At 57.1% G+C, this 68,203-nt stretch overlaps 4 protein-coding genes across 9 annotated transcripts in view; 1 reads left to right on the top strand and 3 right to left on the bottom strand.

The window, feature by feature from the left end:
• The first annotated feature begins 27,616 nt into the window (after positions 1–27,616).
• On the top strand, positions 27,617–28,767 carry CDK5R2 (cyclin dependent kinase 5 regulatory subunit 2). Its single transcript, XM_027677913.1, has one exon. It carries the CDS (start codon positions 27,729–27,731, stop codon positions 28,695–28,697), a length of 969 nt encoding a protein of 322 aa, XP_027533714.1. The 5' UTR covers positions 27,617–27,728; the 3' UTR covers positions 28,698–28,767.
• Positions 28,768–37,253: 8,486 nt separating this feature from the next.
• Positions 37,254–41,694, bottom strand: FEV (FEV, ETS transcription factor). Its single transcript, XM_027677915.1, has 3 exons — positions 41,550–41,694; positions 40,504–40,578; positions 37,254–38,091 (listed from the first exon to the last, which is right to left on the bottom strand). The coding sequence occupies exons 1-3, from the start codon at positions 41,599–41,601 to the stop codon at positions 37,580–37,582; spliced, it is 639 nt and encodes a 212-aa protein (XP_027533716.1). The 5' UTR covers positions 41,602–41,694; the 3' UTR covers positions 37,254–37,579.
• A 4,140-nt stretch (positions 41,695–45,834) lies between these two features.
• Positions 45,835–48,942, bottom strand: CRYBA2 (crystallin beta A2). The gene is made up of 5 exons (XM_027677916.1): positions 48,910–48,942; positions 48,142–48,315; positions 47,577–47,718; positions 46,386–46,528; positions 45,835–46,064 (listed from the first exon to the last, which is right to left on the bottom strand). Exons 2-5 carry the CDS (start codon positions 48,300–48,302, stop codon positions 45,917–45,919), a joined length of 594 nt encoding a protein of 197 aa, XP_027533717.1. The 5' UTR covers positions 48,303–48,315; positions 48,910–48,942; the 3' UTR covers positions 45,835–45,916.
• A 15,240-nt stretch (positions 48,943–64,182) lies between these two features.
• Positions 64,183–68,203, bottom strand: part of CFAP65 (cilia and flagella associated protein 65) — a 32,423-nt gene continuing 28,402 nt past the window's right edge. For 4 of the 6 annotated variants that reach the window (XM_027678827.1, XM_027678829.1, XM_027678830.1 and 1 more), the window contains 5 exons: positions 67,434–67,648; positions 66,909–67,055; positions 66,113–66,394; positions 65,306–65,443; positions 64,183–64,552 (listed from right to left, as the gene is read on the bottom strand). In XM_027678827.1, coding sequence (XP_027534628.1) covers positions 64,510–64,552; positions 65,306–65,443; positions 66,113–66,394; positions 66,909–67,055; positions 67,434–67,648 — 825 coding nt within the window. In that variant the 3' untranslated portion in view covers positions 64,183–64,509. Of the gene's footprint in view, positions 64,751–65,305; positions 65,444–66,112; positions 66,395–66,908; positions 67,056–67,433; positions 67,649–68,203 lie in introns of all 6 variants that reach the window. The other 2 variants (XR_003533541.1, XM_027678828.1) reach the window with 2 other exon arrangements.

Below are 68,203 nucleotides of genomic sequence, written 5' to 3'. Positions count from 1 at the left end.
CAGCAGAGACCTTGGGCTGGTGACATTGCAGAGACGGGATCTCAGCTTGGGGTTTGGGGAATCCAGGCTTGCCTTATGGGGCATGAAAGCAATGTTGTTCCCATGGGGGGAATTTGGTCTGACAGGGCACAGTCCAGCAGTTCATTTTCCCTTCTGAGGTCCTGCTTTTCCATCTCCATTATCCATCTCCAGCATCAGGGCCCTTTTTCCAAATCCTCAAGACCTTTGCCTTTTGGTCTTTGCCCCAAGCACTAGTTGAACCCCATGATGTCCCCTTCTCTCTCAGGCTGGCCAAACTCCTCTGTCCCCAGGGCTGTGCTGCTCAGGGCAGTGGGGTTCTGCACATTTATCATGCTCCAGCACTTTGACGTTGGCTTCCCACCTCCCAGGGGCTGCTTTGCAAGTGCCTGTGATCTGAGGGCTGCCTAAGGTGATGACTGACTCACCACTGAGCTCTCCCTGCACTGCACCGGCCCTTTCACTCCCCTGCTTGCTAATCCCAGGCCACCTGCGCTGCAGCAGCTGGATCCCAGGACATGACTCCCCTGTAAGGGCACTGGAATGGCAACAAGGTGTGTTTGATGATGCAGAGAGGTGATGCAGGGCAGGGCTGTTGCCCCAAGCACATACCACATCCCCCAGTGAGGGACCAGGCTCTGAGCATCCTGGATCTGCAAAGACTGCAGCTTGCTCTCCCCTCGCCACCCCATTTTGGGAACATAGCACTGTCAAAGAGCATACCACTAAAGCCAGCACAGCTAGGGTGAGAATTCCAGCACAGTGCCTACTGCTGTTTGGTTCCGCAGAGACCCTGTCTGAGCTTGGGACCTAGGGACATTCAGAGGCAAACGTAAGAAGATCCCTTGATCTTGGTTGGTCTGCGGGCAGCATGGTTGGGGTGCAAGCACTGTGCTGTAGGGGTGCTTTGGGCTGCAGGCAGCACGCTCCGGGTGCAGGCAGCTCCAGGGCACAGGCTTTCTGGTTGCAGGATCTTATTTCCTCCTGAGGCCTGCTGGCTTCCAGTGCAATACCAACCTTCAAGATCTGCTCTGTGGCTTCCCACGCCAAGTGTCTGGGAGCCACAGGCAAGAGGCCAGTGTGCCTGTGGTTACAAAAAAGTGTCCCCATGCTCCTCTAACCGGGAACCAGCTACCGGGCAGCCATCCTAACAACCACACTGCTGGGCAGAGATTGTGCAGGACACCTCCTTTCCCCATAGCCATTGCTGAGCTTCCAGAACCAGCTGCCAGTGAGGGCTTGGCTCCCCATGGTCATCACAAACTTCTCTTCCACGAACTAGCCTCCCTGGTCCACCAATGAGATTTGTCCCAGTCCCATGAAAGAGTGATGCATGGCCCCCTCATTCCCTGTGAGGGACATCTCCAGCCTGAAGAGCACTGCACGTGGTTCTGGGCTGACATGGGTAGGTTCAAGGTGCTTCACCCGAGAGAGAGAAACAACCATGAGTGTAGAACAGCCCAGGCACATTTCCAGTAGAGGGGACAAGATTTTCCCAAAGCTTTCTCATCATGTTCCTGCAGAGGCAAATCACTTTCAGTTCCAAAACTGAAAAAAGAAATGGCCATTCTTTTCACATGCATGTCATGAAAAGGGCACTGAAGGCTTCTAAAGAAGGCAGCAAGTCCATGCTAGCAAAAGCAGGTGGAACTTGCTCCAGTTTCATTAAGTATTTTGGCCCAAGCTCTAGAAGTTCCTCCGTCCCTGAGGGTCCCTGTTGCAGAAGGGGCCACCAGCCCAGTGGCTCTGCTAGAGCCACGTGTGAAGTCCAGTGGTTTTCTCTAAGTTTGAACTTCCCAGTCCCAGGGGCAGGAAATCTTCTCAGATCTTTCCAGCAGACCAAAAATAAATCTCACTTGGCGCCCCTACGGTTATGGAGAGCAAAGGGAAAACCTGACCTGAGTGTGACCGCTGAAAAGGCAATACAGACCTGAGCTGGCCTGATTGGTTTGTACTTCTGCCAGGTCTGAAGCCAGATCTGTAGCTGTCCAGATGTGGATACCCTAGACTGGTGCTCTCTCAGGCCCTGGTCTTGTGCCCATCACCAGACACAGTGTGGAAGAGCCGAAGGGGCAGTGAATCCCCTCCAACACAGCAGGTTGCTGAGTCCTTTCTCCTTTTACCCAAAGCCCCAGCTCATCTCCTGCTTCTGGAAAGCTCCAGCAAGGGTGGGGAAGGTCTCTGGGGGTGGTAGGGGGGGGAGCGGGGGGGGGCTGGGACTTTCCCCAGGAGATCACAAGAGGAACTTTGGCTGGAGGGTGGGGGGAACCGATGAGGAGTTGCTACATCATGCCCCAATGAGCCGTGAGTAACTCCTCTGGTATTTCTTCCCCGTGCAGAACAGTCATCAGAGCCAGATCGTGCCTGGGGGAATCGCTACACGGGAACACCCAGCCCCATCCAAATTCCATTCCTGCTCCCAGCAGAGACCACAACATGAAGCAGAGCCATGAGTGGATGGATCCCTGGTACCCCCTGTCCCATCCCACTCGCTGGGATGGCAGGAGCATGGCAATGGGCAGGGCTGGCAATGCTGGCTGGCAGAGCCTGGTAGGTTGCTGACCCCCCAAAGCAGCCAGATGCACCTGGGCTACTGGAAGTCATGAGAGAGCAAAGCCTCATTGCATCTGCTGGTCCAAAGGGAGCAGAGGGCAGACCCTTCCCTGCCTTGGTCTGAGCAACTGGCCTCCATTCTTCCTCGAGTTGAGAAGCAAGTAGCCATGGCTTGAGACCCATCCTGATAGCCTGGCTGGCACAGTGCTGCAAGCCGAGATGCAGAGAGTGCTCCAAGGCTTTCCTGAAGTTCAGTCCCAACATGTCATGCTTGGCACCAGCACCCGTGCAACCCCCCGAAAAAGAAAAAAAGTTTGGCCCTAACTGACCCGCTTGGCAAGGCAAAGTACCTACAGCGAGGCAGTAGCTGGCTTGGGATAGGAGCCCAGGAGTCCTGCAGTCCCTCTGCTAGGCCCAGCTCCTGCCCACCACCCCCTGGCACACATCCCGGTGGCACTGCCCTCCATGGTGAGGGGTGGGTCACCTACCCAGTGAGAAGGCTGTAGCCACCACTGTGTTGAGCTCATTGAGTTACCAGATATGCCAACAGCAGCCAGACTTGGCAGTAGTGCTGCCACTGCCTAAGTGGACTGCAGCCTCCTTGCTCAGCCATAACTGCACCAGCTCCTGGTCCTTCATGACTTGTTGTTCCTGGGCAACAATTTGTTGTCCCTGGCTGCCATGTGTCTGCAGAAGGGCCAGCAGAGTCTGGATGCACACAAGATATGGAGATGGAGAGCAGAGGGAGGGCTTGGTCTGAAGGCTGTGACGGAGCCAGGGCAGCTCCAAGGGCTGGGATAGGAAGAACTGAAGGGGGAAGTGGAACAAGGAGTGGAAAAGATAAGGGCTGAGCAAGCTGGGAACAGAGTTTGGGGTGCACTGAACCCCTTAAACAGAAGATCTGAGCAGAGGCAGTGGGTGCACCAGAGTGAGAACAGCTGGGGAGACACATGAGAAAGAAGGCTGATAGTATGTCTGGGAAGGGGGTGATGTGGAGGTCCTCTACAGCCCAAACCCCAATGGCTGAGATCCTCACCAAGCAGGATGGGCACCACGTCTCCCCAGAGAGCCTGTGGACTCAGAGGGAATGCTCTCACCATTAGACTACCTTGCCTGTAACGTGCCCCTGCTGCAATGGCTGTAGTTAGGGTTGGACCCAAATGTTCTTTACTCTCTCAGTCCTGAATGTGATCCTCTGCCCCAGAAAACACCAGGGACACCGCAGACCTCTTGGGGAGTGTGTGAAGAACACTTGTCCCTGGCACAAGTCTGTGATACATGAGAATAGGGCACCCAGCACTTTTCTTTATCCCTTGACCAGAGACCTGTCACGGGGAGTGCCCAACCCTGATCACTGCATGAACGGGGTCCACCAGCATCTTCAGCTCATTGCTTCTATGAGGCAGATGTAGGAGGAAAGAGAAAACCTGGCTGTAACAGCACAGGACACACCAGGGAGGGATGTGAGCCTGGAAATAGCCTGGTGGGGACACCAGCACAGGTGGGAGAAAGGGGAGAAACTTTTTGGGGGAAAGGGGGAAAAGTTCTTGGACATGGATGGAGGAACACCTGGGGAGTTTGTGCTATTGTGCTACCCCTCTCCTTCCCCCATAGCAAAGGGAGGTTCTGGGCTGGAGAGGGAGATGATGAAGGGGCAGAATGAGCATAGGGGCAGGACACCAGTGCAGAGGAGGTGGGAGCAGGCAGCTGGGGGCTGGGGAATGAAAGCACAGGGTCCAGGAGGAGGGGAGTGACAGGAGCAATGCAGAGGCAGCCAGCAGAGCCAGGTGCAGTGGGAAGGGCTGGGGGGAAGGTGGAGAAAAGAGGCCAAGTGCAAAGAGAGCAAAGGCAGCCGAGGAAAAGAGAGCATGGCCAGAGAGGCAGAGATGAAAGGGGGAGTGAGGCAGGGGAGAGATGAAAGGGCCACGGCGCGGGTGCTCCTGCCTCCTCCCCGGGCTCCCGGGGGCTCTGTAATCCCTGAGGAGCTGGATCCTCTCATGTGGTGGCCCGCAGCTGTGTGCGGTCGGCTCAGCCCCACCGCTCCGCACTGGGACTTTCCAGGAGGGGGAGAAACCCAACACAAAACACATGACTTAACCAGTGTGTGCCAGGCCCCTGCGCACGCGGGGTCCGGGGGAACCCTGTTACAAGGCACATCCCAGGATGTTGCAACCCACTGGGGCCAGGGCCAGGTGGCAGACACAGTCCCCTCTGCTCCAGGGAGAGGTGGCCCAGAGCAGGGTGAGTGGGGTATGAGCCCGACTAGTCAATGGGCAGAGCTATAAGGTTGTTACATGTGCACGCAAGAGCTGGGTTGAGCTGGGTTGAGCTTGGATCAAACAGCTTCTGTGGCAGCATGGGGCAATCCCTTAGGGTCATCTCCTGAGGGCACGAGGTGGGGGGCAGGGGCCATATGGGCTCAGTCCCTCTCTCTTGTTTCCTCTGTCAAGTGCCATATTGCCTGCTGGGCTTGGCTCTGGGTACCAAGGATGCAGCATGACTTGGCAGCTGAAGTTGGCACCCATCCTGGTGGGTCATCAGGTCGTTTGTTCTACTGCTCAAAAGCAAACGAAAAACCCAGGCCATTGCAGATGCTTAAGCAGTGCTTCCAAGGCACCTGTGACTTAGGATATATCCATTCTCCATGTCCAGCTCAGGCCACTGGAGGGAGGTTCTTTCTCATAGCAGATGACTTGGCTGCTGGGCAGTCTCCTGTTTACCACTGCTGACTGCAGTGATGCTGGGCTTAGCACAGATGCTGGCCTCAGCAGAGATGCAGGCTGTCTCCTCAGCTTTGGGGCAGGTGGGGCAGCAAAGCTGACACCCATGGAGGGTGCCCCCTATGTCTCCCTTCCTCCTCATCTCAGTTTTGCCCAAGACAACCTTCTCTTTTGTGCCCACATGAATCTGGTGAGCTCAGTTAGAAATCACTCTGAACTTGGGCAGCACCAGAAGCTGCCTTTGCCCTCCTGTGTCAAGGCTTTTCCTCTCTCCATCCCCACTTTCAAGATGAAAGAGGCAACATGGCCAGGGAGTTCCTCTGATCCCCTTGCAAGTGTCACTCTGTAGGATCTTCCCCTTCCAAAGGCTATCATGGAGCAGGGTTCTGTCAGGTCCACACGTATTGCCCCTCCGGGAAGATCCCATCTAACTCCATCTTTTTGGCTACACGTGGAAGCATTCTGACTTCCTTCAGACTACCCCATTCACTCTCAGCAAAGAGCTGGAAGGGCACTCTCCATGGCACAAGATGGTCCCAGTCCTAATGCATTGTCCCTGCCCGTGCTACATCTGGCTTTTGCTCTGCACCAGATGGGGAGGGTCACACCACCCTCAGCCACACATACATGAAAAAGGGGCACAGCCATCCCAGGGTGCTCCCCACATCTGCACAGTGGTCCTGAAATTGATCCTGGGAACATCTCTCCGTGCTGGCTGGGAGTGCTGACTCTGTGGCTGCAGTGGGCGCTCTCTTCACAGGCCAAGCGGAAGAGGTGATAAGGGTGCTGTGGTGTGGAAGAGCCCAGCACATTTGGAGAGCAGGAGGTGGGTGTCCGCAGGCCCCCTTCCCTCCTGGTACGAGCCAGCCCTCCCCAGAGGAATGCTCCGGCACAGGCGCAGCTGCAGGGACGGGAGGTGCTTGCCAAGCGCCGTGGCATGAAGGCATGATAGGGCACGCTCCGCCGGACCACGAATACCTGTCCCAGGCAGCTAGAGGCACCCAAGGCGTGTACGGGTGGCGCAGGAGCACACACTTCGTCAAGCCTGGGCGGTGGTGCTCCACTGGGAGAAGAGGCTCTTTCCAGTTCGCCCTCCCACTCCCGCCGGTGAACGGCAAGCTCCCGCTCGGCAGCAACCCTCTTCCCCATCACACTCTGCACGTAGCACACGGGTCTTACGGGGGGAGGGGGGGGAATGCCCCTTTTCTCACTGGTACAGGGGGTGCAAGGGGTCTAGCCTGAGGCTGGGAGTGAGCTGGGTGGTCTTGCTGGGTCCCTCCAGCCTTAGCATAGCTGCTTGAATGAATTGCCAAGGAAGTGGCTGAGAGTGGATCAGAAATGGGATGTGCAATGCAGTGAAAGAATAAAGAGAAGCACAAATAGTGGTGCCTGGTGACTTGCTCTCGTTTGGTGCTTTCGTGGACATGAACTGTGTGCCTGTCACATGCATGGGGACATATCCATGTGGGCCTCATCTGTACTGCTCAGACAGAGATGTGTGATCCTATTACTGCAGGATCCTATTGCTTGGGACAGGCTGCACTCCTCTGCCACTCCACTGATCACACTCCCTGCACCAGACCAGGAGAACGTGTCATCACAAGATTCTCTGCTTGATTGTGCTCTCAACCCAGGTATGGATACACATATCCTTGGAGCATCCTAAAGGTCTGGCTCCAAGTAAAAAATGATAAAAAGCGCCAAAGTCTCCAGCTGTTTGCAACCATTGCCTAATAATAAGGATGCACTGCACCACGACACTGCCAGTGCAAATCCTCTGCCATGATCAGCTGGGGTAAAATACTTGCTGGAGGAAGGGGCTTTTGCTGAGCAACATCTCAGAGCAAAGCTGGGTTAGTATTGGTAGCCCTATGCTGGCTAAGGGTGTGCTCCAAATCTCCCGGGAGCCAAGGGTTGGGAGTTCACTCTCTGTACATTTGGGCTAGCAAGGAGTCACATTTCCAGCAGCCAGAATGCTCAGGCACTTTTGTCCAAGACTGGGGAGTCTGGAGAGCTGGAGGCTTTTGAATCAGCTGATAACCTTTGAGGACACTTGTCCTCAGGAGGTAGGGGCTGTGACAAGAGAGATGCAAAATCAGCAGAAGACTTCTGCCACATTCCCACAGATGTAAGACCCAGAGCAAGCCTGAAGTGGCTGTGAAGTGGAAGGCAGGCAGCAGCACTGCTGTTGTCCCCTCACATCCCTCTCCCTGCACACACTGCCTGCCCTGCCTTACAAGGAGAAGCAATCTGTGCTGTCATGATGTGTCATGCTCACTGATCATGGATGCTGAAGCCTGTGGTGGGATGGAGAGTCCTGGATTGTCTTTGATGTGGCTGCCTACTGAAACCACTCCTGCAAGGTCCCTGGGCAGCAGTCCTGGCTGTGGGGCAGATATTCCAGACATGCAGGGGCTCCCTTTCAGGTGATGTTGGCTGGGCTGAAAGAGGAGCCTGGCAAAAATTGGGAATGTGGGATGTATTGGATGATAAGCAGTCTTTCCCTGGAAACACTTTGCAGCCAGTAGGTTAGCCCTGAAGCCTGCCTGCAAGATAGATGCTGTCAGCTATGATGTCAGCACACAACAGCTCCTGTGGATAATGCAGCAAGAAGCAGCCAGGCTGGCAATAGGACCCAGAAGTCCTGTTCCTGGTCCCAGTTTCATGCCACATGTCACCCAGAGTGAGAGGGAGCCTGGTCCTTATGTTGTCTCTGTAGCCTGGTGCTGTTGCTGAAGGAGATGCCTTGAAAAGACATCCCTAGAGGCATTTCAGGATATGAACTACCCATGGCAGCTGACCTCTGCAGCAAAGTATAGTTCTAAATCAAGGCTGAATTGAGCAGGGATGTGAGGCACTTTTGTTGCTTGACTTGGGGACCAGGAAATGGAGAGGGGATGAGGGAGGAGGTTTGTCCCTCCTCAGCCCGTGCACACTTCAGGGGGTGCTCAGGCTGCGAGCAGAGCTGCAGTTGGAGTTGGTTCATATGGTTCCCAGAACCCCCTGACTCCCTATCCTTATTACAGGCCTCCTGTTGCTGCAGTCACACAGCACTTTAGGCTTTGGGGATTCAACTCCATCCGTGCTCTTCTGGGGAGATGTCTTTTTCCACCAAGCACATTTCTTCCCTATGCCACTGCAAAGCTGGGGACTGGTCTGGCCCCATGCTCACACCCAGTATCTCTCAGCTAGGCAGCCAGGCTCAGAAGGAGCCTGGCACTCCAGATGCTGGCAGAGTGGCCCTCCCTTACCAGCTGTCCCACACCGGGGCTGCAAATAAACAAACATACACCCCAGCATCAAGCCCCAGCAACTCATCCCCTCCTAAAGACGTAATTATAGTGAGGCAGCTGGTGAGCAGCACTTGAAACCCGGCGTGTAAACATGGCTTTCTCCTCCACCGCACAGGCAAAAGCAACCTCCTTCAAGGGAGAGGGTCCACGTTTTTGCGGTGAGGGCTGTGGCCAGAGACTTTCATCTCAGCCTTTTGATGCAGTGAAGGAATAATAGATGGCAGACGGCAACACCCCACCTTGCTGTGCTTCCTGCTCTGGGCCATTTTCCACCTCCTGGTGGGTATTTGAGTCTCCTTGCCTTTCCCAGTCCCTGGGCCAGCTGCTGGTTCCCTCTCCCTTGCCAGGTGAGGGCACAGGGAATCTCAAAGAGCTGGGCCAGGGCTGGCACCAGCCAACCAGGACATAAAAGAGCCATCTCGTGCTCAGAAGGGCTGGCAGCGAGAAGCAAGAAGGGATGGCTGGGCCACATCACCACCCCAGGCCACATCACCACCCATCTCACTCCCTCGCACCACCATTTCCAGGTTTGTGGCTGCTCCAGAGCCAATGGACCAAGCGTGAGCACTCGGATACCTTAGTGATGGGCACCCTTTGAGACCAGTGAAAGAGGGGTGGCTGCTCACAATAAGAGATAACCAGAAGATCCCTGGAGATGTCAATTCTTGCCAAGTGAGCCCAGACTATCACATGAGGGATGTCCCACTCTGTACACAAGGATGCTACATCACTGCAGCGTCCCCCAGCCCTGTCTCTGGCTCTCAGCCCTACACAGAGGTCCCTTGGGTACAACTGAAGAGGAAAGGAGGGGTGTGGGAAGCAGAGAGCAGGGAGGCTGGGGAGGCTGCATAGATGGAAGAGGGTTGGGAGAGATGATGGAGTGAAGGAGGATTGTCCCAGCTGGGAGGGTGGGTGCAGAACACCCTTGCTCCCTGCTTTGTCTCCCAGCCCCTCCAGTGCTCCCCAATAGACAGCCCTGAGCACTGATGCTCCTGAGCTTTGGGCCCCTTTGCCCAAGTGCTGGCTCACCATCACCGTGCTCCTCGCTGCTCACCCAGCCTGCTGTCACCAGAAGCCTCCCATGACGAGTCTGGCACAGCTGGGTCCCTCTGGGGAAGGAGGTGGCATGTGCCCTGCCAGCATGGAAAGGAGTGCCACTCTCTCCCATGGTGCCAGCACAGTGTCCGTACAGGGAGAGGGAGGGACATGACAGCCCACACTGCCACACCCCACAGAAATGCCAGGCTGAGCACTGGCAAGTCCAGTACCATGGAATGCCAGCTGGGCACAGCTTTCCCAGCACACGCAATGGCAATGATTTGAGAGACGCTTGGTTTTGTGGGAGTGATTCCTGCTGGCCTTAACACCCAGATATCACGTGCTGAGCTGTGCATGCTGGCAGCAAAAGGACAGAGACATGTGGGGTGGTGGCTTCCAGGCACCTCAGGCTGATTCTCTGCACACAGTCTCTGCACTGTTAGCTGAGGGCAGGCATACTATGGATGGATCAGACTATCTCAGCACACTCTGGCAAGAGTGCTGACTTGTGTTGGAATTGTTACTGGAAGTACTGGACACAACACGCTGCCTTATGCCCTGATGGCTTGGTGCTCTGCAACATCCAGAGCCAGAATGTTAAATCTACCACCCTGAACCACTTCCAGTTCAGGTAACTGCACCTGCCAGAACCCTCTTTCCTGCAATTTGAGGGCAGGGCACCATCTTTCCCTTGCTGGAGGGTAAAAGCGATGCTGTTGCCTCCAGGGGATGCTCGGCCAATGCCCAACATCACCCCTGGCAGACCCAGGGGAGGTGCTGGCTGCCACATTGCGAGGTGCTGCACAGAAGATATGCATGGTCCAACTCCCCACTGACGTAACTCCTGGGAGGCACACAGGAGTTGCCAGCAGGGAATTGGCCCACATCTCTCAGAACACTTGGGGAGCTGTGTACAGAGGAGGTAATTGTTAAATGTGGGCTGAGATAGGCTGAGCAGGGAGGGCACAAGGCCAGGGAGGTGGCAGACACCTCACCAAGGCTGGTTTCATTTACACAAGTTGAGTTTTGTTCAGTATCTCCCTGGGGTTTCATGGCTGCATGGTACCATCTTGTGCTGCTCTGGTGACAGGGAGGTGGAACCTTACAAAATCTTCTCCATCAGCCATGCCTCAGTAGGACAAAGCACAGAAGGGATGGGGGAATGGCTGGGCTTCCTCAGGTCTATCCCAAATGCTGATGCCAAACCTCTGTGAAACTACGGCCTCAAAAACCCTTGGGAGAGCAACATTGGATGTGGGTGGGTCTCCTTATCTGAACCAGGGAATGATGGTCACAGCCCGGTCGGGTCCTCAGCAGCCTTTATGTGGAAGCCAGGTTGAGGGCATCAGCAGTGGGGTGGAGGCTGTAAATGCCCCCATCTTGACCATGGTCCTGACTACCAGAATAAGCATCACCTGGGGCAGATATTTTGTTCCACATTGGCTAAAGACCAAGGCACAGGGCTGCCAAGAGCTAACAGCACCCACTGGGCCAGTCCCCACTGACCCCTGCAGTCTCCATGGACCCCTGAGGGTAGGTGAGAGATGCCCCTAGTCTGGCAGGAGGCAGGCCCTGGCTGCTGAGACAAGCTCCTTTTGCCTTCAAGCATCCAAATGCATTTTTGTGTCCACTACAGTTGATGTCCGGATGGCTAATGGTGCTGAGACACGGCCCCATGGTGCCCATGATGCAGACCTGGCTCCCAGCCTCCCATAGTCCTTTCCACTGTCGCACGTCATGGAAGCGGAGCCTCCTGTCTTGCAGGTATAACCTGCCCTTGCCCTTGTCCCAGCTCTGCCTTGCACACGCTGTGCTCAGCCAAGTAGCCAGGCTCTGTGTTGCTCACTGTCAGCAACCTCCAGCCCGTGCGTCACCAGCAGACCTGGTTGCTGGTGATACCAGCTCCCTGCTTGCCAGTGCCTCAATCAAACTGGTTTTAGGACTCCAGCATGTCCCTGCCAACACTGCCCTACCTTGCTGACATGCCCCCCGAGCTGCACATCCCAAGCACCATCCTGACCCATCCCCAGCACATCCTCTGCCACCAACCAGACACAGTGCATGTGTCTGCACTAAAACCTTGCAAAAAAAGGCAAGAACATGGCTGGTTCACACACTGACTCTCACCAAGCTGGTCTGGGGCTCAGGTTCACAGCAGCACATCTCCTCTCTCATCCTGGGTCTGTGCCTGCCAGATCCACCTGCTCCTCAGCTGTGCCCACACAGGGGAGGTCCTTGTGGTGCTCTGTTGAGCAGGGTCCTGTGCTTAAAGCCTGCCTGAGACAGGCTCCTTGCTTGGCTGCAGGGGAGTACGTCAACCACTCCAAGTTTGCCTGCCCCAAGGCTTTGCTGGCTCACATGGAATGGAGGAGAAGCATGAGGGCCTGGCTCACACTGTGCAATAGTCTCGTGGGTTACATGCAGAGACTGCACAGCATCTCATGGCATCCAGACACCTCTCCATGCAGCTGCTGTGACACCCTGACCATCCCCAATCCTGCAGGCGTGGCCCCCTGGCTCCTTCACTGCCTGCTGCTTATCTCTGTCTGGCCCCCAGAGCTGGTTCCTGAGCGGGACAGTCTGTTCTGCAGGTCTCTTGCCTATTGGTCCTTCTCAACACACTCAGTCTCTGGTTTTCTGGCTGGCTGCAGGGATGAGTAGATCTCCCTCAGCCCCACAGTCCCATGCTCCCCCATACTAAGCGCTCCCAATATGAGACAACCTCACCACAGACACCACTGCAAAGCCCTTCATGAAAGTCATGGGGAAGGGGCAGAAAATACATCCAAGGCTGCCTTGCACTTTCCACAGACAAATTCCACCTGGCAGAGCAGGAGCCTTGGAGAGGCTCCCTACCTGCTCGCTGCTTCGGCCACAGCTCAGCAGCTGAGCTGGCTCCCCAGCACCTGCCTCCCCCCACCCTGCAAGCCCCGGGGCAGCGTGCTAGGAGTGACAGGTGAGTTGGCAGCAACTCGGCTCCGGCACCCCTCGGCACTCCTTCAAAACCAAGCCCTTTGCACGCAGTGTTTCTGCCGTGACGAAGCGGCAGACATCAAGGAGAGGTAATTTGCTGGGATTCTTCTGGCCAGGTGTGTCCCAACGCCCACACGCTGCTCTCACCCGTGTGGACGGGAGACACGTGCTCTGATGTTTCCCGACACCCGGGCATTGCTGCTGGCTTGTGGTTTCTGGAAACACTGGCGGTGGGGGGTTGGGTTGGGTTGGTTTTTCTCTGAGACCTTAGATTCAATGGGTGAGTACCGGCTCAGGATTCACCCTTCCCAGGACACAGGTCATGAGACACCAAACATGCAGGGTTTTGGAAAGATTACCAAGGCAGCTTTACTCCCTACAGGACAAAACCAGCTCCAAAGGGAGCAGTGATGCTCTGCCCTTCCCTCTGACCCACCACTCTGGAACATCCTTTGGCTTCAGGCAAGTCTTATCCTATACTCAAGCTGTTAATATCGTGAATCACCGGGTCTGCCTCCTGCTGCTGCTCCGATAGCTGATCACTTTCCTTGGTCGAGCCAGGAACAAGTCTTCTGCTCTACTTTCCATGTTTCCCTGGTCTCTGCAAATCTCTCTGAGTTTGTAATTCTCAGCTGTGAAACAAAACTATTCTGTTTGATCTCTGGCATCCCATACCCCATCTAATGGCAGGGCTCTGGAGCTTGGAGCAGGGCTCAGGGGGGAGGATCTTGAGCAGGGCTGGTGTGGTGGCTTGGTTCCCCTCCATCATGGTTCCTTAGCAAGGAACTCATTCTTGGAAGCTCAGTGTTGGCTGTGCCCATTATGAAGCTGGGCTGGTGGGCCAGGCCTTGGGGACTGGGACATGCCCAGATCCCACTGGATTAGCAGGAGCTCTGCTGGACAGTAAGCAGGGGCAGAGGGCATGTCACATCCCCAGCACAGAGCATCTTGACCCAGGTGCTCCTGCCTTGCCAGTTGAAGACTCTTCCACCCAGTTAGGGTTTTGGGGCCTTGGGCAGGGCAGGCACCTCTCTCAGGAGGGTTTTCCAAGGAAGGGATGTGGAGCCTAGCTTCTCAAACCATGCCTCTCCCAGCAAGGCAGATAACAGCTTCTGCTGGGATGGGCTGGGAATCTCTTCCAGCCAGCACTGCTGCAAGCTTCCCCATTGCCCAGGAAAGCCGTGAGCAGATAGCCAGTGAAGGCATACATATCCCAGCAACTGGTGAAGCTCTGACATGCTCAGCCATAGCCTGGGCCCAGTGACAGCTGGGATCAAACCAAAGTGCTGATTTGGCTGAATCCAGGCCAGGGTGGCTCCTGCTCTTGCAGCAAGCTGAGAGGCTGAGAGCAACCCAGACTTGGGGGTCAAATGGTAAAGACAGCATCCCACAAGACCCTCACTTCCTGCCCAGTGCCCACTGCCCTTTATGGGGCCAGCATAGCCTGCAGGGGAGGGGTGTTGGGGTTGGGGTCTGGGAACACCCTCTCTGTGGCTTCCCTCCTAATAATGAGGGGATGACGCTATGTGCGCTAGCTGTTCTTGAGGGAGGGATGTCCTTTCTTCCCTTGCCATGTCGTGGCCAGCTAAGTACAGGCCTCCAGCTCAGCAGCGTCCTCATGGCTTGCTGTTGCAAAGTGTACCTTCCACATCTGTCCTGAATGCTCCACAGCTGTTGGGGCTGCCCCCTCCCTCTTTCTAGCACATCAGGGCCAGGTGTCACTGAGATGGTGAGGCCAGAAATACTGGGACAGTCTGGGATGCACTGGCAGGGGATGGTGCTTCATCTCTCACAAGGAGGGGCTGGCACTGGGAACCCTCCTGCGGGTGGAGGGGGAACCCTGTGGCTGTCTGTCATGTGCCTTAGACCACTATAATGGTCCTGCTTATATGGTTATAGTGCTCCTCCTGATATAACTATAGGGACCACCACTTACACAGCTATAGGGGACCCCTTTATACTCTGACAGGGACCACTGAGCCAGGAAGCTGCTCACATTCATGCAGAGACTTCTTCACCTCCCCCTGCCCAGCAATAGAGATGTGGTCCCAGTTTAACAGCCCGCAGTTTCATGTGGACACTTCCCTTGCCCCTCCCAGCCTCGGGGCTGCCTTTATGGCCCTGTCCTTGCTGTCCAGGGCTCTGAATTTCTGTCATGATAAATGCTGGTGAAAAGAAGCCAGGGGAGACAGCTTTCAGCACCCCGGTGAGCATGGGAGCCTCAGAGGGCAGGCAGGGATCTCCAGCATGCAGGTAGCTGCAGTGGTGAGCAGAGCGGTGTGGGGCTGACCCACCTGGGCTGCAGACAGCGTGTCCTCCACAGGTGTGCAGGCAGGTGCGTGTGCATCCACTGCCCTCTGCTGAGGAGTGCAGGCAGCTCAGCGGGGCTGAGCGTGCGGGGCTGGGGGGGCTGGACAGTCCCCGGCCACGGGCACCGGCAGCTTCCTCAGAGGCCGATTTTGCTCCCTCCATCCCACTCTGTGGGGGTAACATGACCTCTCAAGTCTCACCGGGTGCTATTTTCTGGCCCCAGGCCCCTGACCCCTGGCTCTGAGCTCATCCCCATACCACTTCCAGCCTTCCTTCCCATAGCGTTCCTAGTTTCCTGCTGAGCTTGGTCCCTCTCTTCCCCCTTTCCATTGTTTGCTTGGGGGTGTATGTGCAATTATCCATCTAGTTTATACTTCCCCCAGCCCCAGCCAAGCAGAACCATATGAATTAATAACCAGGAGCCAGGAGGTACCAAGGACCTGCTGGCAGCAGCCAGGTTCTGTGGGATAGTGGTGTACCTGCACAAGCCAGCCATACTGAGTGGTGTCAGAGCTGCCTACGCCATCCATGCTCCATTCTGCCCTGCCCCAGAGTTGTGTGGCACTTCTTCACAACTCTCATGCTCAACTCATATGCCAATTGATCGCAGCAAGCCAATGGGGTCTGGCCAGGCATGACCCCTGCATGTTGCTGAGAAGGCAGGATGGTGTCAACAGGGCCAGATTCAGCCTCTCTCTGCAGGACCTCAAATTACCTGGGGGACTACAAGCACATGCCTTGCTGTCTGGAGGGTCTCTAGTGGGCCTAGGGTATGTTTAGCTGTCAGAGATCATGGGGAAGAGCTGCTCCCCCTCCCCACATGCCTTCTATTCTGTTGCTGCTTCTCTGTAAATGTGCCACTTAATTCAAATCCTCCAGAGGAAAGGAGGTGGAATCCCTAGTTATGTCTGCACTGGTAAAACAAACAGTCCCAGGGCACTCCCAGGCACAGCAGGGGGATTGTCCCTATGGGAATTTTTAGCATTGCCCTTGTGTGATTTTTGGCTTGGGCTAGCTTGCACGGATCCAGGCAATTTTCGCTCACAGTTTAGGAGTTAGCCTTGGTCAGGGACAATCCCAGCAGGATCTAGCACACAGGCTGTCCATTTTCAGGATATGTTTCACAGCCTGGAGGTGGACTGGTCCATGACAGACGTCCTCAGGGCCAAAGAGGACTCCTGGGTTTGTTTAATTTAGCATAGGGCTGTATCCTTCCCAGAGGATATGGGAATGGGCATTTTGGAAATACAGCCCTATTGAACCTGGCATGTCTGCTCCAGGCATGTGGAAGGGTCTCTGGGTAGAGGAGCTCCCAGGCAGGGGAGAGGAGTGGGACTCTTTCTGCTGGTCTTGTGAGTCAGGGTTGGGATGAAGGTCAGGGAGAGTTTCAAGGGACTGCAGGCAGGGGAAGGGCTTGGGACAGAACCTGTGGGTGGGATGGGGTGTGAATACATCCATCCATGACATGGGAGAGCTTCAGTCCATCTCACCCCAAACCCATCTGCCACATACATCAATAGTAATGAGGTATATTCACATACTCACATTCATAAACACTACAGTGACCCCAAAGGATTTCCATCCTAGGGTCCTGCTGGGCATCACTTGCCCTCTCCCACCACGGCCATACAATGTTGGCAGTGTTTGCACACCTGCCAGGACTCACGTGTGTGTGTGTGTGTGTGTGTGTGTGTGTGTGTGTGTATGTGTGTGTGTGTGCACGCGCAGGCACCAGTGACGGGCAGACGCCCTTGGCGTGCCGCGTGCCTGTGTTTGCACTGCGCTTGCCATGTGCCTTTTAGGGCACGTGTGGGAACTGGCAGCCTGGTGCGGGTGCTTGGCGTGGGCAGGGGCTGTTTTGCTCAACACCTGCCTTCACCTACGGCTGCGGTTTTGATGCAGAGAAAGAGCAGGCTTTTGATGTCTGTGTGCATGTGCTCTGCGGGTATTTCACACACGCTGTGTGCAGCCTGCATGGATGGTGTTTGCACATGCGTGTGTGTGTGCACATGTGCGAAGTGTGAGATCAGTGTCTCAGCTGGCTGCCACTCTGGCTGCTGGAATCCCTGCCTCCCAGGCCATGTTATAGATGAATACACTTGAAAGCATTTTTTCCCCCTTAGCCACCAGATTTCACTGGGAGAAGAAAAGGAACCGGGCACTTTATCTTCATTAGCAGCTGGGAGCCTCTTGGGGAAGCTTTTGTCTGGGCGATGCTCCCTCCGCCCCTGCTCTTATCCCCTGTCCTCACTCATTAGCCCTTTCCAGAGGGGAAAGGGGCTGGCTGGCAGGGTCCTGCAGCTTTGCTGTGTCCCTGTTCCTGCTGACCACCATGTCCAGCCACCCGTAGGCAGCAGGGCTGGGAGGGAAAGGGAGAGATTCCTTTTCTATCTGCCCTGGGAGACCCCAGAATCATTTCAGGTCCCAAGAAGCTCCTTCAGGTAGTTGCTAGCTGCTGCCACCTCTGGGTTTGGAGGTGGCTTAGGCCAGCATTGGCTCAGGGTTGGGGAGGGGGTTGGAGGGGGTGGGGAGCAGGATGGAGGGGGCTCCATGGCTAAGCCCCCATGGGAAGGGCTGCAGCTGGTGGGTCGAGGGCAGCCCTTTCCTTCTGGAGTTGCTCATCTCCGTGGGGCGGGGAGGGGAAAGCAGTCATGTCCATATCCATTAATACCCAGTAACCATGACAACTGCTGTGGAGCTATCATCCTGTCCCCAGGCCAGCTACCACAGGGTTCCTCTCAGAGGGGTCACAGGACAGCAGCTTTCCTTGAATCATTGCTACCTATGGGGTGGCCTGTGGACTGCACATTGCCCCACTGCCAAGGCCTGTGGCAGTTTGGAGGGCATACATCACCACTCCTCATGCCAGGGCATCCCCAGGCAGGGCCAGGGCTGCTACTGACAGGAATTGGGGCAGGATGCTGAGGCCACCATGGCTGTGGGGAGGGCTTTGGGGAAGGACAGGGGCAGATGCAGTTGCTGCTCCCCTCCTGCAAGCCTAGATGCTGCAGGTTCAGCAAGACAGTGAAGTAGGGGTGTTGGGGGCAGACTGCCTTAGGTAACATTCCTTCTCACTTTAAAGGAGCCATAAATCACTCATTCTTTATTAAAAGCTCTGCCTGACCGGGAGAAAAATGTCAGGAATATAAATCAATTCCACTGCTCTCTTGCAAGGGTCCTGGCTTGCCAAGGACTGCTCCCTCCACCGTCCCCAGGTAGGGCACAGCATAGCCATGCTGTGAGATTGTAAGGAATAAAAGTAGGGTCTCTCCAGGGGGCATGGGCCTGAGTCCTCTGCTTCCCCCAGCTCCTCAGGGCTGCAGGGAAACTGGGCAGTGCCCTGGCCAGGCAGGTGCAGGGATACCACAGACGTGCCCAAGCAGCACGTGGACAGAGAACACCCCCTCCTCGGGCCCCTCCTTGGGCCACCAGGAAGGAGATCCCCTTCTCCCTCCACCTGGCTGGCAGTGAGAAGGGCTGGCCTTCCCCAAACACGCAGCCTTTCCTTAGGAACTGAAAGACCCCAGCTGAAGCCAAGCACTCCCTACAAAGCTCCTGATATCCTGCAACTGGCAAGGATTTTGCCCTAAAAGATGGGGACTGGCCCCATTTTGCAATTCCTGCCTGCCCCAGGAGCAGGGCTGGGGGGCAGGGAGTTCAGAAGGTGGTAAAATACCCCATCCCAAGCCCAAAGACAAGCTGTACAGGGCAGGGTACTCATGCCTGCCTCTTGTCTGCACAGAGGCAGGGAGATAGAGGTAGGTGAGAGCCTGAGCAGGAGGAGGACTCGCTTACACAACGTTAAAGCAGCAGCCGGCACTGAGGTAGCTGCGCTTGCCTCTCCGTCTCCTGTTTTTCCAGTTAGATGCATGGCTTAATATAGCAGCACTTATGTTGTAAAACATTTGCTCATAAAACAGAGAGGATGTGCTGTGTGGGAGCGTGCGCAAGCCAATCCCCAGCTGCTTTTTGATGTCAGCTTGGAAATTGCAGCGTCCTGGCAACAGCTGCTCGCTGGGGTTTACATGCAGCAGGGCCAAACCTGCCCCGGGTGTAAGCCTGCAGTGATCTCTGCATGAGCCTGGTGGGTTTCCATCAGTTCCAAGTTCTCCGTCCAGGGTACAAGGGATGGGAGCTACCAGGGGGTGTTGGGGGATGTGTGTGCAAACCACCAGCAGATCTCAGCCCACACCTGGTACCACGGAGCTGGTGCCAAGGAAGCCTTTCCTTGCTGAAATGAACAGCAGGTATGACAAAATCCAGAGCCCAAGGGAAGGGCAGCGACCACCAGTATTGGCACTGCAAGTACTGGCTGTGCATGCCGAGGAGGAAACAAATGTTTCTGGCCGGGTCTCCCCACAAGCTCAGCTCCATCAGCTGTGTTGGTGGGAGGAATCACTGCCTTGGCTGCTCCCAACAGCACTGGCCTTTCTCAAATGACTTCGCCAGAGGGGGAGTGGACTGATAAAGAAAGTTCGTCAGGCAAAATCAGGCCAGGCTCAGGCAGTTTGCTCACAGTCAGGCTTCCACAGGTGGGAAGGCTGAGCACTTAGGGCTTCATCCTGCACAGAGGCAAGGGCTTGGCTCTGTTGGGGTACCACCAGGTTGGACTAGGCAGCCAAGGATAGCTTCCTATCTCAGTCCAGGCCTCAGCTGAAGAGGGAATGGGCTGGGAGGGAAAGAAAGAAGGCAATGGGAAAGGAGCTGGGATCTTTTTGCTTGAGAACCTGCTGGGACTCTTCCATCAAAGGGAAGGAAACCCTAAGCACAGGGCCACAGGCTTTCATGAACCACTTGCTGCAAACCCCAGCCCCTATGGGACTGTTTATCCTGGCATGGGAGAGCCCATAATCCGCAGCCCTGAGCCAGCCTGCGGAACATAGCTTTCCTCCCTGCTGCAGCCCCAGCAGCAGGGCTGTGACAGCTCTCCAGGGCCATGCTCAGACCCCACACATCATCCCCGGAGCAGCTGAGGGTACGGGGCACAGGGATCTTGGGGTCCCACCTCAGCTACTCACAAACGTGAAAGCAGGTCCCAGCCCAAGGACAAGGGAACACGAGCAGTGCTGGGAGCTTGTCACCACGTCTGGCTGGCACCCCCAAAGGGTCTGACCTCTCAAGTGTCTCTCCCAGCTGGGCTGACCCAAGGTACCCTGCAGTTTCCCACGTTCCCTCCTGCCTGCCACCCGTCATATTTTGCATTTCTCCCTCTATCTTATCTCCCTGCCGGCTCACCCTTTTGCAGCTGGTCTCTTGTTTTCACTCTGCCCTCTCCCTCGCTCCTTGGCCTCACCTGCTCCAGCTCCAGCCCAGCTTCCGTGCTGAAGGACCTCGAGGCAGGTCCCTGATAAGGGCCAGACCAAACAAGAACCTTTTGTGCCGTGCTGAGCTCATCCACAGGAACCGGGTGAAGACCTGGCCTGGGCAGAGCAAAGAGCAATGCATGGAGGGACCGAGTGGTTCAGTGCCTCCACGTGGTGCCAGACATGCAGCATAATCCTGCCTCAGTTTCCACACTTCTCTGAAAATCCTTCCTCTGCCCCTGCTCACGGCAGCATCTGTCCCTCAAGCAGGGGAGGGAGAAGGGCCCATGACGTGGGCTGAGCTGGGGAGGGAGGGCACATGTCCTGCTGAGAGGTGCTGTCAGTGCTGAGTCCTGTGTGCATAGGGGGCCTGGCAGCCAGCAAGTGCAGGGAATAAAATTCTCCTCCCTCCCGGCCCATTGCCGGGTTAATATTCCCTCTAACGACAGACGGCTCCTTTTATCCTCTCTCGTGCTCCTGCCTGTGATTTAATCTTGGAACAAGCCACGATTATTTCCTGTACAGCTGCCTCCCTCACTTCCACCGCAGACCAAGCTTGACAGCATCTCACCAGGCAAGGAGGAGACTCTCCTTCAAGCCCCCAGCCTGGCCATGGCTGAAGGTAGAGAGACCCTCTCCAGCACCCTGTGTTCCCAGTCCTACACTAGGGGTGCCATGGGAAGACGAAGGACAGACTGACAGGAACCCTCCATGGGGCTGACAAGCATCAGGGAAGAAAGGGTGATAGGGAAGGTGGCCAGTTGCTTGACTAGGTAATCTGCCAGGTCCCAGCTTCATGAGGTAGATCTAGGGCTGTGAGAGGAGTCTGGTGGGTCTCAGATTGGCTCTTGGGAGTTATCATGGTATTAGCATAGAAACACCTACCCCTGGATCCCTCAAAGCCAAGGTAGAAGGCAGCCGGACCTCAGGCTGCCAGTCCTTGGCTCAGGGCTGCTGAGGACTGGCAAAGGCAGGATCTTCTCCCAGAGAGGGTGAGATGGATTTACCCTCATAGTCCTTTCCATCTCACAGGGCTTCAGTGCTTGAGCAGGTGCATCTCAAGCTCAGGACCACAGGGCACACAGCCTGGAATCCTCCATCAGTGGCGACAGCAGAGCTGATGGCACGGCCTGCAGCAGCTCCAGAGGGCCAGGGACCCTTGGGCACCCACACACAACTGGAACAGGCAAGATCTGCTTTACATAGAGACCTCGGCAGGAACTGGGACTGACTCCATCCTCATCTGTGCAGTGAACACAGTCAGCCCCAAGCACTGTAAAACCACGAGGCCAGAACACCACTGAGAACAATTTCCTGAGTTCCCTTGTGTGGCTGTTGGGAAGAATACTTCCAAAATACTGGATCAACATCCACTGTTTACCTGTAAGCAGGCAACTTCACTGTGCTGGTGGGCAAGAGGGGGTCAACACTTGTCGCCAGAGCATGTGTACACGACATGCATGATTGTCCTTTGTGCGTGCACTACCTGGAGGGCTGGGGAAAGCCAAGGTTCCTCCTTGTCAGTACAGGAAAAAGAAGCAGGAGACCAGGGTTGGCCCAGGGCCACCCCAGCAGCATCAAAACGTGGGGTGCAGCTCCACCTGGTGGACAGCGAGGCCCCCCCAAGTGCCACCAAGTCCCTTTGGCCACCACACGGAGACTGGGTGCCCCAAGAGCTGGAGTTTATGGCTCTGCCTTCCCTGTCACCATTAGGAACCAGGGGATGCAGACTCGCCCCGGAGCTTGGGATGCTCCAGCACGTCGGGATGCTGAGGCAGCGTCAGCATGTAGATACACACGCTAATGCACGTGCCCAGATGCATCTGCACATGCAGAGAGCCTTGGCAGAGAGCACCAGGAGACTGCAGAGCCAGCTGTGCCCCCACAACTTGCCCTTTGCGTGCTGAGCATCCCATGTGCCTGCAGGAGAGGTTAAACGAAGGCAGCTGCCTGCCAGATGGAAACAATCCTGAGGGACTGGATTGCTCAGCTCCTGCTAGCCAGGGACGTATAGGAAGAACTCTGACCTGGAAACCGGGGGTCCTGGGCTAAGCACCCAGCATCCTACATGATCCTGGATAAATTCTTCCTGATCGCCACGGAGGAGTACTTGCACAGACGCTTTCCTTGCCCCGTGCTTTTCCCTCTGTCCTTTCCCCCCTGCTCTGGGATGCTCCTCGCACACAGCGTCCTGTTGCATCCCTTCCATCCCAGCACAGAGACTGATAGTCTCTGTGAGTCTCACTCACAGTCCTTTCACTGCCAGGAGGCTCCAGAGATGCCCTCTGCTTCTGCGCAGGCTGGGAGCTGCCGCACAGGTGGGTGATGGGTAGCAGGGAGGAATCACTGTCACCAGAAGGGAAACCAGACGCTTTTCTTCAGACCAGTGGCAGCTTCCCACAGCTATGCCAGTGCCCCCATAGCCAGTCTTCCCAAAGCGGAGGGAGGCAAAGAACTGTGGTAATGGGCCGGGCACACAGACGCTGGAGAAACAACGTGGAGATGGGGAGGGGACCCTGCGCAGCGCCAGACGCGCCCGAGGAGCTCCGGGGGCGGCTGCCGCGAGAGGGCAGCACAGCCCCGGCCCCCGGCCCCCCGAGCCGCCACCCCGGCGGGCAGCGCGGGGGCTCGCTCAGCCCCGCCTCACCCCTTCGGGGAGTCCAGCGCAGAGACCACCCGCCACCTTCCCGCGCTCGGCTGGCTGATGGAGCCCGAATTGGCTGCAGGGGGGATAACTGGCACCTTCGTCAATCTCTACCACCCTGCGGCTGTGTGGGTTTTCTCCTGCCACAAGACCCTAGGGATGTGCTGGCAGGCATTTAAGCAGCCCGTGGCTATACTTGAGATATCCCAGTTATTCCTTCCTGTTCTACTCAGCGCTGAGACCTTCTTCCCTAAAGGCTTTAATGCCAGCAGTCCTGGAAGGGATGTCTGCTGAAAGCAGAGCCCTAACAGCAATCAATCCACATCCCCACCCCAATGCCAGTGAATACCCCCTTGCTTCTCCCACCAGAAGCCAGGAGCTAACCAGTGCCAGGACCCATCTCTCTGGCCATAGACTGGGAAGCAGAGATGTGTTTCCATGTGGATTCAAGGCCTGGCTCTGCCTTGCATGTTTTCCACCCAGAGAAGCTGCGTTTCTTCAGCTCTCTGAGCCATTCCCATCACTGCCGTTCAGCAAATGGCAAGACAAAAATAGCTTCTCTCCAGGGGCTGCAACAGGGCTGCTTGATTTGACTGTGCTCTGCTCCACTCTGCTGTGCAAACCCAGGGCTGACTTTGAAGCAGGGGCTGCACAAGCTCCTCCAGCCACCTCAGGTAGGCATTGCTTCCCACCCTGAGCCACACTAAGTGGGTATCACAGGGTAAGCTTCGGTGTCTGTGGAGCCACAGCTGTAGCCCCCCACCCTTGAGAGCTGGGAAGGGGACAGGTGTAGGGGGAAAGCACAGAAGCACAAGCAGGTTTCTCCTCCCTGGGCACTGCAGACAACCTGCCAGCCAGGTCCTCTGTGGCTTCCCAGCCCCAGGGCTGCCAGTGCAGCAGGAGCTCTGCCAGAAGCTGTTGCACAGGATGGGGAGGGGGAGCACCAGAGCTGTCAGAACCACTCACTGAGAGATATACTGAGACTGTGAGCTCTGTCTCCATGGGTAAAGCAGTGCAGGAGCTGGCTGGCCAGCTGCTGCCAAGGAGACAGTCCTTTTCCCTGCCTGTCTTTGCCAGTGCAGACAGACCACGGCACAGCAAGTGAGCTATTAAAGAACAGCTCTAGCCAGCCAGCAAACACATGCTCATTCATCATTCTGGAGCAGGCAGGGGAATGTGCCAACTGCTTTCAGCCAGGACCCATCACAAAGCCTGGGTCCAATAGCCCAGCATCCTGGAAGGGAGCTGGGGTCAGACTAGGGGGCCCTGGACCCTCCAAAATGCCTTTTCTTGTCATGAGGGTGCTGGAAAAGCTGCTCTGCCCCAGGCTGGGAACTTGTGCATTTCTGAGACAGAGCCTCAGCATGGCAACATCATGCCAGAGACAGCTTGGAGAGGATGTGATGGTTGGCATGGGCTTAGCTAAGGCCTGACCTGCCCCCACATTCCCACCTGAACCAGGCAGGCAGAGCTGCACAGCTCTCTGCAGTGGGACGCTCAGGTCAGGTAGAGCAGAGTGGGAGACTGTCATGCACTTGCAGGGAACTGTGTGGATCGTGCAGATCAGTGGTAGCTCTTTCAGAGTCTTTTCACAGTATCTGCCTGGTTTTACACCTACTTCTCTTCCCTGGTGCTGCCGTCTCCCTATCTGTCTCCATCCCTAGAGCCCAGCCAGCTGGGAGCCAGAGTGCTCCAACCTTTCATCTGGAATACCCTGATTCAAGACAGGGATACCCCTTTATACAGCCCAAGTCAGGGGCCTGGACAAGAAACCATCCCTTTGTTGGTGTTAGCATGTAGCTGAAGTATGTGTTGCTCTGGCTAGAGTGACCCTTAGTGACAGAGTACCTGTGTATGCCAGCAGTGTCCCCACAAAGCCACAGCACCAGCAGCTGAAGATTTGGCTAAGGCCAGAAGTCTGAGAGATTTGAGACCAAGTATGGCTGGAGCCCTACTTCTTTCCTCCCTTGCATCCAAAGGCATGTCATTCCTGCTGCCTGAGGTGGGAACCGCAATTCCCTGGGGAAGGGAAATGCTGCCCTCTCCTCCTGCTTTGTGCCTTTCCCTGCCAGCTGACCATTTACAACCAAGAAAAAGGCCGAGCAGAGATGGCCCCAAGGATGTACTTTGTGCTATATCATTGCCTGCCAGCCTTGGGGCTTGAGCCTGAAGAGTAAATCTAAAGAATGGGGAAAAGATCCTCCTCTTTCACGTGGAAGTGCAGCTGCCTCCCATGTAAGCTGCAAAGCTGCTTCTTTACCCACATAAGAAAGATCCTGCTGTCCTTGTAGGGCTTGGGTAATTCCGTAGTGCTTGCAGGAAGCCCTTGCCGCTGTCAGCAATGCTGTCTTGGAGAACAACTATGGGCTCACCGACCTTCTCTACCCCAGAGCTGCTGCCACAGCAGGACGCAAGCTGCAGGCAAGAAGGGAATAATGCACTGAAGCACTCCTCCTGCTCATAGGTGAGGCCTCAAGCTGCATAACTGAACAGCTCTGGGTTGGATTTTTAAACAGACTTCAACCAAATCTCCCCTCCTGGGAGTGGTAGGAGGTGCATACATACACTGAACTGTGCAGTTCAATAACCACAAGCCCAGCTGGGGGAGGCAGGGGAACTCTCTGGCCTCTGCTGTAAAGCCCATCACTGTCAAATATGAGTAGTCTTTCTGCATGAGTTCATGGAAGCCAATTTGGGAGATCTCACACAAGGTGGGGGTGGCTTCATGTGTTTCAGATGAAGCAATCTGAGAGCAATTTCACTTCAGCAGGAGAAAGCAGTATGCAGAAAGGCCTCTGCTTCCTCACCTGCAAAATTCAGCTGTGGGTTTCTCATGAGACCATGTTTTCACACCAGAAAATCCTCAAACATGTAAAGAGAGCAAATCCAAGCTCCTTCCCATCCCCTCCCTAGGGCTCCTCCATCTTCTCAGCTAGGTTGAAACCAGCTATGTATATCTGATGGTGCTGACTTAATCATTGTCAGGAACCTTGTCCTGATTTTCTTTGTCTGTATTTATACCCCTTTACCAAATCCTCCATGTTACTTCAGCCCAGTCTAAGCTGGCCTTGAGCAGGTGGTGCTAGCCCAAATCCATTCGGTTTTGGCCACTCCCAAAGCAAACCTCTCTGTCTGAAGGTCTGTGTGCACACGTGCCTGTCCTTTGCAGAACCTACTGCAGGGATGGTGGCTGACCACAGTGCAGAATATGTGGGAATGCAACTTTGCCACTCTTCCCTGCCATGGCACAGAGGGCATAGCCTCTGTTCTGCCCCTAGATGTGGCAAGTCAGCCCCAAGCATCAGGAGGCCAGTGTAGAAGCCTGAAATATGGCTCTGAGTCTGTGCTTTCATTGCAAACATTTCCAGCATCAGCAGTGCAGGAGGAAGCAGGGGGGCTGGCTTAGCTCCTCCCGGTTGATAATTCATTACCGCCTGTTAGCCTGGATCCATCCGGCAGAACTACATCCTGGCAACGACATGTGTTCATTTCACACATAAAATGCTGTATCAAAATGCGTCATTTAGACATTCTCCCTGAAACCTTTCCCAGCTGTCTCTCCCAATGCTTTATATGCAGGAGCAGTCTCTGCAATTGGGGCATTTTGTTCCTAATGGATGCCTGGCACCCATTGTAGAAATCAGGGCTGCAGGATCCGTGATGCAGCTCATGAGAAATACAGGGGGGATCTTCCTGTGAGGAAAAGAGAGGCAGCAAGCAGAGGGTGCAAGTTTCATCTATGGAATGCTCACATTCATAGAGGGAGAAGCAGCGTCTATGCATGTGCATGTGGCTGGTTTATCACACACCGCTTGCAATGAAGCAGAAGTGCAGCATCCCTTCCCTCCTCTCCTGAGGGTCTGGAAACCCTGAGCAGCAGGGCTGGATGGACTTGCCTTGGGAACATGGAGGAGGTCCCTTCCCCTTTCTCCAAGGCCCCTCACTTTGGCCTGATGCTGGTGACTGTCAGCCTGGTGGTAAATCTCCCTTCTACGGCTGAGTGGGAAGAGGCAGGGTGGGTGGGGGACTCCATGCTTGCACAGCAGGGGCTGGGGGTTATCCCCCAAGGCTGGGTGCCTTCTGACTCCCTGCAGAGCTGTTCCCAGGGTCAAGCTGGTTCTCAGGAGAGATGAGGCTTGCCCACCAAGCCTACACCTTTCATGTTGGCTGCCGAGTCACAGACAGCCTTCCACCCACCCCAAGCCTCTAGCTGCCCCTTGAGCACATGTTCACAGTCTTCTTGATCTTCACCCCTCCTTTTCACCCCTCTGCTCTTTTCTGGCATTTCCAGGGGCTCTTCTTCCCCACTGTGTTCCCCAAGCACCATTGGAGCAGAATGCTCTGCTGGTCTGGGAAGGTTCATCTTTTCCGTTGTGAGTAAGAATATAGAACAGGACTTCGCAAGAACACCCGAGTTCACAAGCCCTCCCTAGACCCCTCCTGTGCCCTCTGTCCTCTGGGCTTCCCCAGGAGCCTTCCCACGTCCCCCACACAAAGGGCTGGGGGGCTGCGACAGCATCGCAGATCCCAACCCACCCCCCTGCCCTTGCGGGAGCACTGGGCGAGGCCCCGATCGGTGAAGGTCACGCCGGGGCGGCGGCCGCCGGGCAAAGCCGCGCCGTGCTCTGCCACCGCCCACCGGCGAGGGGGCGGGCACACCGGGGCCTCGTGTGGCGGCGATTGGCTGTCGGCGGGGAGGCGGGGAGCGGCGGGGCCGCGTCTGGCTGCAGCGGCGGGCGCGGAGCCCAGAGCGGGCGCGGCGGAGCATCTTCGGGTACCGCGGCCCCGGTGCGGGCCGCCTCCCCCGCAGGCCCCGGCCTCCTATGGGCGGTGCCGGCGCCCCGGCTCCTGCACGCCCGTCTCGCTCGGCGTTAGCATGGGCACGGTGCTCTCCCTCTCCCCCGCCGCCTCCTCGGGCAAGGGCGGCGGCGGCGGCGGCGGGGGGCTGCTGGCCGACAAGGCGCCGGGAAGGGTGCCGGGCAAGGGCGAGAGCCGGCTGAAGCGCCCCGGCGTGCTCATCTCGGCGCTCACTTGGAAGAGGCTGGTGGCCGCCTCGGCCAAGAAGAAGAAGAGCACCAAGAAGGTGACACCGAAGCCCGGCGGCGGGGCCCCGGGGGGGCCCCCGGGCCAGCCTGACCCGCTGGTGGTGCAGCGAAACCGCGAGAACTTGCGCAAGTCGGTGGTGGGGCCGGCCGACGGCGCCAAGCAGGGCCCGCTAGCCGTGCCGGTACCCACCGTGCCCTCGGCGCCGCAGGAGTTGCACCCGGGCTCCGGCGGGGGAAAGCCGCCGCCACCACCGCCGCCGGTCGGCGGCCGCCCCCCAGGGTCCCCGCGCCGCGTGGTGGTGCAGGCGTCCACCGGCGAGCTGCTGCGCTGCTTGGGGGACTTCGTGTGCCGCCGCTGCTACCGCCTGAAGGAGCTGAGCCCTGGCGAGCTTATCTCCTGGTTCCGCAGCGTGGACCGCTCGCTGCTGCTGCAGGGCTGGCAGGACCAGGGCTTCATCACCCCGGCCAACCTGGTGTTCGTCTACCTGCTGTGCCGGGAAGCGCTGCGGGGCGAAGACATCGGGAGCCAGGCTGAGCTGCAGGCCGCCTTCCTCACCTGCCTCTATCTTGCCTACTCCTACATGGGCAACGAGATCTCCTACCCGCTCAAGCCCTTCCTGGTGGAGGGCGACAAGGGGCGCTTCTGGGAGCGCTGCCTGGGCATCATCCAGCGCCTCAGCGCCAAGATGCTGCGAATCAACGCGGACCCGCACTACTTCACGCAACTCTTCCAGGACCTCAAGAGCGAGGGCGAGGGCGGAGACGGGTCCAAGCACTGGACGATCAGCCTGGACCGCTAGGGAGGTACCAGGCCCCCGGGGCCGGAAGGGGCCGCGCACCGAGGGGCGGGGGAGGCGAATTCCCCATCTTCCCCCCTCCCCGGCCGCCAGCTCCACGGAGACGCTACTTGGACCCTCCCTGCTCCGGATCCTGCCGCCCCCCTCCCGCGCTTCCGACCCCAGATGGGGGCTGCGCTCTGGAACACCGAGGCGGCGGCGAAGACCGAGGAGGGGGAGTGGTGTCTCTCCCGCCTGCGCGACGGAGGGGGGAAGGCTGCGGAGGAGCGGAGGCTCCTTGGATGCGTTTTCTCTAGAAAAAAAGGGGTGAAAAAATGGGTGTGAGGGTCTGGGGCAGGAGTGGTCGGAGGGTCCTTGGAGGTGCGGCGGGTGCCTCTGGCAGAGGGTGCATGTGAACGAGCTCCCCGGCGCGGGCAGAGCCGCCCTGCTGTGCTCCCGGTGCTGTCCGTGGTGCTGGAGCTGCCGCGCCTGAGCAGACAAAGGCGGGGGGGCGGGGTTACGGGCAAGGCTGCGGGTGGGTTCTGTGTCGTGAGCGGAGCGAGGCCTTTCTCCCCCCTCCTGCCCACGTGGGGGGGATATGGGCCCCCCTGAGCATGGGCGACGGTGCCCCTCACCCCGCGGGAGCCGCCCGCATGCCCCTTTGTTCGAGCCTCTGGGGGTGGCGCCCACGCCCCTCCCCGCGGGTAATTCCCCCCCCCCCCGCCCCCCGGTGCGCCTCCCCAAACAAGGGGTTATGCCTCCCCAACCTTGGCTTGCTGCGAGTAAAGGGGTGTGTGCCAGAGGAGGCCTAGGGAGCCCAGACGGAGGGGGCCTGCTATGGGAGGGGGGGGGTCCCCTCTCCTCTTACTTTGCTTCACTGGAGAATAAAGAGGTGGCCTGGATGGGCCTGGTGATGGCTCTTGGACTTGCTGGGCTATGGGGTGCAAGTGGGATTGGGGGGGGCACCCCAAGCTCCTAGTCATGCCCCCTCTCCTCCCCGAAAAGGATGGGAGGGACCTGATTCTCAAAGCGGGTTTTACTACCCAGAGACCCCTGGTGGCCTAGTGGTTAGCGTGCAGGACTTTCACTGCTGCGACCACGGGTTCAAATCCCGGTCTCCTGGCCTGATGGAGGTCGTTAGCCCTGTGTGGCCATCCATCTATGAGAAGGACACTCTAAACAAACCTACGTCCTGAGGACCTCACTGCCATTGTCCAAGCTTGCTTGGCCCCGGCAGATGAACCTTAGGATTAAAGGGTGGGCTCAGTTCAGCGCAGGCTGTGTCTCACCTAAAAAATCCATTGCGCAGGCTGGAAAGGTAAAAGACCTTTCCCCAAATCTTCGCTCGTGAAGATGGGCCATTATATTATATTTACTACCCAGTGTGAGTTGGGGGTCAGAATTTCACCCCTGTTTGTTGTGCTCAAGGCCAGTTCTGGTCCACCTGAGTGTCTCTTGGTTCCTTGTGAGCTCTCCTGGCCTTCTCCATTCCAGATGGAAATGCCTGCTGCTCTGAATCTAAATAGGATGCCACATTTCACGTCACCTCCATATTTTTTTTTAGTTTTATTTTTCCTAAAGCTACCCTCACCTCCCCCTTCCTCCCTCTCTCTGCAGGGCTGGGCTCCCTTCCCTGGCAGCAGCAGGCTGTGGGAGCTGTGCTGCTAGCCCTGTTACCAGCTCTGTGCTTTTGCAGACCCCCAGGGAGAGGGGTGGAGAAGGGGAAGGCTTTGCTTTTCTCATAGCTGGTTGCTATGCTTCAGGCTACTGAATTGGCTGGGGCTTCTTTAGCAGGATCTGCACCACATATTCTCCGGAGTCTGCATCCAGTGCTTCCCAGCCCCTCTGAGCCAGGCATTCAGGCTCCCCTTAGCTGGGAAGAGCTGTGCTGGCTCTGCAGGTCATGGAGGGTAAGCTGGATTCTCTCTACCTTTGTGTGCATCAGCAGAGCTGCTAATTAGGCCCAATCTGGCTCATTCAGGCAAAGCTGTGCTGCCAGGAAGACAGCACAGATGTCAGCATGGGGGCTGACCTGGCAGGGTGCTGTGCGAGGCTTTTCCATGGCTGTGTGAACCCACCAAGACCAGTGCTTCCCCCCTTCTGCCTCTCCTAATGGATGCTGTTGTTCCTGCCTGTAGATTGACATTCATGTGACCTTGTGGTGAGCTGTCTGGGCCACAATGCACTCAACCCACCCCAAATTTGACTATATCCACATCTTGTCCTGAGGAAGGTAGCTCTGGCTTAAACAGGTGGAATTGGACCCTTACAGCTCCTATGGGGCTGCTGGGAGAGCCCTGACCCTCCCCTATCAGCATTTTGCAGAGGAAAACTGAGGCACAGTGAGGTGAATGCAGGAAGGTCTGCTGCATCACAGGGTAACACCTGAGCCTGTGGTGCTGGCAGTCTCTACCCTGAGCTGTGGTGTTTGTCCAGTGACTCCCTACCCCTAGGTGTGGGGCTTTATAGAGTCTTGTCTCCAGAGCTGAACAACCTGCTAGCACTGGTGAGGGTTTCCCACCCCACAGATCTCCTTAGCGACACAAGATATTTCAGCTTCAAGCCCCAGCCGTTTAAAATGTTTCCAGCTGCAGAGAGGCCATGTCCTTCCCCTCCTCCCTTGTGTTTCATTGATTAAGAGTGCTAGGCCTCATTGGGGGATTTAGGAAGAGCTAATTGCAGACTGGTAATTGAAGACAGCTTGGAGTCTCTGGAAATGTCAAGGAATGAGAGACGAACTTAGATGCTCCCATGCATTTAAATATGCATCATTGGCTCAGCCAGAGCCTTACTGAGGGAGATGTGTCTGGATATTGTACAGCTGCTGGGGGGACCAAGGCAGGGGGAGCACTCACCTTACCTAGCCTGGGAGCCTTCTGCTCCCACCAGGGCAAAGGGGAGGTGGGGAGGGAACACAAGCAAGGGTGAGTAGTGAGGGTGGGAATCCTCAGACAGGCTTGGGAGCTTAGCATTTTCCCCTCTTAAAAATTGTGTGATTTAACCTGCCAGACCCCTGTGCTCCTGCATGATGGATGATCTGGACTCAGGAGCCAGCTATTGGGCAGCAGTAAGGGGGATGGATAGAGCTTGTCCCCAACCTTGTGATCCCTTCAGCCACCAGTGCTCCCTGAGGAGCATTAAGGGACTGGGAAGCCCCTGTGCTGCCAGCTGCAGAGCCCATCAGTGTCTGAGATTGCAGGGATGGGGGATTCACATTGAGTTTGGGACTCAGAGGTAGAGCAGCAGGGCCAAGTCAGTGATCAATCACCACAGAAATCCAGGTGAGGGATCCCAGTACTTTCCTAGTTTGAAATTCCTCCAGCAGCAACACATCTCCTCTCTGTGCCTCACAGTGGATGCCCCATCTGCTCCAACAGCAGGGTAGGTGGGCACAAGCTGCATGGTGCAGCCTGCAGTGGGCTCAGAACTTCCTGCCCCAAGAAGGTCTCTTCTCAGGCCGTAGCATCCTCATGTTGCTTCCCAAGAGTGTATGGGGCTGCTAGGGGCACCCTGGTTGCCAGTGGGTCCCAAGGTTGCATAGTCACCTGTGAAAAGGGGAGTTTCTACCTGGAGCTGTGGAACAACTGCTCTGTGGGACTCCCCTTGCCCTACTGCTCTGTCTGTGGAGCAAATTCTATGGGTTGGACGAGCTGGCCATGGCACTGGGGCATGGAGGAGTGATGAACAGCTGGAGCAGCCAATGTGGCAAGCCATGCTTCTTCCTGTCAGAAGAACAGCAGTGAAGCTGTGTTTTTGCTATTAAGAGTTGGCATCATCCCCTGGAGTGACTTGGAGGTGCTCCATGGGGAGGAAACTGTTCTGGATGGTGCAGACCTGGCACCTGCATGGCTGGTGAAGGACCTGCCTTGGCCCAGCTTTCTACTCGGGCCTTTCTTCATTTGCCTGTGGGGATGATGGAGAACATGTTTCTCGAGGCAGATGGAAGTGGGAGGTCTCTCTTCTGTCTCTGTGGGAGCTACTAGGACACTGGCTCCATTGCAGATTTGGGTTGTTGCTCTCTGGGCTGACTTGTGGGTACAGGTTTCTGGTTCCCTCCCTACTCCATGGCACTTCATCACAGCTGCTGGTGGGGTGTCTGTGGGGGAATACATGGACAAAGTGACCCTGGGACATGGCAGCAAATGACAGAGGGAGAATGAAGAGTCCCAGGTGAAAATTGGCTGATGAGATATTTGTATACTCAGGAAGGGGCAGGAGAGCGGCCAGAAGGTCTCAGCTGATGGGAGATAAATGCAGGCTGGGTGGAAATCTGCAAAAGCTCTGCCTGTGCCCAGGGTGGCCCAGTGGTAGTCATGAGACTGAGGGAGGTGGGATGACAGACAGTTTGGTCTCCACTGTAGCCAAAGCATGTCTTATGGCATTGCCTGGCTGATGGGTTTGGGACTGAGAAGCATAGACTGGGGACAGCTCTGTGCTGGGAAGCTGGGGCAGATGAGGAAGGGGAACCAGATACCTTGGAGCCCTGCTGTGATGGTTAATCCTTCTGCTACAGAGCCTGGAAGAGCAGAGGGCCAGGGCTACATAGTCTGGGACATTACCTCCAGCTCACTGAGAGTTGAGTGTGGAGGTCACCCTGTGCTGTATTCCCTGCCTGTCTCACGGTCCTTTGTCACCCCTGAGGACTGAACTCCCTGGGGGATAGGCAGGCAGCACCAAGCTGTGGCCCAAGGCAGTCATGGGGAGTCTGCTTCAGGAAGTGAGTGCCCCTGGGCTGGAGTAGGGGCTGTTCCCTCATCAGAAGTCCTGCATTAGAGCATAATCTGGCATTAGCACATTAATCCAGTCCTCCCGCTACTCAGCTACTGCCCTCAGCAAAGTCCAGCCCAAGGTCTCAGTGTACAGCTGGGCAGCAGCAGACCAGGACACCGTCTCCCTGGCAGCCCTGAGAGCTGGTGGCAGCAGGGATGAGGTTTAGGTTTATGGTGGCAGTACAGCCCCAGCTTTAGCATGTTGGCAAGGAAGAAAGCAACATCTTTGGGAAGCATCACATTTTGTTCCTTGGAGGGACTTCACAAAGGGTTTTTAAGCCTGAATGCCTGTACCTGCAGGCTCTGGCTGAGCCACACTGAATCGTGAAGCACTTTGCAGGGAGCCACGCCAAGGGAAGGTGGCGTCTGGAGAGAGGATGTGAGTCAGCAGCTTGGGGGTGGGGGGCTGAGGAGCCAGCACAGCCGGGATGTGGAGAGGATGAAATAAGTGGGAACTGGGAGAGCTGTAGAGAGAGCAGAGGTAGGCAGAGAGGCAGCTGATGTCCCCCAGGGCAGACGTGGCATGGCTGTGCTGCAAAGGCGCTTCCCAGCATGAGAAATGAAACAAGTGGTGACATGACTGCTAAAATAGGAGATGGGGTATTCAATCCTCTCTCCGATCCATTACTGTGTGGCTGGGAGACTTTGGGGAAGTTGGAGGGGTCCTCCTGTTATGCTGGCAAGAGGCTAAAACCTGCCCTCTTGACAGGTAAGCAAAGCCAGATACAACGAGACTTTATTTTTGTTTTAGTTTGTTTTTTTTTTTAAGTAGGGAAAAAAATCCTTCTGTATTTAATCACAGGGCAGCAGAAGAAGCTGCTGTGCCATAGCCTCTGCTCCCTCACTCTTCCTAGTGCAGGCTGAAGCCCTTTGGGACTGTGTTCCCCATCTCACCCTGGACAGGGCATCCAAGGACTCCCTGCAGGTAGGTCAGAAGCCCATGGATGCACTGGGCCCATGCACCTCCTGCCAGCCACCTGAGACAGGCTGCCCACCCAGCTGGTACGTACACTCCACTGCCAGGGATGGTGCTCCCACCCCCAGTCGGGGCCAGAGACGATGCTCCACCAGAAACTGTGCGGGGCTCGGCCCCGCTTGCCCATTGGCAGGATTTTGCTGCAGTCTGCTCCGAGCCGGCGGTTTTGGTGACTGAAGAAAACTGCAGAAAGCAGCACCTCTGGCAGGCTGGGTCAGGTGGGGCTCTGGGGAGGGGGAAGCTGAGTTGGGTGAAAGTGATGCTCTGTTCCCCCTTCCGATAAACATAATATGTCATGGGGGGGGGCGGCTCCCAGTGGTACCTGGGGATGGGAGCATCCCGAGTTGCCATGGTGACTCCGGCTGCGTCCACAGGCAGGCGAGAGCATCGCTGGTGCAGTCCCGCATGGGTGTCCTCCCCCTTCCTTCCTGGCTGCCGTCCCTGATGAGTGCAGGGCTGGTTCCCGGCTTTTGGCGTGGCACCTTGGGGACAGAGCAGTGGGACTGTGCCAATTGAGCTCAGATCAGAGCAAAGCAAGCCCTCAGCTGCAGGCTGTTGCACTGGGTGTGTGCAGTGGTCTCCCCTCTCCCAAAAAGGTAACTCCCCTTTCTCCCCAGCATGTCTCGCCTCCAATCCAGCAGGGACCTGGATTGCAGGGTCGGGAATGAGGAGGGGACTGGAGTCACCTGGGCTTCCGTGGCACTGGCAGAGGGACAAGAGGGATAGGAACAGGGAGGGGGAGAAGGGAGGAGCTACTAGTGACCCACATCCCTTAATCCGTGTCCTGCTCTGCGTCATGCAGTTACCTAAGCCCTGAAGCGGCTCCCCCGGCGGGGGCGCAGCCCTCTGCCCCGTCTCTGAAGGAGCCAGTTGTGGCCAGTTCTCCCATTTTGCCCTTGCAAAGCCAAGCTTGGGGGCAAGGAGTGTCTTCAGCCTGTCTTCACACTGGTTGCGTGGGGGTAACTACTCCTTTCCCTCTCACTTCACCTCCTGCCATCCTTGAGAACCAGGCTGTGCAACACTCAGGGACCCTGGAGGTAGGGACAGCGCCTCCCTCTCCAGTCCCTGCAACTCCTTTCCCATACATGGGCTCCCAGCTGGGAGCATCGGGCCCCCCCACTTCACAGCCTGAGCCCTCCCCAGAGGACACACTGACATCAGATCCCACTCCCTTAAGCTGATTAGGGCAATGAGGATGCATCAAAGCAGATGCCACCAAGGCTGTGAGAGTGACCAGACCCTAGAGGGATGCAAAGGAGGCAGCATGAAGCCCCCAGATCTGTGGGCTACTGTGATCTGGGGCATGCAGAGAGAGGGGCTGGGTGCTGGCCACCCCCTCCATGGGCTGGGTATGGCTCCCCTCTATACAGCCAGTTTGATCCCTGCTGTAAGCCTGGCATCCGTCCCTGGCACCCTGGGTCCTTGATGGCAGTGGGATCGGGAGCAAAGCCTCAAGGAAGGGGACAAGCAGAGGGCAGTCCCTGGGCCCACAGCAGCCACTGTGGGCACCAGTGGATCTGTGGCCATGTTCTTGGAGCCAGGCAAGCAATGCTCTCCCGCTCACCCCTGCATCAATGTTACACATGAGCCTGGCCTGGCACAGGATGTGGCTGTGCTGGGCCCAGTGCATTGCCCCAGAGTGGTTGCACAGGGCTCTGTGAGTCACAAGAGATCCAGCTCCTGGCATCCCTAATTTGCCAGGATAACGGCAGGATGGCAAACATCCTGCCGGGGCAACTGCATCTCCTCTTTGCCTCTAGTTGCCACATCCCCTTGCCAACCTAAGATTAGCATATGTGGGTTCCCCAGAGGGGTACCTCAAGTAACCCAGAGGTTTCCAGCTCTGCCCTGTCTCTTGGGGTTTGTAAGAATCAGATGTGATGCCTGGAGAAAAGGTGACACAGCAGAGTGGTGGCATCCTCCACACCCCAGCCTTGAAGGTGCTCTGGCTCAGATGGGAAAGGATTTGCTGGGTGGTTCCCCCTCTTGCCAGCTCCCTTCAGACAGGAGAGTACACAGGTCACAGCACCTCTCTGTTTTATTGAAGACCAAACCCACCCCCCAGCCAGCACAGAGCTCAGTGTGCCCAGCTCTTCTGAGTCTGCTGAGCCAGTGTCCTGCTCCGGAGGATGGGGGCAGCTCCTTGAACCCAGAGGGAGACCTAGGGCTGCTCCTTGGTTCCTGGGGCTCCCAGTCCTGCTGTCATCCCTTCTCCTGCCCTACCTCCCACCCTGCCTTGTCCCTGGGGATGTTCCTACCTATGGAAGGTGTCCCACCAAGCCCTGCATGTGAGGGGCTAAAGCCAGAGTAAAACTGGAACATTAATCTTGGAAGTGATGAGCAGGACACAGGCTCATGTGCAGGATGTCAGGACCATCTGTGGTGTGATCCTGAAGCACTGGGGAGAGGGCAGAGTTGCAGGGACCAGGCTATGTTGCCTCCAGGCTCTGGTCTTGCCCTGAAGACTGGCAGTGCGTGCCTGTCACACCTGCCCCTGGCACCTCCAACCCCAGAGCCCTGCCCCAGGTAGGAATCAACCCAGGAAGAACATCTGCTCTTCAGACCAAGGCTTCTCCTGAGGTGTGAAGGAAGCTACCATCAGCAGGAGGTGTAGGAGGGATGGAAGAAAGGAAGACTTTGGAGACATAGGTGAGTGGACCAAGTGGTCAAGGAAGGTCCCCTTTCCTTACCCCTGCTCAGTGGGACCCTCATCCATGAATGCAGCTGCCCCGAGGCCCCAGCTCCTGACTCCTCTCTGCAGGTAGAGGGATGGGGCAGGCACAGGCTGGGGGCAGAGCTAAGGATATTCAGGGGGTGGGCAGCATGTTGCAAAGGAAAGGGGGTGCACAGTCCCTGCCAGGAGTGGAGCTGATAGTTTTTCCTTCCATTCACACCCTGCATTAGGTATCTACATCTGTTCTCAGGATCATGAATACCTCCTCATCTTAAATTTAGATGGCTTCTCTCCTCCAGCCACCCCTATTAGGGAACTAACCCAGCTACCCTGCAAGCACCTCCCACCCTCCCCACCATTCCAAATCTAAAAGGGGGCAAGTGAGAGCAGGGCACGATCCCACCCCCCATCCCTCCCCACTGAGTTCCCAACTCCACAGCCCAATGCTGCCAGGGACAAGGAGAGTCCACCTGGCACAGCTGAGCCTCTAATGGTAATGGTTGTTCATATTGTTGAGGTGGGAGGCTGCCATGGCGCTGAATGGAGCCGAGGGCTGGAGCCCGTGCCCGGGGTAGAGGGATGGGCTGGAACCAGGCCAGTAGGAAAAGCTGGCCGGTGTCACCCCAGAGGTCATGAGGTTGAGTTTGGAGATGCCCGAGAAGGGCAGTGGTGCCAGGTTGCCCTGAAATTTGTAGAGGGTGTGATCGGGGGTGGCCGGCTGGCACACCTGCGCCAGCCCATGGAAGTCGAACTTGTAGGCGTAGCGCTTGCCATGGACCTTGGTCATGATGTTCTTGTCGTAGTAGTAGCGCAGTGCCCGGCTCAGCTTGTCGTAATTCATGTTGGGTTTGCTCTTCCGCTCGCCCCAGCGCCGCGCCACCTCGTCGGGGTCGATCAGCTTGAACTCCCCGTTCGTGCCTTCCCAGGCGATGCAGTTCAGGTTGGCCCGGTCCGAAAGCAGCTCCAGCAGGAACTGCCACAGCTGGATCTGCCCGCTGCCTGCAAGGCCGAGCCCCAGAGAGGTTAAAGCTCCCTCCCAGGGCACAAGGTTAGGGACAGGATGTGCCCCAATTCTCCTTGACCCACTGCTATATTGCCCCATCCCGTGTGGACCCAGGTTTAGGCTGCACCTCATTGCATCTTCCCTGCTCTAGAGATGCAGAAGATGGTAACAAGGTTGTGTCTCCTTTGCAGCATTCCTACTCCATCCTGACCCTCAGGTAAGAGGAAGAAAAGATGCCCCTGCACCTTGTGATGGAGTAGGAGTGCTCAGAGGTCAAAATAGGTTGCAGTGGGTCTGGATCCAGGGCCTCCACATCCCTCCCACCCACATTCACACACCACTGAAGACAAATACCTGTTTGTTTGTTTTGGTGTGAGGACATGGCCTTTTTCTTTCATCTGCAGCCCAAGAAGGAGATATCTTGGAAGTACTCAGACTTATCCCAGCGCAAATATTCCCCACTGCCACATCTGCTTGAAACTGGGCTGGTGTCACAGCACAGCCTCTGCTCTAGGGGCACTGTGCCCTGCACTGATGTCTCCATGGTGAGCTGAAGTCAGGGTGCAACACTGATCTGAACTACATCCCAGAGAGGCACAGATAAGTATAGGAGAGGGAGAGAGGAGGACAGGGCAGGACCTGCTGTGGCTTTGAATCAGGCATCAATGTTCCTTATTTCCAGAGGAAAAGTGTCCTCTCTGAGCCATGGCCATTGCATCTGCAGCTTGCCCTGAAGAGTATCCTTGATGGGTGCCCAAGGTGCCCCTGGGCCAGGCTGCACACACTGGAGCCTGGCACACCTGGACATGCCCATGGTGAGGCACAAGGACAGGCTTCATTGTGTCTGGCCAGAAGTCACAAGAGGAGAGGGTCCCTGGACCTTTGGATGAGGAGCAGTCCTGCCACTGGGACCCGGCCACCCTGCAGAGCAGCCCTGCACTTATCTAAATACCTTGCCCTACCCCATCCGAGCAGCAGCCCTTGCACACCCCTTCTCCTCATTCCAACCCTTGCAGCACAGTCTCTTCCCACAGAAGAGGGCATGTCTTTGCATTTAATCCTTCTCCCTGTGCTTTTCTACCATTATTTTGTCTTTAGGTGCTTGGATCCCATTCAGAGGTTTAGCACCCATGACCCCTGCAGCAAGCAGTCCCACAGCTCAGCTACATTTCCCACAAAGAACCACCTTATCCTGCTTATCTAACACCCACCTATTTTATCTGGTGCTCCCCATTTCTTGCCCTGGAAGGAGCAGGGAACAGCCGTTTCCCATCCATCCCCATTTCACCAAACCCAGGTTATACATCCTGATCCAGGCAGATACGCCCCAGTCTTTCCAAGGTGTTGCATTTCCTAATCCCCCATCCTGGGAAGAAGGTAGGGGATCTCTCCTCTCTGGGAGAGATCCCTGCAGCCTTTACCTCTCATTGCCACAGCCTCCACCCTGGGCTCCAGCTATCTCCCAGTTGTGGCTGTTCCACCCCATGCAAGGAGGGCAGGGAGGTGTTGGAGGGTGCAGCTGGGTGGAGTGGTAAGGCTCAATCCTGACTGCCGCAGGGTGCCATGATAATACACCTGGCAGCTCCCCGAGGAAATACCCAGGGATCCAAAAAGGTCCTTCTCACTGCATCACTGTGCACCAAGTATGACTAGGCAGAGTCCCCAGTGCAGAGGCAAAAGGGTCTCCCAGTCCCAGCTTTCCTACCCCTCCCACCACTAAACCAGGGCTCCCCTTTTCCTGCTCAGAGCAGCCCCTTGTCAACTGTCTCCTTGCAGACAGGCAAGCTACATGGCCCAAACACCACAGTGCTGGCCCCGCGATGCCCAGTGCTGCTGCACTCCCCAGCAGGCTCCAGGCTGCTCCCTGGCCAGCACTTGCCCATGCCTGTGACCCCTGCGTGGATTTCTCCAGACGGGGACCCAAGCCCCAGTCCTTCACCGGCAGCTCCCTCACGGATGGTGTCTCAACTCACCTCCCCACTCCCAGGAACGGGTATCCCGAGCCCAGATTAGCTCGCCCCACACCCAGGCTGGCTGGCAGCTCTCTCCCCATCTGATGTCCCGAGCAACTGGGGGACCGGAGCTGGGACCCCGGACTCTCCCCGCTGCGGGGCTCGAGGGGCCGGATTCCTCGCTCCCCTCTGCTGCCACGGGACGGGGGCTCCCGGCCGTCGGGGCTCGCTGGTTTCCCCGTAGGATTTGGCGGCGGAATGCTCCCAGCCCGCAGCAGCAGGGAACGGGGGCTCCGCGGCGGCCGTGTCCCGCATGGGCAGCGCCCGGCACACGAACGGGAAGGGGTCCCCGGTGGCTGCGGGTCGGGGAAGAATGCGTGTGCCCCGGGGGTCCCCGCTCCGGGCCGGCTGAGGGGAGCGGAGCAGGTCCAGGGGAAGGGGCAGCGGTGCTCTTACCTTTCTGCACGCCGGGGCTGAGAGACCCCCATGCCTGGCTCTTCCCGTCTTTGAACAAAGTTTCCCCTACTGGATCTGGGGGAAAAAAAGGGGCGCGGGTGGGGGTGGCGGGGGGCTGGAGCCAGGCGGGACCGCGACCCCCCGGCGCCCACCCGCGGGCGATGTCCTCGCAGCCCCCGGCCGCTCCCCCTCGCTTGCCCCGCCGCTGCGGCGAAGCCAGGAAACGCGTCCAGGAAAAAGGAAATCCGATTTCCGACCCAGCCGGGGAAGCTTTTAAATAGGAATAGAAAATCCCGCGGGCTGGGGTAGGGAGGAGAGAGGGAGCGAGGGAGAGAACTGCGGGGCAGGGGGACAGGGAGAGGAGGCAGGTGAGCGGCAGGATGGGCAGCAGGATCGGCGGGTGGAAGGAAGGATGACTGTTGGCGTTTGGGGAGCAGATCGCTGTGAAAAGGAGAGGTAGATAAAGAGATGGATGGAAGGGAGGAAGGAAATGGGCGGATGGATGGAAGGACAGAAGGGAGGTTGGATGAGTGGGTAGATGGAGGGAAGAAAGGGCGAGAGGTGAATGGATGGAAGGAAGGGTAGGTAATTGGTAAGATGAAGGCAAAACAGGCTGATGGAAGGGACAGAGGGTAGACGGAGGGGTTGGCTGGTAGCGGGAATGGAAAAGGGGATAGAGGGACAAGTGGGTGGGGTGAAAGGATAGATGGAAGTACAGGGCAAGGATGGGTGGGTGGAAAGATGAGTTGGAAGGAGAGAAGGGTGGATGGAGAGATGGAAGGACAGGGGTACGGTGGGTGGATGAAGGATGGGAGGATAAGTGTGCAGGCATGGAAGGCTGTGAGAGTAGATAGAAGGGATGGTTGTGGTGCTCGAAGGCAAGAAGAGAGAATGGATAGAAAGAGAGAGGAGAGAACAGGGTGGGCTCTGGAAGGAGACAGGGCATAAAAGCGTCCCGAGGCCTCAGCGGGACGGGGCGGGCAGGAGCTGGTGCTGTGCGGTGCACGGCGCAGCGGCGGGGCAGCGGCCGAGGGATCCGCCCGTACCTGGCAGATACATGTTGAGCAGCAGTGGCACCGCTCCGGTGCCGTGTCTCATGGCAGCTGTGGGGGCGGCCCGAGGGCTGCATGTTTTAATATTCCTGCCCCTATTATTATTATTATTATTCCACTTTATCAGAGAGCAGCTGATGGCGAATAAATGGCAGCGGGACGGGCAGGGGACGGGCAGGGGCCGGGGGAGGCGGAGGAGGGGGAGTTTCCAGGCAACTCGCAGGGGCTCGGGGCCCCGGCTCCAGCAATTTCCTCCACTGTAATTAAAGCGGGCGCTGCCCCCCCCTCCCCCCGCTATCGGGCCCGCATCAGACTTTAATCACGGCCGCGGGTTTCTATGGAGAGAGGCTCGGGCCGCTTCCTGCCTCTTCCGCCTCCTTAACTCTTCGCAAACACGGCGCTGCCATCCCAGCTAGGAGCGGGCTCGGACACTGCCTGGAGACTGCCCGGGCTCGGCCTCCCACCAGCGTCCCGCTTCCTGACCCGCCGACTGGACAGCATCCTCTTGGCCCTCTGCATCTCACTGCACGGCATCGGCATCGCCATTGGTGTCATCCCACCAGCACCTGGCTCTCTGACCCACCTGTGCTGCCAGCCATGAGGATCCGCGCCTGCCCCTTTCCCAGATTCAGCATCATCAGCACAGTCTTGGAGTCTCCTTGCAGTTCCCAGAGCCCTGAGGTGGGGCCATCTGGGTCCCCACCAGGTCTGTCCAGCTCTGGGACACTGGTGATGGGATTCCTTTGTGGTGCCCAGAGTTTCAGGGTGGGTAAGTGCATTGCCAGCAGCTGGTGGCACCAGGTTGTACCACAGGTTTGCCACCTCCCTGGCTCCTCTGTGCCCTTCTGGACAGTCCCTGACTCAGGGACAGTTAAGCCTGTGACCAACCCTGTCCCAATCTGTTGCTCACCTTTATTAGGATCTGTAGAAGTTGGGTGACACTCAACACCCCCCCAAACCAGGATGGCCCTATCTTCATATACTTGTCCTGGGCAGCCCTGGGTATGTTCTGAAGACAGGAAGGCAATTTGTGGAGAAATATGCAATGGAGAAAGATGATCTCAGCTCCCAAAAGACACATCTGTCCATGTTTTCCCCTATCATACTTGGCTCCAGCTGCTATACGCAGTTTTGGGGTGCTCTCAGAGGCTCTGTCCCCCTGGTCAAGAGTAGACCCTCCACCAGGACCCCACAGCTTCACGCAGCCAGGCAGTGTGTCAGCAGCTTGCACCAGCTCTGCTCCACGAGTCCAGTGCTGTACAGCCAAGATCGCAACCTCTCCTGTGGTGTTTCGTTGATGTCTAGTAACAGGACAAGCTCTTATGCAGGACTTAGATGAATTTCTTGAAGCGATATGATATGATATGATATGAAGCAAGATACGAACCTAATGGAAACCAGAATACGACCATGCCAGACCCACGGTTATTATTAATACTATAGCCAAAATGTGTCCTGCATAAAAAGGTGAGCAATGCTCAGCTGGGCTGCCACAGCCCAACAAGGCCGATAGCGGGGGGGGGGGGGGGGGGGGGGCCCCCCCGCCCCGGGGGGGGGGGGGGGGGGGGGGGGGGGGGGCGGCAGCGCCCAACGTCCCCTGAGGGGGGACGTCCAAAGTGTTTAGGAAACAGGGGATCCCATGGGTGCTGAGCAGGGCTCCAGGTGCTCCACCTCTTCTGCCCATTAGGGACAAAGAGCAGATACTGGCAGGGGGAGAACGAGCAGACACGGTGGTACTCCCCCCGCAATTCCCCACAAATCCTGTTTAGATGTAACAGCCCTTTAAAAGTTTCTCTTCTCCCAGCTTTTCCTCTGAGCTCCCCCGAACCCCACAGGAGGGTGTCCCAGCTCTGTAAAGCCCAGCAGCTCTGGCTGCTCCCTCCATCCCTCTCCTCCCCAGCCCTCCAAGTGCAACTCTCCCAGCAGCGGCTCTGCAGCCTCCCAGACTTGCTTTCGCTGCCTGAGTCACTGGAACGAACCGCAGGCAACGGAAAACAAGCCCCGGAGACAGCAGGGTGAGGTGGGGAGGGTGCCAGACCCGCCGAGCCGTTGCCTCCCGGCAGCCCGGGTGACTGTGACGTCCTCCAGCAAACCTAGATGGTGGAGGGCATGGAGGGGGGGTCTGGGCTGAAGGACACCCCATCAAGCCAGACTGGGGGAAGGGTGGAAGGGGCAGGGATCAGGCTGAGAAGCAGGATTAGGGTAGTGGGAGCTGGAGTTGGGGGTGCTTTAGAGGGCACTGGGGGTGCGGATTCCTGGGTCCCTGGGAAAGCCAGAGAGTGGGGAGGCTTAAAGTAGGCGGTGAGGGGACTGAGGGCTTTTGGTAACCTAGGGGCAGAGGGGTGCAAAGGGGCAGGGAGTGTGAGGTCCCAGAGGCTGGGGATCTCTGTGTTCATGTGGAGCTTTTGGGGACCTGAGTGATGTGACCTCAGGTTCATGGGGGAGTTGGGGCAGACCCAGAGGATAGGGGAGGGAGGGTATATGAGAAATCCAGAGAACAGGGACCCATGTCCATGGATGAACAAGGAATTGGGCATCAGGTCTGTGGGGGATCTGGAAGATGAGGGTTCAGGTCTGTGGGGCTCCTGGGGACAGAGCCCGGACACATGGAGTGCCTAGCTGGGAGCAGCTGCAGGCCCCTCTGGCTGCAAGCAGGCAGGCTGCCCCCCCCCCCCCCCCCCCCCCCCCCCCGATGGAGCAATAAGGACCCCAGACTTTACAATGACCCCCACAGCCTGCCCCTACCCCCACCCACTGCAGGTGCCCGGGAGAGCTTCACCTGTGAGCCGGCGTTGTGAAGTGGAGCCAAGCTGACGTGGCTCTGTGCTGGCTGCACCTGGCCAGGTGTGCCGGAATGTGTTTGTGCAGGGGGAGAGGCCGTGGGGCAGTGGCGGGGTGGGGCTAGCAGGGACATGGAGGGGACAGGGTAGGGCTGGGGGGTGCCCTGCAGCTGGGACGCCACGCAGAATGGGGACACACAGGTGCTGGGGCTTCTGCATGGCCCCAATGGGGTGCAAGAGGAAAGAGGACGTACAGGGACACGCTTGTGTGCACGCTCATGTGTGCAGTTCACACACATATATACATATGCTGATACACATGCCAGAGTTGGGGTCTCTGCACAGGCCTGGTTGTGGGGTGTGCACACACCCACCCCCAGCCCAGTTCAGCCCAGTCTTCCAGCTCCCTTCTAGGACACCCCCTGCCCCAGGGTCAGGCATGCTTTAAGCAGGGTGGGCACTGGGGAACTTAGGCATCTGAGCCACCCACCAATGTTCCACCATCCTCCCATGTCCTTGGTGTGGGGAGCACCTCGGGACCAGAGGCCTATGCCTCAGGAGGGCTTCAGGGTGCTGGAGCATGATGGAAGAGGAGAAGGAGGAGGAAGGAATGTCCTGCATGCAGGGAGAACCTGGAGACAGGGGGCCTGCACCCTAGGAGGGTTTGGGGTGCTGGAGTTGGAGGAAGAGGAGGAGGAGGTTGGGAAAGGGTGCTGGAGGAGGAGGCTGGGTGTGGCTCTCGGTGTCCCGGAGCCGGATATTGGCACGGATGTGCTGGCGTGGCAATGCTGGGGGAGGACACACATACCTGGATCCGAAGCGTTCTGGGAGCATCTGGGAGCATCGAGCCAAGCCCCCTACCAGCTGCAGAACACAGCCCTGAGAACCTTCTTCCCCTGACCCCTGCACCACCCACCTCCCACCCCCAGCCCCTCTCTGCCAGTGTCCCCAGCCCTGACAAAACTGTGGTTACCCCGTTTGTGTGAATGTTCTTTCCTGTCCCCCCCCCACCTGCCCCAGATGACTCCTATGCTCTTTCTCCTTCCCAGGCCCACTGCAGGCAGGAATCTCCTTCCCTCTTCCAGAGAGAAGCAGGAGGTGGTGATGCAGAGAGAGGGGACCTTGAGTTCACAGACTTTGTAGCAATCACCTTCCCTAGCATTGATCCTGGGAGGAGAACTGAGGGCATGACACCCCTGGATGCCTCTTATCAGGCCACAACCCTCCTGGATACCCTCTCCCAGCTGCAGCCCTTTCTTTGCCTAGCAAGTTCATGTTTTCCCAGCCAGAGCATCACAGCGTTGGAACTGTCCTGCATCCCCTCTACTCTTTGTGTGTGGACCAGAGGTGGGGTGCAGGGAGCTAAGCCCAGGGTAGAGATGGCCACAGGCCCAAAACCACCTGGAGAAGGGGAAAACCCACCTTCCACCCCTCAGAGGGTCTTCCCAGTGTGGCAGCCCCCTGAGAAGCAGAGCAGAGGAAGAAACACCCTTTTTTTTGACAAATGCCTTTATTTGCTACCGGATAGAGGTCTATTGCACAGCAGCCTGGAGGCTGCAGGGCATTCAGCCCTGCCCCTGTTCAGTGCTGGACGCGGCGGATGGATTGGATCTGGTTGGTGTGGGCCTGGCTGCTGTATTCATTGTACTTCTTGAACTCGCCGTTCTGTCTGTCCCGCTCCAGCACGTACTGGTAGCCCCTGTATCCCGGGTACTGGTATGCCACCCACCTGAAGGCAGACCCCTGGCTCAGAGCCCCAGGCCAAATCCTCCCCTTGCCTCTCCTCCCCTTTTCTTCTCTTCCCTCCCCTGCCCACCCATCCCAATCCCAATCCCAATCCCATCCCAACCCCATTCCACCCCTCTGCTTCCCCTGGGAGGAGAGGGACAGAAAACACCCCATAGCTTGGATTTTCAAGGAAAAGGTAGCAGGAGGGCATCCCTTCTTTTTGGGGTCCCCCTTCCCCATTTTGAGGTTATGCAGGAGGGAGGGGCTTGCTGAACCCCTGCTCTCAGCTCCCCCGACCCCTTGCCCTGCTGGCAGGACTCACGCTCCGGAGTTCACTTTGATGGATGCCACCTCCTTGTTGCCCCAGCCCATGGCTTGCAGCGAGGGGTAGTCGTCGCTCAGCTCAAACTTGTGCCCCTGGAAGTTCTCAGCCTCGTAGAGGATGGCTTTGCTGTCATTGTGGTTCTGCAGAGGGTGATAGCTGAGAGTCAGCAGGGATGGGTTGGCTTGCACAGGGATAGGGGATGTGGCTTCAGGGTGACATGCTCCAAGGCAGTGTGAAAGGCCTGGGACCATGCCCAGCTTTGGTGCAAGGCACAGGGATGCCCTTCAGCCTGTCACCCCTTCACCGGGACACCCCAGGGCTGCCCAGAAGATGCTGCTCTCATGTTCCTGTGGTCCCAGTGCACAGCTGCCAGTGAGGGTGACAGTGGCTACAACCCCTGAACCCACATGGGCTCTTGCCTTCAGCATCCTCATGCTCCCCGAGGCTGCAGGAGGATTCAGGGCAAGGCAGGCTGCTGAGACAGGTCCCTTTGGCTCTGTGGGGCCTTGCTGGGTCCCGGACATCGAGGGGTTAATGGCTGGGACACTGAGCGATGCGGCACTGTCCCCCGTGCCCAGCCCCCATACGCATCTATCTGCACCGAGGAGCAGTCCTGCCAGTAAGGAGTGATCTTATCGCATCCCCTTTATTAAAGCCCGAACATATCTGCCTGGTGATTATTAAAAGTTGGGGGGGACCCCCCCCCGCTCAGAGGCGCAGACGTGCCGCTGCTGCGAGCACCAGTGTCTCTGCAGATGGAGCGATAGAGCTGCGTCTGCCTGGGCACGGTTCAGGTACCCTGGGCGGGAGGGGGACGGACCCTGGACCCCGAGCATCACTGCGGTCCTGCCGGCTCCTCTCTGTTCACCCCATCCCCGGGTATCAGGGCTGGGGGACAAAACCTGGGGACCTTAGTCTGGATGGTGACGCTCCGAAGCACAAAGCAGAAGGAGCTGGGACAGTGTTTCAGCCTGAATTTTAGCCCTAAAAAGCATCTCAGGATCACTGCAGGGAGGTGGGAGCAGGTGGGCGCAGCTACTCCTCCACCTTATAAGCACCTCTGTGTGCATTTCACCCCTCCATCCCATGCCCCTGTAACTCATCCTCCAGTCTGTCCCTCCATGCTGGGCTGCCAGAAGGAGGCTCTGCCTGCCCCGAGCCCCCCGCCACGGTTTCCCTGTAACTCACTGCGCATTTGATGGGCCGGAAGGAGAGGAGGTGCTCGGTCCGGTAGCCACTGTTCCCACTCCAGGCCTCCCACCGGGGATAGTCACCCTTCTCCAGGATAAACTGCTGCCCCTGGTACTCAGGGTACTCGAAGCCTACCCAGCTGGAGGGGAAAGGAGGAAACTCCTCAGGGATGTGTGACACAGCCCCCAGGATCAACCAGGGGTTGGCTTCTCCTTCCCATGTAGGGGACAGAGAAGTCCTGGCGGGTTGTGGGTCTGTCACAGAGGTTGGGGTCCTTTCTAGCAGCAAATGTCCCTTTTGAGAGCAGGACCCCTCTCCCCAGAGCCAATCCATTGCCTCCAAGCTATGCCTTGGCTCGGCAGGGTTTCCCTGCTTAGCGGATGGGGAAACTGAGGCATCACACAAGGAGTGCAAGCAGGAAGGTCTCACAATGAGTCTATGTCAGAGCCAAGGAAGGACCAGGGTGTTTTGGCTCCCCAGCAGCTCCCAACAGTCCCCTGGGAGCACTGAGTTTGCTGGAGTGGGGTGTGCGAAGGGGCCGCGGGGCTGACAGGGCACTTACGGGCCAGACTCCACCTTGATGGAGCGGATCTTGCGGAAGCCACGCTCCATGATGCTGGGGCACTCCATGAGGAATTCGCAGCGCTTGCCCTGGAAGCTCTCCTCCTCCCACACCGTGATCTTGTACTGCCCCAGGGTGTCCATGGCTTCACTGCTGGTCATACGGGTCGCTCGGCTGCTGGCATAGCCCCACGCGTCACCCCAGGGCAAGTGTCCACTACCAACCCCCAGGCACTCTGCTGCCTGCCACTGAGTCTGGGGTGCCGGCGGTGCTGCCCTTACACATCCCATGCCACCGGCCCCTCACCCTCCCAGCCTGGTACGGGGGACACTTCCCACTCCCCTTCCCTTGGTGGTAGGGTATCTCTGTCTGGTGAACCCCATGTCGCAGGGGGAACTTGCCATGCCCCATTTTTCTGTGTGATGTACCCAGGACTGCCTCAGTTTTTCTGTTCCCAAGCTCCCAGTGATAGCTCCGGGAGTTGACTGGGTGCAGTGGCACTGTACCCGGTGCCGGGAGGCGGCAGTGACCCCCAACTCAGACACGGGTGCGGGTGTAGCCACGGGGCAGAGCAGCCCGGCTCTTTCATCCCTCCTGCCAGGGTCCCTCCTGTGCCCGCACAGGGCACCCCTTCTGTGCCACGCAGCACCCCGCCACTTGCCCTTCCCCGCAGTGTGCGTTGGGTGGGGGGGCTTGGTGTGGGGGGTGAAGGGAGCGTGGCAGCGCCTGTGCAGTGGGGGGGCTTGGGGTCTCACAGCTGGTACTTACTTGGTCGGCAGGGCAGGGCACAGAGGCGAAGGTGGCGGTGCCGGCGCCGGCTTTTCCCCTCGCCCTTTATAGGCGGGCGCCGAAGTGCCGATGGTGCAGGCGGTCAGGGCGCTGTGTCAGCAGGCAGGGGATGGGGGGGGACGGGGTGCGCACCCACCCCAGACTCCGGCTGTCCATTCCACTTAGGCAGTGTGGCGAGAGCGGCCCCCCCGCGCCCAGCGGGGCTGACAATGAAAGTGCTGGGCTGTGTTTGCGCAGGGGCTCAGGGCACAATGGGCAAAGGGCCTGACGCGCCGCTTTCCTTTCTGCCCCCGGACAATGTCCCCGCTTGGCCCAGGGATTAGGGACCCAGCCTTTCCCAGGGCACCCGCAGCCTTTGCCAGGGTTGAGGTTGGTGGGAAGGAGGTGCCAGGGCGAAGCAGGGATTTGCCAGCAGGGAGCTGAGGGGCAATGATGTCCTTACGCTGGGACACAGGGCTCACATTGGGGCTGCTTCTGCCCCGCTGCCTGGGGCTCTGCCACCATGGGTCCCTCCTCCGGCCAGGCTCTGCCTTGCATGTGCTAAGCTGGCAAGGGAGGGATTCAGTTTGTGTGGGTAGGGCTGCGTGTGGTTTGGGAGAAGGTTAAAGTGAGCGAGAGGAGTGAAGGAGGTGCTGGAACAGGCACAGCTAGGTCCATCCATGCTCTGCAATGCCCTGCAGAGGTTCCTGTTGACTCTAGACTGGACACTAATGGACCCCGATTACGTGATCCTCACTTGTAGTGCCCTGGGCATGTCCCCTGGCTTGACAAAGGGCTTCCTGTGCTCCATGTTCACCTCCCACTCAGGCAGGGGACACCATGCACAGCAGAAGGGGACCAGCTTTGGGACAGAGCTGTGTCCTTCACCTGGTCAGCAGGGCCAGTTCCCTAACTGGAACTGCATCTTGACATGCAGATATCCCCAGTGCCTCCTACCAGGACCTGGGCTGGATAAGGCCAACACAGGCTGAAAAAGGAGTGCCCTGCTGAGCTGTGAAATCCTGGGTCTCTTGGCAGCAGTGTTTCGTGCAGCATCCCTGCACAGTCTGCGGTGAGGCCAGGCACTCCCCACCTTCACCTGGACAGGTGCCATGCTGGCCTCTGGGCAAGGGCTGGCCCAGAGCACCCCAAACCTTCCCGTGAAAACCTCAGCCGTTCAGGGGGTCCCAAGGATGAGGTCAGCACCCCAAGAGACCCCAACATTGCCAGTGATGGAGAATGCAGTGTGGGCAGCTGATGGTGGTGTTAGGACGCCTGGCATCAGCAAGAAGTGGGAACTGGGGGGTGACTCCCAGGACGGGCTGGGGGCAGGACTCGTGGGTTCTCCTCATGACCCCCCCCCCCCCACTGCTCGACGGCACCCCGGGCAGCTTTTCCTCCCCTGCTCCGAAGTTCGGTGAAGGGCCGCGCCGATGCCTGCGGGACCCAGCAGAGGGTGCAGCCTAGCAGCGGTTGGAGCTGGCTTCAGCTCAAGAACCTTAGTGGCCCTGGGCCGGCGACAGGCGCTGGGAGGCGACCCTCATCTTGCGTCGCCCTGGGTGCTCGTAGCAGGGAGGGGGAGACCCTTTGGGAGCTCTCTGGGGAAGCAGAAGATGGAGGGAAGGATGGGGATGGTCCCCGGAGAAGGAAGAGCATCCGGTGCATCCCGGTGGCCTGGGGACATCTTTCAAAGTGCTGGGAGACAGGTCTGGGCAGAGTTTAGGGAAGCCATCACTTCGGAGTGGGGCAAGATCCAGAGGTAGTGCACTGCAGGGTCCCCCCCTGCTGCCACCACTCGCCTGGGCTGTGTGAGCAGAGGTGTGGGGCACTGGTTAGTCTGGGGTGCTGTGCGGTGCAGGGGTCTATTACAGGGGACACGTCTAGGACGTGGGACACCAGAGGACATGTGGGCTGTTATGCGTTGTGTGTATGGGGTGTGAGGAGCACTGCATGGTGTCCTACAGGATCTATGGGGTGCTGGTGGTGTGCCACAAGGAGCATGCAAGTAGCTCAGTAATCCCCACACAACCCTTCGGATAAAAGCACTGGAGGGAGTAGGGTGGGTGTGTGTGCAGGACAGAAACCCAGATGCAGATTATGCCCCTTCCTTGCTACTCAGCATGTCCCACTCACTGGGATGTGCCTCACTCTCTGCTTGGTACATTCAGGGCACCACATCAGGTGACAGTGGATCAGTGGGGTCTCCCACGAGAAGCCCTCCCCCACTGCTCCCCAAAGTGCTGATGCAGCCTGTCCTCCCTGGGGCATCTTTCTGCTCCTCGGGGCAGTCTCTATCACCAACCAGCATCCCCATGGCTAGGTCACCTGCCAGCCCCCAGTTACACCTGTCCAGCTGGGGACAGGGGCAAGGGTAGGCTGGTGAGGGGAAAGGCAGCAACTCTGCTCAAGGGCAGCTGCTAATACTGGCTGTGGAGCTGGTTAGTGCTCACACAGGGCCTCCTGCATAGGCTAATTTAATAAGGGCCCCTCATTGCTCCCAGCTCAGCCTGTTCACTGTGCTAGCAAAACAGATCAGGTTTCTCTGTGCCACTGGGCACAGTGCGGCAGCCAAGCCTGGGGGCACAGTGGGAGCACAGAATCACCCAAGTGCTGCATATTAAGCCCACACCATGCAGCTGTGGCCCCCGGCTGTGGGATTGGACCCTGTGCTTTGTGCAGGCACTGGTCCCAGGACAGTGAACAGCCTGGGGAGCTGAGCAGGATGATAGGCAGCCATTAGGGAGGTGAGGCAGGTGCTGCCCGGGAATCCTGATGCTAATGCCACATTCTGGGACTCGCAGGCATTCCCACTGCTGTTATGAGTATCTGGGCTAGCTGACCAAGGCAGAAAAGCAGTGTGTAGTCCTGCATCTGGCTGACACTGTGACCCCCTACAAGGCCTGCTAACCTTTCTCTTCTTCTCCTCAACCCTGCTGGGGGCTGGAATGCCACCCCAGAGGGCTGGAGGTCTCTGGGCTGGGCCGACCAGGAGCAGATGGAGCTGGTGCCGGCCCCTGTTTGTCTTTCTCCCAGTTGCCTGGTGCTCTGTTTGTTCTGGGGATGGCTTCCTGCTGCCAGGGCCAAAACAGGTGGCTTTTATTTGCAGGGTCTGGCTGATTAGATCAGGGGTGTTGTACTGTTGCCCCCAAGCAGCCTCACTGCTCCCTTTTTCCTCCCCTTTCTCCCCCAGCCTCATTTCCCTGAGAAATCATTCTCCTTGGCAAGGATGCAAACACTCCCATTCCCTCCCCCATCATCTGTGCTTCAGGGCTGCTCTGAACATGGCCACACTAAGATTGGTTAATCCCAGCCAAAACCCCTACTTCCACCTGCTGGGTCCTCAGATCCCAGAGCAGAGAGGCTTGCTGGGATCTCCAATGCCACTTGTCTCTTCTTGAATCTTTGCTGGGCACACAGGACACACGTGTGCAGGCTTTCACCTGCTGCAGAAGCCTCCTTGCACAGGGATCCCTGGCACACACCAGCCACCCCACACACACGTGTCTCCTGTGCACCCAGCCATCCCATCCCTGCAGCCGGAAACTCCCAGGATTGCAAAAGCCTGGCAGATGTTGCTGGGATTAGCTCCCATACAGGCATACACGCACACTGTGGGCTGCCAGCTGTTCCATGCCTGGAGAAGTCCCAGGTACTTGGGCTCCCCTGTGGCAGAGCTTGGCAGGTACCCGCTGTAGCTCCTGCTGAACCCAGGGCAGGATGATTCCAGAGGACGAGTAGGAGAGGAGCCCCCTGGCTGGTGGTGATGACTGGTTTCTGCATACTGTCATCAATGGCCAGAGAAGAGCAGGGATGTGGTGGAGGGCACAGCAAGTGGAACTCAATGCAAGGGGTACCCACACATTCTTACTCACAGCTGGGTCTTGCAAACAACTGGCTGAGGTCGTTATCCATGCAGCACATCTAATCCCAGCTTCAGCTATCCCCAGGCACCCATGACCCTCAGCCAGCCACCACTGCCCCACTGGGACTGGATCTTCAGACCTGCCGGCCTGCTGCCCCCACTGGCACCCTGGCCACTCCAAGTATGCTGCTTACTCCTTTCCTGTGGGACCACGGGTGCCCACTCTGCCCTGTGGCACCCACAGCTCCAGAGGCGCACCTGCAACAACCCACCAAGATAAGGATACTCACAGGGACCCATGTTCACCCTGTGCCACCCATCCATGACCTGATCCTGGCTGCCCCCGGCATGGGGGTGTGCTTAGTCCCCAACTCTGCCAGCCTTGCTCAGTCCCCAGGAACTGCCAAGGGAGCTGTGGCCTCACCTGCCTGCTCTCCACTGTTCCCATGGGGACTAATCCTACCTGAAGGTCAGGGAGGCTCCGCCAGCTGCTCACCTCCTGCCTGTGGATTAAAGCCTGAGTGTGAGCAGGTGGCAACTGTTGTCTCCCTAGGCTGGCCCATCCCTGGTATGGGACTGACAACAGCATAAAACCCAGCTAGGCAGCTCTAAAAGGGACCCAAAGATGGCAGGTCCCTTGCAGCCTAAGGTGTCCCCCCCATCATACCCTACCCAGAAGGGGATGCCAGGCACTGGGGCAGAGCAGCAGTACTGGGGCAGTATCTGGTCCTCTGCTCCAGATCCTGACCTGAAATGCAGCCAGCTGGTGCCAGCCACTACAACCTCCTGCTTGTTACCACAAGTGACTGCAGCCTGGCACCCCCAGGGCACTCCATCGCTTCAGTGTCCTGGAAAAACCTGCTGGCCCCCACAGAGTGCCCACTGCAGACCAGTCAGGGGAGTGGTGATGAAGACAGGGAAGCATGCCCCACCCCACACTCAGCCTGTCCTGGATGCAGTTGCTGGTGCCTCTCCTTGAGTACCTTGTATCATATTTGGAGGGGTATCATGGGTGAGCACAGCTTCCCAGATCCCAGCTTTACCTATAGCACCTAGGGTGTTGCCATGTGGGTGCAGAGTACAAGGTCAGGGCTGGCAGCCCCTGGCAGCCTCAGAGGCAGGAGATGCCAGCTCAGACGTTGCCTGGCCAAGGTCCCAGTCCGCCCTGGTGCTCCTCCACTCCCTTATTGGCTACGTCTGTAGTGCCAGGTGCCCCAAGCCTGGGTGACGCTCGTCCAGGAGGCAGATGAAAAGGCTGGCAGTGGCAGGTCCCCTCCTCCCCCAGCTCTGAGGATCAGTGCAGGCGGGGGCTGAGCCAGGCACTGCTGCAAGAACAGAACATCCTGCCTCGAGGCTCCCCAAGCCAGCAATAGCTGGTCAAGAAGCAGCAGCCCTGGCACCCTGCTCAGTGTCCATCTCCTGGGCAGGCGGCCCATGCATTTCCCGGGGTCACCAGCTGGCCCAGGAGAGAGAAGCCTGATCGCTCACCCCTTCCCTGGATGCCCTGTGGGAGGATGAGGCTGATGTATGCCAAGATGCAGGACTAGTACAAGCTCTGGGTTTTTCCCCACAGCACATTGGGTCCTTCAGCAGGGGTGAAGGAACCCCCTTACCCCTTTTGCTTATGGGGGTTCAGAGCCATTTCTTGGGGCAATGATAAAACATGTCCCCTCACCCCAGTGGATTGTGGGTGCAGGGGGGAGGATACCAGACTGTACCTATGCTGTGCCTGATGCTTCCCACAGCCAGGAATGGGCTGGTTTGGGCAGAGTTGCCTATAGTTTCACCACAGCAGAATGAAGCTCTCCCCTCCACCCTGTCTAACAAATAGCAACAAGCTTGTCCCAGAGCCAGTTGGACTGAAGACTGCCTCTCCTCAGGGTGTTTATTTGTGGGGGATGTGTGGGGTGGACCCATTGCCTGGGGACGATATCTGAAGCTACAGCCTGGCACAGGGAGCACAGGACGCCAGCACAGAACCAGGGCATTCCCTGTGCTCTCTGCCCCAGGTCTGCCCTTGGCCAGGAGCAGGTTGACTGGCTGGAGACAATCGTGGGGTGCTCAGCAACACCCTAACCTCCAACATTAGCCCATCCCCAGGGACACAAGCAGTCTGTCTCCTTGTGCAAATTGTCTGGGTACCCACGGTGGTGCTGAAACAGATGGATTTTCAGCGGCAGGGAGCCCTGAGTGGCAGGGTGCTCTGCCTGGGCACCTTCTCCAGGTACAGCAGAGCTGTGACAAACAGGCTGGGTGGGGGACAGTTGAGGTCTAGGGGTGCCCACACCACCCTAGTTCTTGGCCTCTGGGGCGCCCACACAGCCCTGTGTGCAATGGCAGCTCTGGGCTGATCCGCTCCAGGGCACTGGGGTGCAAAGGACAACCAGCTGCCTCTGCCACATCCTGGGGCAAAGCAGTGCCTGCCCCGGGATGGCACACCCCATCCGGGCTGGGCAGGACACACAGCACTCTGCGGGCAGGCAGCAACAGCGCACACCTCTGCTCACACCCACACCTTCACCCGATGCACACACACCAGGACACAGAGCAGTGAGCACAGCAGGGCACAGCCAGCACCACACGTTTAGCTCAGCAGGAGCACACACACATGCACACGTAGGACAGCGATACACCAGCTCTGCCCTGCCTGCCAGGGAGGGCACACAGACGTGTGCACAGCAACACACACACGTTAAAACACATATTCAAATACATAAGCATGCATGCACTTACACACCTGTGTGCAACTACATCTATATGCAAGTGCAAACCTGGGCACTCGTGTCTCCCCAGTGCTCCTCCTGCACCCTGCCCTCCCCATGCAAATCCTCCTGGTGCGGAACTGTGCCATGGAAATCCCTAGCGCATGTTCCAAGGTCTCCAAAGCCATAATACTGGCCATGCACAGCCTGGGATTGGGTGGACAACACCACCCAGCACAGGCAGTAGCACCCCACTGTGCCTCATCCCTTGCCAGCTGGTCACAGCCCTTGGCACCAGTGCTGGCTCTGATGTGGTAGATGTGAGTGTTTAAAGCCCCTAGCCCTGCCCAGCTGGAGGAGCAGCTCACCCTTGGGTGCTAACCCTGCCAAAGGGCCATACCCCAGCCAACACAGCCCCCAGGGCAATGTGGCTTCCTGGGACCACTTCCAGCTTTGAAGGGTGTCATGACTTCCCATTGCCACTGCAGTGGCAGAGCTGGGACAGGGAGAGCAGACTGGGAAGATGGTGGAGGGGGGGGGAAATTTCTAGTGCTGCTTCTTGAGGCTGTTCCCTTCCCAAACGGGGACACACGTGATGCCCTGGGCACATTCCTGCTGCTGGTGCCAGCACAGGGTCTGGCTTTCTGGCTGCAAAGCCAAAAAATTGCTTTTCTGGAGTATCTGGGCTATCTATAGGTTGGAACATGGGTCCCATGGTGTACTGGGTCATGCTAGGGCATAAGACAGCCCAGTGGTGCTTGAGCTACCAAGGGAAAGCGGAGGTGGCATGGTAGTATCTCTGCAGCCCTGCTCTGCCAGATACCATCTCTGCCAGGCTCTGCCCCCACAGGAACACACGTGCAGCGACTGGAGCACATGGGCAGCAGGGTCTGGCTTTGCTCAGAGTTATTAATCGTGTTCTGTTTGATCCCAGCCTGAATGGGGCAGCTGCAGGGGGTTGTGCATATCAGGGGATGTGTTGTGCTTTTGCAGCTTTTCAACTTCGCCAGGACTGGTAGAAGAAGACACAGAGCCAGGAGACATGGCCCCAAGGGGCCCATGACCACCATGATGGACAAACACCACACCACCTGGGGGCTGCTCCCAGGCTAGGATGCACACTTAGCTCTGGAGAGATGCAGGGAGTACAGCAACCTTGGAGATGCTCTTTGATTTTGGTCCTTTCCTACACCACCTGTTGGAAACTTCCCAAGCATCTGCCCAGACAGGGAGCCTAGGAGGTGCCCCACCTCCATCCCTTGCAGGGGCACCCCAGGGAGGCAATAGGGCTCTCCTACTCCAGGGCAGGGGCTGCTAAACCTTGTCCCGTGCATAGATTGGATGGGGGTGAGGGAAAGCAGCAGGAGTGTTCCTGTCCTTGGCACACTCCTGAGCTCCTTCACCCTCAGCCTCTCCTCCACGCACACTGGGTGGATGGGCTAAGCCTTCACAGCATTTGCAGAGAGGCTGCAGAAGGGCTCAGGATGCACCTGTAAACTGAGAGCATCCCTGAGTGTGGCGGGACCAGAACGGGATCCTGTGCTACAGAAACGCCTGTACCTGAGGGCAAAGCAGAAGCAGCTCAGGGCTGACAGAGAAATCGCAGGCAGAGCAAGGCACAGACAGCAGGGAGGTGGGGGACCTTTCCACTCCCAAACAACATCCTGAAGTTGGAGGAAAGCAGATCCACTGCTGTCCCATCTCCTAGCTCTCCATCACTCTCTGCAGTCTCCATGGTGCTTGGAGCAGCCCTGGGCTCTGTCTTCACTGGCTGCAAGGGAACAGGGATAGGATGGGAAATAGGATGGGACAGGAGTCCAGGTCAAGCACTAGCGCTTTGAGAGCAGGGCAAGCAGTGGGCAGGGCTGTCCTGGAAGAGACCCACCAGCTTGCCAGAGTCACCCCCACATACCCTTCCACAACAAGCATAGGCAGAGGGATTGCCACCAGCAGAAGCTGGCGCCTGGTCTGCAGGCTGAGGGTGAACAGCAGGCAATACCTTCCCAAGGAAGGGCTGGCAATTGCAGCTCCTGGGAGTGAACCAGAGCAGAGGTGTGCGGGAAAGGATGTAACATCCCTCATCCTCTGCCCTGATCCCCACTGCCGGCTCCTACCCTCCCTCCCCGCTGCACTGTGTCAGCAGCTAAAGCTCCCCTGGTGCATGCCAGCAGACCATTGAGACCTACCTGGGTGCTTGGCAGAGCCTGGCAAGCTCCACCCATGGACAGCACTGTGCCAGGGCTTTCTGTGCCTGCCATGGCTCCACAGTGCTGCTGGGGCCGGGCTGCCCTTCTCCATGAGGCTGCTGCAGGCAGCAGTCAGTCACACAGGCTAGATGCATGTGTCTAGCATGTTACATGTGCCTGGCATGCCATGGGTACATGGACATGGGTCTTGCATGCCACAGCCTGCAAAACTGAGTGCTAGAAATGCCTTGTATACCAATGCCACGTGAGTCCCGTGTCCCGCACGTGTGCAGGTCCCATGGTGTTCGTGCATGCTGCGTGTGGATTGCATCATCTGTGTGCACTGCCTGTCCATCGCTTCACGCATGTGCCACACACAGGTCAAACGCTGCATGCATGTGTTTGGGTGAGATTGCATGTTGCGCGTGTCCCTTGTGCGCTCTGCTCCCCACATGGGCTGTATGTTCATCCTGGGATGCGTGCTGCACACCTGCTTGCACATCCTGCAGGGGTTGCAAGCACACGTGTGCTCCCTCCGTGCAGGCGCACGGACACACTGGACACGCAGCAGCGGAGTGCGGTGGTGCGGTGCATGAGCGCCAGCCGTGCACTTGCAGATGGGCTGGACCTGCCTAACGCGAGCCGAACGAACAAAACGTTCAGGTCAGGTCTTGCACGTGGGGCTCGACGCCAGGCAAGTGCAGAGTTGCTCCGAGTTTGGATAGTGTGGGCTGGAGGGGTGCACTGCCATGAACTGTTGGCAGCTCCTTCCACACCCTTCCTCCTAAGCTGGGTCTCTCCAGGCTGGAGCCAGTGTCCTTGCTGCACCCGCTGCTCCAAACCAGCTCCTCTGGGGGTAAAGTCTGGAAGGTAGATGCTTGACACCTGCTGCCTGGGAAAGCCAAACAGAGCAGGGGCGGGTTAAACTGTCACGGTAGGGTGGGAAAACAGGGAAGGGAGGGAAGAAAGGAAGGAAGAAAGGAAGAAAGTAAATGGAGGAGGGGAGGGGAATGAAAAGGATTGGAAAATACAGGTGAGAGAGAAGGGAAGAGTTAAGGGAAGGGGACAGGCTGGACAGTGTCCCCCAAGCCCATCCCTTTCTTCCACAGGAGTTCGGGGGTGCGACCAAGCTCCCAGTGCTTGTTCCGGGGAAGCCCCCAAGATGTTCTCCATGCCCAGAGCCCTGCTCCCAGCCAGGCAGGCAGGACCCTGGCCAAGGTGTGCTGGGCTATAGCAGCTCACCTGGCTCCGGTGACACGCTGGCAGCTGTCAGGTGAGCGGCTTCACCTTCCCCTGCTGGCTCACGAGCAGAAAATGAGGGTGACGCTGGCTGGATGGGGCTTTTATAGTCCTGATAAAAATAGCGCTGGCTGGCCGATGATCGGGGGGCCGGAGAGATGTGACTGAGCAGAGACAGGCGAGAGGGCTGGGCTGGCGGCGGCGAGCCTTCTCCCCAGCACACCTGTCACAGCTCTGTGTTTGCTCAGAGCAAATATTGACCCAGGGAAGGCAGGCTGGGCAAGGGAGGCGATTAGCCCACCAAGATTAGAGGCAGAGCAGGTCTCTATGCAAACTCTCCAGGGCTGCCTTTGTTAATGGGAGCCTGATGGGCTGATAGGAGTCAGGAGCCTGGGTGCTGGGGTGGTGGAGAGGAGGAGGTGGGGGGGAGAGGAGGAGACATTCATTAACCTGCGCTGGAACAACACCAGCTGTCACTTTTCCACCCACCTGCCTGGCTCACTTTGCAGCAGGGGGTGAGAGGAGAGCAGGGGGCCTGGGGAAGCAGGTGTGAGGGTACCCTACCTGGGCAGCTCTAGGATGGTGGTGGCTTGCTTGCAGTGTTTTGGGCTGCTGAAAGGTGAGGGAGCACTGAGATTCTAGGGCAGAAAAGCAAATCTAGTACCTACCCCAAGCAGTCTGACACTGAGTGCCAGTTACAGCAAAGACTCTGTTGCCCCCACCCCAATCCCCATACTCATGCTGAAAATCCCCTGGGCACACTATGGTGATGCTCACACTTCATTTAGAGGAGCCCACAGACCTCTGAGCCAGGCAGCAAAGCAGAGCTCAACAAAACTACCTCTGCTTGCTATCTTTGGGAGTGTTCCCAGCATGGCCACACGGGCCAGGAGCCAGCTGTGCTAACGCAGCCGCAAGAACAGGATGTGTTTCACTCCATGTGCACATGCCTCCCTGTGGGGTCACTGCATCCCAGAGTCACAGCACTCCCGCATCCTGGCTATGTCACTGCCCAGCAGGGTAACCAGTTCAGACATCCCCATGCTGGCTCTGGGGGGAGCGTGCAGAGCCCATGGGGCCAGAAGTTTAGACGCAATCCTGCTATGCCCAGCCACGCTGCTCAGCCCTGACAGTCCTCTGCTGATCTCAGCCACAGACAGCAGGAGCTGGGCTATCTCTCTCGATTACTCTGGCACCCACAGCTCCCTGGATAACAGAGCATGAAGTGCAGTTGCGGTGCCAGGAGAAGCTCCTTTGTGCAAGTGCACTGGCCTGTTTGTTTGTGTAGATGGGTGTGTTTGTGGGTGAGGAAGGGGGTAGCACTGCTTTAACCCACACGGTGGACACCTGCAGGAATCCTGGTCCTGGGTGTGCTTTAGAAACCGTCACCATCCCTCTTTCCAGAGCTGGAGTGTGCTTGCAGGTTGCAGTAAATGGATTCCCAAATGTAGGTGAGTAGTGGCAGATTCTTAGCAGCCAGTGTCACCCAACTCTTCCTCCTTGGAGACTTGACCGTCTCAGGTCAGGCTTCATCCCTCCTGCCTGCTGCTGCCTCTGCAGGTTGGGGTCCCCCAGGCCTGGCACTGGGAGGGGCTGGAGTGATGCCAACTTGCTGACCTTGCTCATCCTAATCCTCTTTTTCTGTAGTTTTGGCAGCAAAGGAAATGCAGTATCACCGCTAGGCTGGGTTGTCGCGCAAAAAAAAATGTGATGTTCCTCCTCTTTTTGATGCTGTACAGGCTGTAATGCTTGGACTTTCCTAGTGTGTGAAATGCACTGGACAGGACTCCCACCTCTCCCATGCACCAGCAGAGCGGAGCAGCAGCTCTTGGCATAGCTGATTGGCTGCCCCTCTATTTCTGGAGAAGCCGAAAAAAACCCAACACCATGCAGGTGCTGCTGCAGTTCCAGCAGACATCTCCAAGCCTGTGTGCTGTGCCAGAAATGCTTTCTCACCCCAGCCTCTCTCCTGCAAGGGCAGGGCCTCACCACTTACCAAATAACAGCAAATGCTGTCCTCGCAGGGCTGCCCTATGGAAAACGGGAGAAAAGCAGAGTGCCCTGCACTGGACTGCTGTCCTGGGGAATGTCTTTCACCTGCTCTAGCTATGGCATCTCTGAGGCAGCATCTACCAGCTTATGCTCTTCCCTGCCAGGCAGGCAGGCAGAGCCAGGACCAAGCCCCTGTTTATGCCCTCAGCAGGGCTGACCTTGGAAAGGCAGGCTCAGCCTCTTCTCGCAGCAGCCAAGGGCTTGTGCTGCCTCACTTTCCTATGAAGACCAACTTGCTCACATCAGAGCACCTCTCGTGTCCATCAGGAGCCGTTGTGGTGCCCTGGCCTGACCTGACCCCACTCCCAAATACCAAAGCAACACAGCTGAGCCAGCAAAGCCCAGTATCTTGGAGATGGGAGGCCAGGGATGAAGAGTCTTTGCACAGCTCTTCCAAAGGCTTCAGAAGGATCATCCTCATGGTTTTACTCTTCAGACTTAGCCCTGCCTGCACAGACACTGCAGACTGGTCAGGGCAGGACTTTTCCAGGTCCCTACCTGGAATACAGGGGGAAGAAGGAGCTGATTCCAACCAGGGGTTGTGCACACTGGCAGCAGGGTACCCAGGGGACTGCCTCCTAACATTGCCACCTCCCCCACATAGACAGAGACCCACCAAGTAGGTCTCTGCAGGGGATTCAGGTTGCCCAGCTGCAATGGGACAGCAGAGCCTTACAGATTCTCTGTCAGGGAAGCCCAAGAGCAGCTTTGTTCCCTTCCCTTTATCTCCCGGACAATGGCACGATTCAGCAGGTGTTAAATGTTTTAATGGGATTCAGGATAGCTTCTGTTGCCCACCTGCCCCAAGGCCATTTCACCCCTCCCTGAGAGCCAGAAGTAACAGCCAAGAAGAAAAGGCCTGTTGTGTGATGCATTAACTGCCTGATGACTGAGTGCTCCTGATAACTCGAACAAGGAGAGGGGGAGTCCCATTAGGGGGAGTCCCATTAGCTTGCCAGGCTTATGCTCAGCCATCCTGACGCTGGTCGAATACCTGCTGGCAGCCTGGCCTGGACACCAACCCCAGCCCCATAGAAACATCACCCATTACCAGTGGGAAGGAGCAGGACCCGTATCTACCATATTTCTCCTAGAGAGAAATGTAGCTGTGTTGGAGCAGGGGCCCAATCCAGCCCTGGAAGACAGTACAACAAGCTGAGACTTCCTCCTGCTTGAGACCCAAATGTGGCTAGCAGAGACAGACCTCCTTGTCTTTTCTGGGAGCTGAGCTGGGCTGTGGGTCTGGCTCTACTACAGTCCCACAGCTCATTGCCGTTTGCAGTGGGTACCAACAAAGCCTCTTGCTATGGGAAAAGCCCTCCCTGCCAGCTCTGCACATCTCCGCCCACTCTTCACCTCACCATTGCCCCCAAGATCCAAGTGAGGGAGGAGCCCCCCCGCGTGAGTCCATCACTGTAGGCTCCCCACTCTGCAGAGCTCACCCCCAGCAGTGCCTGGGGGTGATGCTGTCTCCATTTGCCAAAGGGACAGCTGTGTGGCTTGGTCGCAAGTGTTTTCCAAAACCAGGGCCAGGGTCTAGTTCTTAGCCTGCGAAGCGGAAGCAGGAATTTCCACAACCTGGGAAAGAGGCTGTCCCCAGTGTATTTATACTTTAGGATGAGGATAAAAGAAGAAAAAGTGTGACAGCTGCTACTGTCTTTGCTTAGTGTATGCAAAGGGGTTGTGGTTGACAGGCACCAGAGATGACATACCACCATCTCGCAGCCCCTGCAAAAAGCTAAGTGAAGGAAAATTTCTCTCAGAGGTGTAGGTAGCTCTCAGACCTCGTTTCCTGACTCACACCTTGCTTAAGGCACCATCTTAGGGCTCTCTCCTAGTAGAGTGATGCTTATAAGAGAAGTGAATTTACCTTTGATAGTGCTCCAACAGGCAAGTACAGCGTGAGTTTTCTCCAAGTCCAGGCTCTGTTCAGCACAGAAGAGTAGGAAGGATAGGAGCTTTAATGACAAAAAAATCATTCCCTGAACATGTGACTGCATTTGAGCTCCATCCATTCACTTTTGGGTGTTACAGCAGACTAACTCACAGCATTTCCCATATTAACTCCTCCAGGCAGAGGAGTTAACAGTGATGCAGCCCAGGCAGCATCAGATCACTCTGGAGGTCTGAGGATGGACAAACTAGGACTACCCTGTCTCCACTGCTCCGAGCTGATCCTTAGGCTCCTGCAGGCAGCTGGATTCAACCTGCTTTAGGCAATGGTGAGGCTTCTGCCCCTGTCATCCACTTGGGAAGCTTGTCACAGGACTACAGAGCATCTGCAGTGAGCAAATCCTAGTGAGGAGCCTGGACCAAGCAGAATCACCCCAAGCGGACTGAACAGCCAGGCCCCACTGCTGCCTTGAGCTGTGGAGGAAGGAAGTAGGTCCCTATTACCTGGTCAGCACTAGTCAAAGTCCAGAGGAAGACAGACAGACTGCTGTGACGTAGGAGACCTGGCACCCAGAGTGCTGGGGAGGGAAGAGAGGGTCTGCACTTCTCATGAGAAGGATCCAGGATCCACGTGAAGGCCTGAGGCACTTAGGCTGAGCTCAGGAGCTGGCAGTGCCTCTGCTGTACAATAGGAACAGCTCAGCCCTGGGGCTTAATAACAGTTACACACACAGGGCTCCTACGTGAAGCAGAGCTTTGTGGGGTGAAGCTGGGTGAGCTGTGGTACCGCCAGGCACAGCAGGCATCTGCCCTCTGCTGAGCAGGGCAAAAGCCCTCCCCAGCTCCTCATGCACAGTCTTCTCTTGGGCTGCAAGTGAAGAAGATGCAGCTCTGGTCTTGGCTGGGTCCTGGCACTGGACAACAGGGCAGGAGAGTTTGGAGGGAAACACCAGCTGCATTCTCACCAGAGCTGGGCAGCTGTGCGATTCCAGCATTGCAGAGCCCATAGCAGGGTTGCAGAAGAGGGGACATGCTGCAAACCAAGCCCCATTGCCTGGCACAGCCATCCTGCAGCCTCTACGTGGGAGCAGCAGCTGGGGCCCAGCATCAGCCTCTGCGCCGGCCGCTGGGATTTCTCACAACTCACACTGCCACCTCCCGGCTGTGACAAACCCGCTCCTTCACTGCGACACCTACTGCAGCCTGACAGACCCCCCAAGCCAGGCCAAGGCTCAAAGCATGCCCTTCCCCAGGTGACAGCCTTGCAGTTTGAGAAGGGAAGACCTTGTCCAGGGTGCTCACAAACCCAGACACACGAATTATGTATGTTACACGCTGGTGTCTGTGTCCGGAGGCCAAGTTGCTTTTATTTGGCTGCTCAGTGCGCTGATGGTGCTGCAGCTGCCTCCTCGGGCTGGTCGCTGTAAGGGGAACCTGGAACAAGGAGGGGAGGAGGATACCTGCGTCCTACTGATGTCCGCAGGGGCTTATCACCTCATTGCCCAGCTGTCAGTCCTTTCTCAGCTACATTTCAAAGCAGATTCCACTCCTTTCCCAGCTGGTACAGACTGGGACAAGTGGTAATTGTCACAGAGGTTTTTCCGTGTGTTCCCTGTAGCACAGAGTTCTTCTCCAATGATGTGGCCAGCCACAGAAAGGAGAGATCTCACGAACTCTGCTGTGGAGTTGTCAGAGGATTCATATTGGAGCTGAGAACATAATCAGTACATACCTCCTCAGAGGCAGCCAGCATGCTGAGCTCAGGTCATGGTTTGGGAGGGTCAGAGTTGCTCTGGACATCACAGGGACAGGATGAAGAATGGAGAGAGCTGATGTGCTTGAAGAGCTCAAGGAGCACAGTACCCAGCAACTATGCTCTGGTGGTTGGGGGTGCCGGATTGGTGACTCTGAAGAAGAGATTGCAGCTCTGGTGATGACATCTCCATCCAACAACCTCCTCCCATCAGCTCTCAATCCCATCTTCCTGCAATTCTGTCCAAGCTGGGGCAAACTCTCATGCTTTGTCCTCAGCCCTAAATCTACTTCTCCCACCAATGGCCATTCCCTCAACCTAACTAGATCCCACACCATCTTGGACTACAAAAGCTTTGCCCCCTTTCTGCTGTCAGAGGCTGTGCTGCCTGCTACTTTGACCCCTTCCTTGTGCTGGGCTCTCCAGTGTGTCAGGCCAGCTGTTCACCCATGGGGCCATGGCCCAGAACTGCATGAGGGTCTCAGGTCCACAGAAAGGATGTGCCATTACCACCTCTGCTCTGTGGCTCAGGACAAGTCAAGAAGGGGCAGTGACTTTGAGAGTGGATTTCCGCCTTTTGCACAGGCAGCCTTGGCATTGATAGGCAGGGATTCAGCTAATCCACAAGGTCTAAAAATGGGCTGTGCTTCAGCCTGACATGTTAAGGACAGGTCCTGTACCCCATCAGAACACAGATATACTCTGCTACCTTCGGGAAGGGCTGGGGGGTAGAGCAATGACCCTGGGCCGGGCTGTCAGCACCACCTCCCCACGACTGGCTTCAATCAGGATGTTCTGCAGTGTGTTTTCCAGCACCAGCTCCACGAGGTTCCCAACAGCCGGCTGCCTAGAGGCACAGAAGTACATGCAGAGGACAGCTATCAGAAAGGAAATAAGGCAGGCTACTTGCTGTGACTCCTCCCAGGAATCATCAGGGACAGCAGTGGAGCACACACTGTTTCCTGTGCACTGAGGCCAATGAACCAAAGACTTGAGCAACGGGTTGCTGACCCTTGTCCTAGCACTGTCACCAGCTGGTGACAGGCCCTGACCTCAGACAGAGCTGGGTGACTGTGGTTTTACTGATTTCTCCCTCTAAGCTGTGCTCTAGCTGGAATTTGTGAATATGCTTGTAACCTGTAGCAGTGCGCAAGGGAGTAGCCACAGTAAATGCAAGGTAGTGAAATACTGCAGTGAAAATAAAAGGTGAAGTAAGCACACACTTCACCCTCATATCTAATACAGCCAGGACTGTCTGAGTGTAAAGCAGACCTCACTCACTACCAGCATCCCGACCCTGCCCAGCCCCAGACACAGCAAACCTTCCCTCTCCACAAACCACGCTCAGCAGAGGGTGGCTAGGTGGGCTAGCATCAACTTCCACTCAGAGAACACAAAACACCCCTGCAGAAATGCTGCAGGGCTGAAGGAGAAATGGATTTCTGGCCAGGCAGTGTGCTGCCATGGCTCTCCTGCCTGTGGAGATCTTGCCTTCTATGTGTGAGCTCTTCCTCACCTACTTATCATCTCCTTCCTCTCACTCAACTGCTTGTGGTGAAGAATCTCCCAAGACTGCAGCAAATCACTGGGAGAGGTTTCCTGACTTATTTCTTTCTTCTCTCCATCCTTCTCAAGGTAAAGATCTGACGAAGCAGAGACCCTGGAGGGGATTGTGGAGCACTGTCTCCTGTCCCGGAGCTTTGCTGATTTTGCAGACCGGAACTGGGAGAAATATGGAATAGGCTGATCCTGGCTTCTTCTCACTGCATCGTGGAACTGGGCGTTCTCCAAGAGGCCTCTGGGAATAGGAAAATAAAGGATGAGTTCCAGCAAATCAGCTATCTGTATGACCCAGAGGATCATTACAAGATAGTACAAATCAGAGGAAAACCCTGACTGATGTCAGTGTTTAGTCTGTCCCTTCTTGCTTTCTGGGGCTCAGGGGGGCAGTGACATTGCCTGAACTAATGAAACTATCTCTGCTTCCCCAGCCCTTGTTCTTTACATCTGTGCAGCTGACAAACCAAACAGGTGTATTCCAATGTAGCCTGTTTCCAAGATCACAGCAGGCAGAGCTCCCTAGTTCTGGGAACCATGGAGAGATGGACTCAGTCCCTGGTTGGGGAGCAAGACCCTGCCTTTGGCTGTCACACCAGGATCCCTGAGTGCATAGTCCTTTGGTGGGTGGATCCCCTGTTATGGTGCAATAAGGGTGCACAGATTCCTCTGGGATTAGCAGAGGCCTGACCATGCTGCATGAATTCTCTGGAGGACAGGGGCTCCAACGCAGGTGAGGGTGAAGCGACACGCACCTGATGACACCTGTGAGTATGTCAGTCACCATCTGCAACTCCTGTTTTGAAGCAGCCGCCAGGGACATACTTTTGGGCTCCATGTCCATCCTGTTTCTGTACCTACTCCAATCCTCAGCACTCTCTGAGGGCTGGGCATTGAAGGGGCTGGGAAAGAAGTTGTTGTTCCATCAGTGGCAGCACTACTGGACCAAACTACCTGCACCATCCTGGCACTGCAGGAGCAATTCAGGCAAGCAGCGAGCAGTGCAGGGAACCAGGCAAGGAGGGGGAGCTGCTGTATTTGTGACAGCAGCAGCGCAGACACTGTCATAAGAGAGGAGCACTGAGCTCTGACAGTATCTCCCCTTCGAGGGAGAGAGAATAACAGGTCATGTCAGCTAACGCTGGGGAAAGCAGAGCACCTCTTATCTAATTCTGAGGCACTGGAGAAGAGCAGAGCAGAGCTCCAAGTTCAGTGCATATCAGAGCATGGGCAGCCCTGGCTCAGAAGAGGAAACCAATCCAAAAAACTCTGTCTCTTACCGGGACAAGAAGTATTTGGGAAACTCCAAAGCAAAGTTCCTGAGAAAGTCCTCAATAGCATGGGACCTGGCTGACATATCAAGGTGTAAGAGCATGGGCTTGGGATGCTCTGGTTTGACCCACACCTGGCTGGTGCCTTTCCCCAACAGCAACCTCCTCTGAAGGGGTCCAGATGGCTGACTGGGCTTAGGGTGGCTTTTAATAGGGGGTAATGTCTGTTGGAAAGAAAGAAATGGCAGGTATATAGTTGATCCTTTGGTCACAGGTAGGCTGGTGTAGGCTTAAGCACAGGCATAAGAACGGAAAGCCCAGCAGCCAGAGCTGCCAGATCCTGGTGTCAAAATGATCTTAGCACCACAGTACTGCTATCAGGCACAAGCAGCCATAGTGAAAATCAGGTCCGTTCCCTCCTCACTGCCTAGTGTGCCTGCCCCAAGTGCCAGCAGGGCTTCAGAGCCTCCCCACTTGGGGCTATTGTACTCCAGTCTATCACTGTGGAACTCTGGAGATCATCTTTGCTCTTCTGAGCACACCAGGAGTGCTGCGTGAGAAGTGGAGTACATGGATGGAATGCATGGGGAAATTGTCCCCCAACCTGGAAGGAAACTAAGAACTGACTCCAGCCACTCTACATGGGCCAACCTGGGGTTGCATTACCAGCAGTCAGTTTGGGGGAAGTTTCTTAGGGCAGTAGGCAAGAAGCCTGGGCCAGAAGGACATTACTGATATCTGGGGAAGCCCTCAGGCATCGCAGGACTTCAATGATCTTT

The sequence above is a fragment of the Neopelma chrysocephalum genome, unplaced genomic scaffold (assembly GCF_003984885.1).
Source record: "Neopelma chrysocephalum unplaced genomic scaffold, ASM398488v2 Primary Assembly neopelma1_44, whole genome shotgun sequence".
Taxonomy (NCBI): domain Eukaryota; kingdom Metazoa; phylum Chordata; class Aves; order Passeriformes; family Pipridae; genus Neopelma; species Neopelma chrysocephalum.
The sequence above is the reverse complement of the archived record's forward strand: the minus strand, read 5'-3'. Positions and strand labels throughout refer to the sequence as shown.

Excerpts from the sequence above, each read along its gene's own strand:
- FEV (XM_027677915.1), bottom strand. The coding sequence starts at position 41,601 with ATGAGACACGGCACCGGAGCGGTGCCACTGCTGCTCAACATGTATCTG. Across the intron at positions 40,579-41,549 it reads GCTCAACATGTATCTGCCAG|ATCCAGTAGGGGAAACTTTG; the intron begins GTACGGGCGGAT and ends TTTTTCCCCCAG. Across the intron at positions 38,092-40,503 it reads CAGCCCCGGCGTGCAGAAAG|GCAGCGGGCAGATCCAGCTG; the intron begins GTAAGAGCACCG and ends TCGGCCTTGCAG.
- CDK5R2 (XM_027677913.1), top strand. The coding sequence starts at position 27,729 with ATGGGCACGGTGCTCTCCCTCTCCCCCGCCGCCTCCTCGGGCAAGGGC.
- CRYBA2 (XM_027677916.1), bottom strand. The coding sequence starts at position 48,302 with ATGACCAGCAGTGAAGCCATGGACACCCTGGGGCAGTACAAGATCACG. Across the intron at positions 47,719-48,141 it reads ATCAAGGTGGAGTCTGGCCC|CTGGGTAGGCTTCGAGTACC; the intron begins GTAAGTGCCCTG and ends TTTCCCCTCCAG. Across the intron at positions 46,529-47,576 it reads TCCGGCCCATCAAATGCGCA|AACCACAATGACAGCAAAGC; the intron begins GTGAGTTACAGG and ends CACCCTCTGCAG.